Source organism: Thermobia domestica, chromosome 3 (genome assembly GCF_964235325.1).
Source record: "Thermobia domestica chromosome 3, izTheDome1.hap1.1, whole genome shotgun sequence".
Classification (NCBI taxonomy): Eukaryota; Metazoa; Arthropoda; class Insecta; order Zygentoma; family Lepismatidae; genus Thermobia; species Thermobia domestica.
In genome coordinates, this window is record NC_137456.1 from 17806136 (window position 1) to 17878224 (window position 72089).

Sequence of the window (72089 nt, forward strand, 5' to 3'; positions counted from 1 at the left end):
ATTAAACAAGTAGCACACCTGTGTGTGCCATTTTGGCCACCTGGGCCACCGAGTACACATTTGATTACATTTTTTTGACTACTAACTCGTGTTGTTGTTGTAGTTATAGTCTCGACTAATAATAATATCATTGTTGTAAACAATAACTTTATAAAGAAAATTTTCTCTCCTTTTTACATCTTAGTTCCAACACTGTTGGTGAGAAATGTTGAGTGTTTCAAAATAAATGTTGGGGTTTTAAGTCTTCGTAGTACTTATTACATTTTACGTACAATTATAAGCAATGCATCAAGTAAAAGAGCACCTCAAACAGTCTTTACTACAAGTGTTCAATGTGAGATTCATTCATCACACGGCACACATCTAGTCGATAGGCGAGAAAGGCCCATAAACCTTCCGCCATATGGCACAAAACACATTCAATTTAGGGGAGTTTCGTTTATAATTGTAAGTTAATTGTAATAGATATTACAAAGTTTCAAAACCCTAATATTAATTTTGAAACACCCTGCATTACTTCAAATTGAGTCGGGGGCCGCGGTGGCTCAGTGGTAGAGCGTTCACCTCTGGTGCTTGGGGTCTCGAGTTCGATCCCAGCCCCCGCCAAGTGAACTTTGTGGTGGACAAACATCGTGTGCGTGGGTTTTCTCGGGGTTCTCCCGTTTCCTCCCACTTTCTTCATTCCACCATTTCATTCATTACTCATCATCACCGTCTCCTTTAGCCTCACCGGCATAACCGTGGGACGTAAAACTCAAAGATTTCATTTCATTTTTCAAATTGAGTCATCCTATATTCAGGTCCTAGTCAATTTGTCGCCTCGTGCAATGGCATAATTTGCCGCCTCCCCCTTTCTCCAGAAAGAACAAATCTTAGAAGTCATGATTTTAAGTATGCTACTCCAGCATGAACAACAAAGGTGAGGGTAAGTGCAGTCGCACTCAGAAAGGCTTAAATACTTACTAAAAATGCAATTCCGTTCTGTATGTTTCTTTTTCTTTAAATGTGAATCTATTATGATAGTGAAAGATAAAGCAAATATACCTGCAGAGGATAGATGGTAATCCTTTTTATAGAATTCACTATCGAGCTTCAATCTCAATGTATCAGTTTGCAATTCCAGTGCAACTACATCTTTTATCTTTATTTCTTGATTTTTCTTCTACATCTCCTAACATTTTAAAAAAAAAACTTGTTTCTATCTTCAATGATAAGGAACTTGCTTCTGACAAAAACAAGACTACTTTCATATCAAAACTGTGATAACATACGAAATGGAACAAATATTCACTACTATTCGAGAATTGAATTCTTGCATTTGACAACAATCAAGCAATTTGTGCTCGGATTTATTCGACCATTTGCTTTAGCATTGTCCATGTGGTCTTAAACTAATGCAACCTAAAAACATTATTTATGAATGTAGTATTCAAATAGAAGGTCAGCTTAGTAAATGTAACTACCATCATCATGAAGTATGTTTCCAACAAGAAATATTTAATTTAAATAATATACTTGTGACAGATTTTGCCGGACCATCCAAGCTTGCCGTTCCACGCAAATGCGCGTGTTGCATATATACAGTGGCGTATTTAAGAGGGTTTCCCGGCTTAAGCCCCCCCCCGAAATCTTACTTACTATAGTAAAGTATATGAAATATCTTGCAGAATTTTCACATTTTCAGGCAAAGCCCCCCCCGAAAGTTAGCAAAGCCCCTCCCGAAACAAAATCGTAAATACACCACTGCATATATGGTAGAGCCGGTTCTGCATATCATATATATCTAGTCGACAAATTATTTATATATGACATTTTGAAAAATACTATTAGGCAAATTAGTATTAGTTTTTACCTTTAGACAAGTTATTGGAATTTTATACCGTTCGTGACATTATTTTCGTACTTATTAAAGGCCTGCTTTTACGAAAAAACAAAATTTCATTTCTACTTTTATTTCTTAGTTGATATTGATGAAAACTGCTGAAACTCGAATTGTTAATAGGTATGGTATTCATGTAAATTGTAAAATATTTGTAGCGTATCAGTATCTAGCGTTTAATTTATGTTGCATTTTACGGTGATTATACCTACATAAAAATATTTAATACTTAAATAGACGTAAGATGCATTACAAATGACTATTTGAAAAAAAACGAAATTTAGAAAAAAAACGAGAGGCAATGTTTTTTTTCTAAAAAAAACGTACATTTCTGAAAAAATACGAACCGTTTTTTTTTCTATTTACAACACTAGAAACAGCTATATTTAAAACTAATAAAACAGGACTAACAGCTGAAAATGCACTTCGAACTATGGGAATTAGTTTGGAATTAGATAGAATTCCAAACATTTCGGATGCTTCACGTTCATCAGCTCAAAAATGCATATTGAAAAATGCTTTCAACCTCTTGTACGACCCACTTAATTTGATGAAATGTGGTAATAAAAAGCATAGCAACGACAGAGCGGTGTCTGAATCTCTAGTACCACCATGCAATTGGAAGGTTTACGGCATGACATCTACTTGCAGCTGTAGACATCCCAAAATGAATTGTACGGGTGCATTGTTGAAGACTTGAAACATCTATTAACTATTTAGAACTTAATTATAATAGTTATTATGTAGCAGAAATTTACCTAGTAACCCTAAAATGCTGTTTAAAATATTAAAAATTGTTTTTATATTTCCAGTACAATTCTTTACTTAAACTGTAAAAAGCTTTGCACTTTAACTCAAGAAGATAGGGTATTTAAAAAAGTGTGGAGACAATAAATAATTTATTGCCTTTCATTTAAAGTAAAATTAAAGAAGATCATGCCAGGAGTTGCGAAGATAATGACGTCAACATGAGGTGGCTCATCCGCCATTTTTTAATGGCGGCTCAAGCAAGTTTATTTTATTTATTTATTTTATTTTATTTATGACTTCTTTTACGTGGCGAAGTTAAGGTTCCGCAGCCTTCTCCGTGCACTTAATCACGTGCATACATTCTTTTTTTTTTTTAAAAAAAAAGCACCAATACATAGAAAATATTAACAAGTACAAAAGAAAAGAATTGAACCACATAAAAAGAATATACTGCTTAAGTAAAAAAATAGTTAAACACTTCAAAACAAAAATTGAAAATAATATACAATAGAGGAAACAACATGGAGAAACCTAAATTGCATATTGCATATAGCGGCACTAGAAGTATGAATATATATATAAGTATGTATATATATATAAGCTATACAAATTAACATAGGTTACCTATTGGTTATGTGTTCATATGTGAGTTGTTAATAATCTGGTAAAACGAAGATGTCTCATGTGCTACCAGTATCCTTATCGTTACTTAAGAGAAGGAAATTTACAGATTTTTTTTAAAATTTGGCAACTTTGGAAACGTTGTGTATTAAGTGAAGTATACTGTTCCAGAGGCGTGTAGTACTTACTGTGAAGGAAGTTTAATCAATATGTGGTGGCAACCTACGTTTTAACATACTCTAAAGTGTCATAAATAATTGAAAAAAAGAAACTAGTCCTTAAAGGTTTTGCACACTCATAGTTCACTACGGCCTCGTCTAATTACAGCAGAAGGTCGTTGTCATACATCCGAGGCCTAAAATGCAAGAACTGTAGACAGAAATAAACCAGGTTCGTGAATAACTTCTTGACAAAAAAAGTGACATATGAGTGCAAAGGAGGATGAAGACTGAGGGTCAATAAAAATCACCCGATGACAGCTATATTTGTGACGCAGCTTCACCCAACTGTCTCATGTAAGGATATCATATATGTGCGTTGGTGAAAAATTGTGTTAAAATTGAAGTTGAGAAAGGTGTTAATTTAAAAATTAAAAGTTACTCCTCACGTTATGTTAGTGTGTAAAAAAATGAGATTAATACTGTGTGTAATTCACATATTAAGTCACATGAAGTTTTGTTAGCCTATGGATATGTAACGAAACTAGATAATATTATAGGTTCTGCAAGAAGGTAACAAAATCTGATTCATTATTTCTTGTAATTCATAAGTTTTGTTTTAATGGTTGGAATTCATATCAAAATGAAGCTTTGGCCAATAACTTTGGGAAAGTTACACTCTTTCCCTTCAATATCATGGCATCTAAAATAACAATAAAACTATAAATTGAAAGATACTGTGTAAAAAATCGCACTTATTCAAAATTTTCTTCAGGAATCGAACTAGTATCAACATCTGCATATTATTAAGGATTCCCACATCACAATATGAGCACATGTTTATGCACGACACGTGCTAACGTCTATAAACAAGCAGACGATACACAGAACAGGAAAACATGAAGGGAAGAGAAAGAAGACGAGCCACCCGAAGGGAGCCCATAAAAGAGGAATCACAGAGGAAGGAGGAATCAGTTGACCACTGATCGCCAACCCACTACAGCTCTGGAGGTCGCTTTGGACCAAAGAGCTCTACCTATACTAACATCCCTGGAGGTTGCTCTGAAGCGAAGGGGATTCCTCAATACAACCATACCTCACGAGGCTGCTATACGCTGAGGTTTTCTAGGACCATAACCTGGAGACATTTAAAAACATCCCGGTGGCTGTGAGTGAAGGGGTTCCAGTATGAAATGATTTATCCTTCAATCTTGGTCATAAAAGAGATTCTGTTATAAGAACTTTGTAAACACAAAGACTATTTTGTATTTTTACAAATAATAGATGAAGGGTCCGTTATTGACTCTACCTACAAAACATTTCAATATACAATATGTTCTCATTAACTTCATTCTATGACAATTGATAATACAACGCTATGTTGCCAAATAACAACTTGTTGTATATTATATAGTAGTAATAAACAATACAAGATGTGGTATAAGTAATTGATTGAATTCACGTATGGCATTTAGTATCTCCCCCAAATCCATCCACGGCTCCGGAGAGAAACTTAACCTAACCTAACCAATACTATCACAAATCATCAATGACTACATCACAGTTACAAATAACGAACCGTAATCGCTACCAAATGAGCCAGAGTCACAACTAAATGACTTGGAGGAGAAACTAAATAATACCCGAACTTATATTCCACAAAATGCTTTGCATAAAAACAAATATTATTCATTTATGGTATGCCAGAAGTTGACAGCAATACTCCATAAATGGAATGCCTTCAGTTTGGTACTTGCAACTAAATAAAATGATTAGTATGGAGCACAATTAACAATAATTCCACATAATTACGTTACAATACAGAAGTATAAAATACTATGATTTTATTCAAAAGACTGTTATAAGCGTCGCTAGTGGAAGTTAAAAGCATATTGCAAAACGATGTCTTCTCTCTGAGTGCAGAGGTTGTAAAAGCTTTATGTTTTATTAAAGTATAAGTATTTTGGATAATTACCCATTTCCCCAAATGATCTTTCGTTCAAGTGGACATCACAACACTGCGCCAATCTATAAAAACTATATGCTATTAATGTACTACAATTTTCTTCCATATCTAACTTCACGTCGTTGTTCTTCAATAATTTCCAATATATGAAGTCATTCTAGGCGCATATTTTAAGAGAACGACTCCAATATATAACCTCATGCTAACTATTCTTTCTTGGATTATTTTAAAGAATTTCTATGCATATCCAAGCATCCAAGAACTCTGTACAGTTATCTACTGTAAACACTGGCGAAGCGTAATCCCACAAGTAGGGTAGCCCGATAAACTAATGACCCAAATAATATTTAATGTATCATAAAATGTTTAAAATTATAGTCAAAGTACTATATTTTCCTTATTGAGTTAAACAAAAGAAATTACCAAACCTATTTAGTTTAAAGAACTTTCTTAGCTGTATTTTTAACACTGTTTAGAGTTAAATTTGCACTACAAATATTTTGAAGTGCAGTTCACATTTTCTTCTGTCTGGGATTTGCAGGGGGCAGAAAGGAATTTCCTCTTCACTTGCTGTTTTCATTTCCTGCATATTTGAACATGGAGGGAGTGAAAAAGTAAGTATATTTCTTACAGTTAACTGTCAAATTTTGGGATAAGCGTTTGTTACTTGCATCTCCCACTTTATACTTGCATTTCAATAGAAGTGTTAATACTCAGAAGAAACTTCATTTAAATTAAAAACAAATACTCTGTATTTAATATTGTATTCTATGCAGTGACATATTTAAGGGGGTGGCTTCCGGGCTTAAGCACTCACCTAAATTTTATCGCAACTTTTTACTCTTCTATATTGCAGAATTTTCACATTTCCAGGAATAAAGTAAGTAAAGCCCCTCCCGAAACAAGCAAAGTCCCCGAAACAAAATCGTAAATACTCCACTGATTCTTTGAAATAGAAAACTCAACTAAAATTACACAAAAATATTATTATCCTTTGCGATATGTTCAATGTATCAGACTTATATTCTACAAGCTATTGTGGACCAAGCCCCATGTAGGGGGAAAATAACAGTTACTTTGAATAACTCTTGAGGGTATATAACTAAATTAAACAAGTTATCACTAATAGAAATATATAATTCGACAAAGAAACTTCTTACTCTCTATAAAGGGAATCATTTAATAAGATATTATCATTGAAAGATGCCTCCATCGCTAAAACTCAACTCCCAGAGGCGAGCCTTCTCACCTTCCCAAGACTGCGTGCGATTACCAGCGATAATAGCTTCGCTCCCGGAGCAGCATAACTCGTAAGCCTCTTTTACGAGCTGTTGAGGCTCGGACGGAAGGTTCTCCAAGTGTTAGCAACCTACTATTTTGTTATCGAAAAAAACGAAATGTTCAAGTATTGACTTTATTTTATAAGAAACCGAAGATGGAGAAAATATACAGAAAAGACGGTAGGCCCGGCCTGAGAGCCTCATAGTACGCTTCGCCACTGACTGTAATTACACTACATCATAATAACAAAAAATTTAAGGGGTGATCACTATGCAAATAGAAATAAGATGCAAAATATGATAATAAATATGCTTAGGAACGACTTTCGAAATATTATAATTTTCTTGAATGAAATTATCAAAGTTTCATAATAAAGATAATTGCAAATATTAAACATGTTCTTATACGAAATAAACATTCGTAGATTTGTTATACAGTATCTTAACACAGAAAACATAATGTTAGCTTATTTTAAAACGCATAATGTTTACTTGATACGAACAACAATATTCCTAAACAAACTTGGCAAACACTTCAAACACTTCAAAAACATGCAAGTACAGTACAGTTAATACGAAATGCTTTTGGAAAAACGTGTTTAATGTAAAAATCACTAAAATATGTTATTTGTTAAATGAATACTTTAATAATACAAGTTGAGGAATAAAATAAACAAATATATTTATATCAATTTGATGTCTAAGATTAAATATCAATTGTCTACTTTTTCGGACAAAACATGACAAATTGAGTACAAATATTACAACGCAATAACAAAAATCAAATGTAAAATTTTAAAATATTCAGCAGATGTAGAATACCTCTCACAACAACTCTTTTGTACTGTTACGACATGAGAAGGCCAAGACAGTAGATGGTTTGCCATACCATTGTGCCAAAGGACCTGTCTTTTTAAGTTTAGAAGTCAACTCCCCCATTTAAAGTATTAATAGTTTCACCCTGATCTTCATGAATGGCAATAAGACGTTAGTTAGTTAGGTATAATGTAAAAACAATATACAGAAAGTGGACCCATAGGTTATAAACGAAGTTTGAAGGAGTTGCCAATCTAATTTATACATTGATTTTTAGTGTTTCCATTAATAAACAAAGATTTACTTATGTAACATTAAAAGTACAATATAGCCAAAGTTACATAATTACATTCATAAATCACTGAGTAACTCACCTTGTACTGTGACTTATCTACGATAGCCTGTGTAACGTACCCTTTTATGGTACCTCACATTACTTTGTTGTTGTTTTCTGTTGTGTTATTTGAGTGCCCCCGTTTGGTATAGTCGTGCCATTAGTTCAAATAAACGTTTTATTTGTTTTTACATGTTATCTATTAACATTACTTTTTGAAATGTTTCTTTACTATTAATACAAGACACTGCATGACGGGGTTATTCTATAACTGTGCACTATAACTAATGCTAATTACAAATAATTTCTAAGTGCACTATATTCACATGTAACTAATGTTAATTACAAATAATTTCTAACAGTACGTGGGATTCTTTTAAATTTTCTATGTAAAAACGTATGATGAAGGTGCTTAAATAATAACATTAACATTTTATTATCTAAACTTACTTATGATATCAATCGTAAACATCTCGCAGTAGAATATCGGTGATTCGATTCTTCACTATCAAGTGTTAATGCATTATGGGTAGTGAAATCAACATGGCGCCGTGCAGCATTTCCACTCCGTAGATGTGGGGGGCTCCCATTGGTTTGTTTGACCCAGACGGAAAGGGGCATGTAAGTGATGTGTTTTGGATCTTAACTTGAGGAATCATTTGTGTAGTTAAATATATCATATATATTAATACTTCATTGAGTTTTAAAATTTTAGGATATTAATTATGATAAAATGTTAGTCTTTATAATGTGAAAAATATTGTGTAGCTTGGGTTATGTAATAGCGAGGTATTGCATGACGTTTTCATCGTGGATGATCGTCTAATATAGGCAACGCCGTCGGAGTCTCAGTAGAAAAATTCAAATTTCGTTAAGCACAAATTTGCTTGATCAGGCCAACCTTGATAAAAATTTGTTTCTTGGAACACCTTAAATATTTGAGATTAATAATAGAGACTCTAAATTAAGTATTAATACCGTTGGGAAAATGCGTTGCCGTATCCAACCACCTAAGAATGCTACAAGGAATATGTGGCAGGTGGTTTATGAGTTGTTGGTGTGGGCTGCAGTGTTCCGGGATTCGCAATTTCATTTGTTGATGTAAGGGCGGAGTCCGGAGGAGTGGAGGTGACACAAACAACGTGTAGTAAGGTAAAACCTTTCTTTATTTATTTGTCCTGAACTATCCAGACTGCACGCAACAAGATCTAGGGTACCGTTTGTGCGGTGAAAACTAAAACATTGGAAATTAACAATTGTTCACGAAATTTTTATTAATACGTAACAATAGCATGACAACTATGTGTGAATAAAATTTCGTGTTGCGTCACGCATCTCATGGGATTATCGTAGTACTTCCACTAATACGATTATTAAATTTTTAGTGTGAATTCAGTAAAAAATTATAAACCTAGCTTCCGGTATAAATAGATTTCTAACTTGATGTCCTTATGTACTTTTAAAGGTTAGGTTAATTATGCTCAATTTGTCGCTTTTTCCTTGAATATATTGATCCATAGAGTAAAATGTCATGTTCATAGTATAATCAGGAAAGTGCTAAATATTGTAGATGTATTTTGTTCATATTCATTTGTGTACATATTTCATATTCATTCATATTGATAGTCAATGTAGTGTTTGTTATGCTGTAAGAAAATGTGACCCAGTGTCATAGAAACGAATTTAAAATATGCTACAAACATATAATTTATTAAATGATTCCTAATAAGGAATAATAATAATAATAATAATAATGTAGTATATAGGAGTGGAGGTGACAGAAGTGGGCACATATGCAATACGTGACGGAAGTGCACGGAACATGTTTCTTCTTCATTTTTTATTTATTTATTTCTGACACTTTCCTGAGTCTCGAGTGAAAAATGGATGGATCAATGAATAATTAGAATTAATAGGATTGTTCCATTGAAGCATAATACTCTATGTTAACCTGCCAAAGAAGCTACTAATAATGTATCATCTATATGTTTATTTTTTTCTTTCTTCTTTGTACCTTCAAGCTATGGATATGTAAATCATGTTACAATCGTAATAATGTTTATCGGAAGTTATGTATTGACCGAATGTAAAACTGACACAGTGCAAAGAATCAAATCTATTTTGAAACGATAATTCAAAATTTTATAACCGCCTTCTTAAGTTGTAATTCGATATTTTTTATTGAAACAGTAAATGATAATTTCAATTTTAATCTATGATTCCATTTCAGAAATTCATATTAAATATCTATATTGTATGATAATAATAACGCAAATTGTAAGTTCATGTCTAACATGTGCTAGATGGCACACTTACTAAGATCTCATTATTGGTCTACCACTTGACAAGAATCTGCGATTGCTTTCAAAATTCCATTGCGCATGTAAATTAGAAATTGCTTTCAATCTGAAAATCAGAAATTGCTTTCATTCTGAACTTTTCTTATTATTTGGACTTAGTATATAAAATTGGGTTAATTTAGCCGAGCTATTGGAACTTTAAAATACGTTGAAAAAGGTTTTGTAAAATACGTTACAAAATTGATAAAATGCAGGATTCTGCTTGGTATATTTTTACTTAATTTTGTGACGTGAAATAGAACATTACAAAATTGGATTAGTTCAGCCTAAACGTTAAGGTTAAGTAACTGTGCAAAATTTAGTCGGTTACAAATTGGCAATACCATCCAGGATTTTGATTTGTCTCGAGATTATTCTTATTCCTGGGAAAGACGGTTACAAAATTGAATTCAGCCAGAATACTGAACATCCAGTTTTTCATTGTTTTAACAGAAGTTAGTCTCTTACAAAATTGGCTACACCAGCTAGGATTTTATTTATTTTGATGTTAATACATAACCAATGAATATGGTAAGTTACAAATTGGCTACTTCAGCTTCAGGATTATTATTATTATTTTTAAATGTCTAGTAGGTAGGACTGAAATGAGATTTTAGAACAACTAGTGGAAGTATTAGGATAAGGCTGAGAGATGCGTGGCCCAATTAATATGATCTAAGATGAGTGAAACAACTATGATAAATGAATCTGAAGAATATAGTTGTTGCAATGGTGCTTACAGTGTTGAGAACACTTTAGCAATTTGTTGTAAAAGTTGCGATAAATGGTACCACATGAACTGTTTAAATATTCCTGAACCGAAACAGGAAGTGTTAAAACATTCTCAGGAAAAATGGTATTGTGCAACCTGTGTAGTTGAACAGTCTGTAGAATTAGGCGTTGAGGAAGTGAGACGTATAGAAAAACCGAAGAATGTTCCGGAAATAGAAATTGGGGGAGATCCACTTCTAGAAAAGTTGGTAGACATAATTAAAGAACTAAAGTCTGAGGTTTCTGAAGTACGGAAGGAGTTAAAGTCTGAGGTTTCGGCTGTAAGAATAGAAGTTATTAATCAAATGACTTAATAAAAATGATTTGAAGTTAGAAATGAAAACTGAATTAAATAAGATGAGCAACGAAATTGTAGCATTAAAAGAATCTTTCGCATCAGTAAAAGGGGAATTAAAAACCGAAGTGTCTAAGTTAAGAAATGAAATTGATGAAACGAATACTAATTTAGAACAAACTATAGAAAGTGTACGCGAGAATTGTATGACGGAAATCAATAATGTAAAACAGGATATGAATAACATTAGGTTAGATTTTGATAAAGTAACTGAAAATTTTGCTGAATTTAATGAAAATGTAAACTGTAAGTTAGAAGCTACTACTAAAGAGATTTCAATGCTAAAAGGTAAATTTGGAAATATAACCTCAAAACTTGAATTTGAGTTAAAAACTGTTAAAGAGCGACAAGTTGATGATTACCGAAAGTTCCGTGATGCGAATGAACAAAGTTGTCAGGAAGGTAGGGAACCATCAGTTCCAAAATTTGATAAAATTCGATTTGATGAAATACTAACTGGGACCGGTGCATCTTCTTCGTCTGATGTGGAAGAAATCGGGGATGAGTTCTCTCGCAAATATAAGAGTGCAGATAAAGTGTATCCTGGATACGGGAGCTGAGCTAAATCTCCTAAATTATAATATTTGGCTAACCTTACAAAATTCTTTTCGTTCGGCCAAGCTCAAACCTGTACCCAGTGTGCATTTAAACGCATTTGCGGGGAAAGATAGTTTCCCAGTGAAGTTATTGTTGGAACTAACTTTAAATATACAAGATAATCTTTTTGAAGTTCCGGTATTCGTGGTAAAAGAATTGAAAGCTGGTTTGTTATTAGGGTCACCTTTTTTTGCAAAGTTTCAAGTTACTTTGGATAGTACCATAGAAAATTAATTCTGAAAAATAATTATCAAGAAAAAGTTACGTTGGACCTTTCTTACCCAAAGATATTGTTAATTCATGTAGAAAATGCTAAATCGTTAACTGAATTAAATCAAAATCTTTCCCCTTCTGAGGAACAGAAACAAGACTTATGTGAAATTTCAAAAAACAAAATCCAAGAATATGTAGATAATCGTCTTGATTTAGATACAAACACTAAAATAAAACTACATGATTTGTTATTAAAATACAAACATTTATTTTGTGAGTACCCTAAGCCGATAAATTGTGAGCCTTACAAGATCGAGCTTAGCGATCAAGAACCCGTTGTGGGAAAAATGTATCCCATTCCTCAGGCCATGCATAAAGAATTTGAGGAAGAACTCAATAAATGGATAAGATTGGGGATAGCTAAAGAACAACCTAGTAGCTATAGAAACCCCATTCACTGCGTGAAAAAGGCTTCAGGGAGTGTGAGGCCAGTGATCGGCCTCAGATCCCTGAATTCGAAAGTCATAAGCCCTAAAATCCAAGTTGAACCAATAAACGAAATACTTTCTCGAATTTCTGGTGCAAAAATCTTCAGTTTGATGGACGCCACTATGGGTTACTATGGTGCTAGGCTTCATCCTGATTCCTTTCCGTGCACTAGTTTTATTTATTTAGGACGACAATATGTTTTGTGTGTTTTACCAATGGGACTCAAATCTAGTCCTAGTATATTTCAAAATGTGATGAATTCATATTTCGGTCTAGACCCTGGAAATTTTGTCCTAGTCTATCTCGACGATTTATTATGTTTTAGTCCGAATCTGACAGAACATTTTGATCATTTGGAACAACTTTTCAAAATTTTAGAATTTGGAAATTTCGCTTTAAATTTTAAGAAATGTCAGTTTGTAAAAACTGAAATTTCGTTTCTTGGACATGTTGTGAATGGAAAGGAATTGAAGCCAAACCCTAAACAGAATGAAGCCATTAAGTGCTTTCCGGTACCCAAAAATAAAAAGAAATTAAGATCCTTTTTAGGTATTCTTTCGTGGAGGAGAAAATTTATTCCTCAATTCGCTGCATTAACGGCTCCATTCTTTGACCTTTTAAAGAAAGACAGGAAATATTGCTTTACAGAGAAATTATAGAGTAAATTTCAACAATTAAGAGAGTTGCTAAGTGAGCCCCCTGCACTTAGTCAACCAGATTTCAATAAGACTTTTCATATACTTTCAGACGCTCCATTAGAAAATTTGGCGAGTTATCTGGCTCAATATGACGACGATGGAGAACTTTTGGTTATCGAATATGCGAGTCGAAAATTAAAACTCCATGAAGTGTCTTACTCGAATTTTCAATTAGAATTACTAGCTGTTCTGTTCTTATGTGAACATTTTTCGTACTACATATTAGGCAGGAAGGTGACGGTTCACTGTGACAATAGTGCAGTGACATATGATTTTACTTTGCAAAACCTTGATCCTAGAACCAAAAAAAATTTGCTGAAGCTACAAAGATTTGATCTCCGATTTGAGCATATCAAGGGAGTAGATAATAAAATTGCCGATATATTGAGTAGAAATTCTCCTGAACTCACTGCCAAATCGGAAGAATACCAAGTAAATTTCATTAATTATAATGAAAATACTTTGTTTGATGTAAATGAGTTGGAACGAATGCAAGCATCTGACAAGTGCTGTTGTGAGTTGAGAGTCAAAATGAATTCAGAAACTATGAAATCTAGAATCAAGGTTATAAATAATCTACTTTATATTCAAAATTCAAAAACAAAGAATTGGCTGCTAGTGATTCCGGAATCTCTGATTGAAAGAACCGTAAAACACATTCATGGGACAGGACATTTTGGCGTTGCTAAATGTATGAAATTAGTGCAAGAGTTATTCTTTTGGAAAGGTCAAAAAACGAACGTTTCGGCAACGTATAAATAATTGTGAATCGTGCGCGAGAACGAAATTTTCGAACAGAACAATTGCTCGCGAAGACTTGCATATTGAGGCAGATAAACCAAATTCTAAAGTGTGTGTTGATCACGTAGGTAGACTTCCATGTAGTTATGGATATTATTATGTATTATCAATTGTTGAGGTTTACTCCAGATTCCTTTGTTACCTACTTTTGAGGACAGCAACCATTGCTGAAATTATTCGAACTTTGGAGAGAGATTACTTTTATCTTTGTCCATATCCAAATTATATCGTCTCCGATCAAGGCCCACAATTTGTTTCCCAGAAGTGGAAAGATTACTGTAACGACCATCAGATATAGCATATTCTGATTTCTCCTTACAACGCACGGGCAAATGGGATCCTTGAGAGATCGCATCGTGAATTGAATAGGATCATCAGATTATTGTGTAGTAGTAACCATACCAAATGGAAAAATGTCCTGAAAGTTACCCAAGACTTATTGAATTATTCTTATAATAGTTCCATAAATTTTACGTAGGCAGAGGTGTTCATTTCTTTCTCTGCTGTAGATAGATTTCGGGAGAAATTTCCTTGGCCTCTTGAACTAAAAAATGTAGAGAATTCAAAGAAGTTTATACAAGTGGAACCACGATTGTTGTCAAAGAAGTAAAGAAAAACAAAAAGGAATGTAGTCGAAATTAAGGAAGGGAATTTAGTCATGGTGAAAACTCATTTTCTTTCGGACGCTTTCAAAAAGGTCACACATAAATATTTTCCTGTGTTTACTGGATCTTACTTCGTGTCAAAAGTGCAACATAATTCAGTATTTCTGAAGAATTTAAGGGGGAGAGAAGTGCCAGTTCAAAATTTAATGAATATTAAATTATTTAATTGTTCAGAAGAGAAGCAGAATGAATTATTGAAAGATTTCAAGTAAAAAGAATTTTTTGAGGCCGCTGGGAAAAATGTAGCGTACCCTTTTATGGTACCTCACATTACATTGTTGTTGTTTTCTGTTGTGTTATTTGAGTGGCCCCGTTTGGTATAGTCGTGCCATTAGTTCAAATACACGTTTTATTTGTTTTTACGTGTTATCTATTAACGTTAGTTGTTGAAATGTTTCTTTACTATTAATACAAGACACTGGATGGCGGGGTTATTCTATAACAGTGCACTGTAACTAATGCTAATTACAAATAATTTCTAAGTGCACTATATTCACATGTAACTAATGTTAATTACAAATAATTTCTAACAGTACGTGAGATTCTTTTAAATTTTCTATGTAAAAACGTATGGTGAAGGTGCTTAAATAATAACATTAACATTTTATTATCTAAACTTACTTATGATATCAATCGTAAACATCTCGCAGTAGAATATCGGTGATTTGATTCTTCACTATCAAGTGTTGATGCATTATGGGTAGTGAAATCAACATGGCGCCGTGCAGCATTTCCACTCCGTAAATGTGGGGGGCTCCCATTGGCTTGTTTGACCCAGACGGAAAGGAGCATGTAAGTGATGTGTATAAATATTTTGGATCTTAACTTGAGGAATCATTTGTATAGTTAAATATATCATATATATTAATACTTCATTGCGTTACAAATTGGCAATACAATCCAGGATGTTGATTTGTCTCGAGATTATTCTTATTCCTGGGAAAGACGGTTACAAAATTGAATTCAGCCAGAATACTGAACATTCAGTTTTTCATTGTTTTAACAGAAGTTATTCTGTTACACCTGTCGCCCACAAAATTCAAGGGAGACTGTATAGATACTAACACAAGTGTACGTTTTAGCTCATACCTCTATTTATGTAATGAATTACAATACATTTAGTAAATACTCATCTGTAATTACATTTCCTTTGAATTTTTTTTTGTTTACCGTACATCCTAATTTGTCTTTGTTCTACTTCGTTGTAATGATTTCCCAGGAATATGGATCAGCGGACAAAATCAACATCAAATAATGAACATTAGATTGGAACTTGAAATTTAAGTAAACAAATTAAATAATGAAAAATTATTGTAATACCAACATCCGAAGGGTGGTGCATTACACACTTGCGGTACTGAGCACCGAATTTATTTTCCAGGATTGGAATTTATCCAGCGATTGTACACATGCAAGCTACATATCAATCTCGAAATCTCTGTTGACCAAAGAAAGTGATCGGTACCGGAATTGACCATTTATGGTACACGGTACCTAATATAGTTTTCGGGGGTGGGGTATTTCCAACAATTGCATACATGCGAGCTATATATCAATAAACTATTGAATAAATGCTATCGATAACGGAATTGGTCACCCATTTTCGGTACACGATACCTAATTTACTTCCAAGGGGTGGGATATATGCAGCGACTATACACATGTGATCAATAGGTCGAACAACTCGCCCTGAACCAGTACCAAAATGGACATTCCCAGGCACACACTTCTAATACATGGTAGTTTACTTTCCGGGATGAGCTGTATGCAACGACTGCAAACATGTAACCTATACATAAATCAACTTGTCTTGACAAAAGGAAACGATCGGTACTAGGATTGGTCACTTCCGGACAACAACTTTCGATACTCCCCTAATTGGCTTTCTGGAACTGGGCGATATTCAGTTACTGCACAAGCAACCCATATGCCAATTAACTAGTTTTGACGAAAGAAAACGATCGCTACTGGAACTAACCTATTTCAGTACACGGTTCCTAATACAGTTTCTGCGCGTGGGATACTTTAGCGATTTCACACATGCAACCGATATATCAATAAACTTGTGTTGACGTAAAAAAACAATTGGTATGGGAATTGGTCACTTCCGATTAACTCCTTTCGGTACAAGGTACTTAATATGTATCCATTGCTGGGGTATTGCCAGCTATTACACACATGCAACCTATATATCAATCGACTATTCTTAATGAAAGAAAGTCATCGGTACCAAAATTAGTCACTTGCGGTGACCCACTTCTTTAGCTGAAGTAGCTGAAATTACACCACCCCTGGAAACTATATTAGGTACCGTGTACTGGATGTGACTAATTCTGGCACCAATCGATTTCATTCGTAAAGAAGAGTTGATTGATGTAATTTATAGTCAGCAGGTGTGCAGTTGTTGGATATACGTAGCTCCAGAAACTGTATTAGGTACCATGTACCGGTACTTGGTGACAGAAAAGGACCAATTTCGGTACCGATCGCTTTCTTTCGTCAAATTCGAGTTGCAGTAGTGACTACTGTGTTCTACAAAAGGAAAGACACATTGGTAATTAAGTCGAAACGACCTTTGTGGGCCGAGTTCTGTCCTGCAAAATCAATCCCCGCTTTCGGGGCTTTTAGTGATTTTTTCGCTTAGAAGCAATTCTTTAAATTCTGATGCGAGGTTCCAATAAATCATAAAAAAGAAAACAAATGTATTTGACATTGCATAAGCATATATCTAGTAATAGTATATATCCTACATACAAAAGTATTTAACTTACAATGTTAGTTTTAAATATTTTACTCGACACAAAGAATTCAAGCGGTGCAAGAAGTTCATTTGTCAACACTCCTCAAACTATTTCTTCAAAATGAATTTCGTAATTGATTCTGTAAAATAATTAGATACATAGCCACATGGGCTGCCAGCCGGGGGGATGAGGAGCACGCGTCCCGCCAGAAATTTTTAGGAGGAGATTGTCCCCTCCAGAAAACTGTATAGCAGGAATCAGTGGCGGCCAGTGGATTGTGGTTTCGGGTGTTGCAATACGAACGATAAGAGACAGAAGATATAAAGCGGACTCATTGACTAATCAGCATAACTTTAGATGCAAATGCTATGTGACATGTGAAATTAAATAAAATTCTGTTTTAAAAAAATAAAAAATGCAGAACATTTTATCCGATTAATCACCTTAATTAATTAGTAAGTTCATTCTCCTATCTTTGATTGGAACAAATCTGTCTAATACATGCTGGTTGAACTCTGGTATTCTTATTGTCAGGTGTTTTTCGATAGAAAGCATCTCCAATGGTGATAACCTTTCTTGAGATATCCAATTCCTTGAAAGAGTCAAAAAATTCTTTTTGATGTAGGAAAATACTTTCCGTCTTTTGCTGACGCCATAGGTACAGTTAATATTAATTTTAGAAGCTTTGTAGGTTCACTAAATATTTTTTCTAGATTATTGCGAACGATTCATTCTAACAAACTCAATCCCTGACAGTGGTCCGAATTCCTCTTCAGCGTTGACTGAAGAGAGTTCGTAACAGAGATTAGTGTTATAAAAAATGTCGATTGAACACACTTTATTCACAGTTTAACCAGGAAAATTTAAAATAAATTGAGGAAATGTATCCTGCCTATTGTCAATTTCCCTTCGCAATCGTGCTCTGCTACTACAAATCCCTCGAAAGCATAATTGCCAGTATACACAAAACCGAGCGTAATTTCGTTTTTTGCTGATATTTTTATTATTTTATTATATTTTTTTGGAAATATCTCCTTAAATGGATAGCTTTCTATCATTTCCAAATACTAATAACTGAATTTTACTCATAAACGTAGGGAAAATGGAATAAATGCGAAAAATCGCGAGTTACAGTATACGCGCAATTTTTTTGCGCATGCGGGTACCTTCTCGAGCTTCCATCTCCATAAATTTAATAACATGCCAAATCACCCCTCTAACCTGTGAATGGATCTTTTTGTGCTTCACTTTGTGTTTATAACATTCATAGTCACGTTAATTCACTACAATACACACCGATACACCTACAAACTATTACACTAGCCTATCCACACTACACTGGACCGGAATACGATAATAACACCCTCGTAACAACAAAGACCTTATTTTCAATGTACCAGCACACTACACGAAACCCAGCCAAAGAACAAACCTTCACAAGCATCGGAAATATCTTAGTTCGAGGGGTGAGTGAGCCATGTCTCTTGTTTTAGACCCTAAGCGAATGGAATGCTATGATTGCCAAAATGTACCATGTGTTCTGTTGACCTACAGATGTGTGGGAGGCTTCCTTTTTCTTGTCTTTTCTTTCCTTTTTTCTTGGTAACTAACTAACTCTATGGCCTTTGGAACCGGGAGGTTCAATGCCGCGTTCACAAAAGCTCTCCACTGACAAAATCTGATCCATCCTAATATTGTCCTCCCATCTGTGCCTAGGTCTTCCTAATGGTCGTTTTCCGATTGGTCTTCCGATGGTTTTCTTGGTAACACAAAGGTAAAAATAAGAAGGGTGAAAGAATTTTTTCCACTCAGTAAGTTATTACTTAGCATTGTGTTATAGTGGTGTATAGAAATCTGATTTTTTGTGTTTTTGAGAACTAAAATACTATTCTTTTGTGTGTTAATATCTGGGATTGTGTAGATATATTTGTATGAGTTCTTTACCCTTTTTTTAATGCCGGCACTTTCAGGTGTTTGATACATAAGTTATTCTTAATTTTAATAATTGATTTCAAATTCTCTGATACTTTGGTTATTTAACGCTATGATATGGAAGATAATAGATCTTTTTTTTTAAAAAAAATTCGGGAACAGTACTACGATCAGAAGTCTAAGTAGGGAAATGCTATATAAGGTCAGAGCTTACTTTGAGAAAGAAAGATCAAACGATGCTCTATTGTTGTCAATTGTACCAATTGCAAAAATAGTGCAGAGGATGTGTGATGCTTTGCAAAGAGGCAAACATTCAGTAATAAACAAACTAGTTTTTTTTTTAAATAAACGATTTAAGGTCTACTACTGAGAAGTTTAGATAATCGTAGTTGGCAACATATCTTGCGCATGCGTAGGATCAACCACATCCTCCCATTTTCATCTCCTCTTACAGGGTTCTATTTACGGGATGATACTAATTCTAATGGAATGTAAGGGCATAATTTATACCGTTTACCAAACACTATTAGGGTCATCAAATCTAAGAGGTTCAGGTGAGCAGGTCATGTAGTCAGAATGAAAGAAAAACAGGAACACTTTCAAAGTCTTAACTGGAATTTCAAACTACCATTAGGAAGACCAAGGAGCAGATGGGAGGACAACATTAAGATCTCACATAAATAGGAATACAAATAGAAACTAGATCCAGTTGGCTAAGAATAGAAGTCAATGGAGAGCTTTTGTAAACGCGACATTCATCCTCCGGATTCCATAGGCCATAGAATTAGCTAGTTAGTAAATGGAAGTAAGGCGGTAATTCAAATCTGAAATCAGAATTTCGCTGTCACGAATAGATTTCCATTGAATGTATGGATAATAACCCCATACCGTAAGCGTCGGTGGACCACCGATGGGCAACTAGAGACATCTCGCCAAAAATTGGTGGCCCCGCAACGACTATCCGCGGAGGCCTCACTTCCGTTTTCAAAATTGTACCCTAGCGGCCCACCAGCGGCAGAGACGCGACGAAACGATAATGAACCATAAAATTACTCACCCAAAATACGTTCAATCGCAAATATGCATGATTTGTTTACATTAAGGTGAGTAAAAGACATTTTTTTAAAAAATAAAAAAGTACCTCTGAGTGGGCTCGAACCACCAACCTTACAATTACGAGCCGCGTGTTCTTTCGACTAGCCACGGAGACAATGAATAAAATATCGCTTGTAAAGGGATAAATCTTTGAATCTTTTTAATTTGGTTAATCAGAATGCACCTTTAACCGTGTATACTCGACGATAACCATTTGGGATCAGATAAAATGCATTCGCCATGTAATTTTATAAGAAATGGTACACGTCTATTTACTTTATTTCATGGTTGTAATATATTCACTTAGGAATGATCGGCGACAGTTGCCATCTAAATTCATACAATTATACGGACTCATCTCAAGATTTTTCACTTCATGATACACAGGCAGGGATTACTCTTAACTCCCAGAGCTCACTTTAGGAAGAATTCGTCATGACAAAGAATATATAATAATAACCGCAACTGTACATGACTGGCGATAGTTCGTATTGGTCCCTTTGCGATTCTGCACGACGAATCGAAGGATCGCGGACCACGATGAAATCCTCACTGCTACGCGATGGCAACTTCAACATGCCGACCAGTAACGTACGCAGAAATTTAATTCCGGGTGGGTCCAAACTCAATAGGAGGGTATTTTATATTAAAATTTCTAAAATTGACCCCGAATTTAGGCTAAATTTACACAAAAGTAGAAATGTTGTGGGTCCGGACCCCCAGGACCCACCCTCTGCGTACGTCCTTGATGCCGACTCTAGATATCTGTTTCGACTCGACATAACCCTGTCATTAGTGACACACTAATAGTAATTCTTCCACACGTCGCTATATTGACGATCGATATTTACCGGCAAGTGGGCCACAAGGTATTGGCATGAGGAAGGAATTTAAAGCGGTAAATTCAAATCTGAAATCAGAATTTTGTTGTTAGGGTTAATTTACAGCAATTTTCAGTAATTCCAGTAACTACAGTAATCATAATTTCAAGGTATGGATAATGACTCAAAATTATCTGCAACAAATGTGCAAGAGTCAGTAATATTGCTTATGTATGTATTTGTGGCTCATTTTTTTTCTCTAAGATTACCATCACCTAAGTTATTTGGTGATCTCTTTCCTACTTCGCAAGTTAAACTGAAGGGACAATATTTGACATAGTTTACAGGCTTAAGAAATTTATATTATTTCTTGGGACCTTAATAGTAGATGTTTTATGAAAATAGGCCCAGATTACATTTTTGTTTCATTTATGTTTTTTAATGGTACTTTTGGGATGCAATAAACTAGTTTCATGTTTCATTTGTGCATTCATATTCGTATCGTTTCGTGTGAAGTAAGACAGTTTTATTTTGAAGAGGGCCCCTATTCAAACGATGGGTAGCTTAAATGGGAGGAGGTTAGATACCCATCTGCCTTTCCCCCTCAAAAGTTAGAACACTATTGAACACTGTCTCATAAATTACATTCTGATTACTTTCTAAATGTTGCAGGTTTGTTGAATTTCAGTCGGTGTATCTGTCACTATATGAACACAATCGAATTACATAAAAATGTTCAAATACATTAAAAATGTGATTAGGCCTTATGCAAATTCTCACGCGAGATTAGTGCCATACTAAACAGTTCGACTAACATACAGGGGAGAGACAGAAAACTAAAAACACTTCATACAGGACACGTAAGTTTGGCCCTCCACTGTACAACACGTGTTGCGTTTGCTGATCATTTTTTGTTTTCAATGTGTCATGTGGACCTTCCTCTTCCGTCAGCAGCACCTATGAGTGTCGTGGTGTGAAAGTGGTGTGGTAAAATGGGCGATCTGACAGACTTCCAAAGAGGCATGATTGTTGGTGCCCGTCTGGTTGGAGCTTCAGTGGCAACAGTAGCGAACATTGTGGGGGTATCGAAAGGTACTGTGTCCAATGTCACGAGGGCATACCAATTCATGGGCAAACGACGTCTGCAAAGCACAACAGTGGTTGAAAGACAATCCTGTTAGATAGGGACCGGAGGGCATTAAAACGTATTGTAGCAGCTAAAAGGAAGACAACTGCAATGAAAATTACGTCTGAACTCAATTCCAGCCTACAGAGCCCGGTTTTATCGAAAACAGTACGACGGGAACTTCATAAAATGAAAATTCGTGGCAGAGCCGCTATCGCCAAACCCCTGGTCACAGCAGTAAATGTGAAGAGACGTATCCATTGGTGCGAGGACCACAAGGCGTGGACTCATGAGCAGTGGAAACACGTAATGTGGTCCAATGAATCGATGTTCACCTTGTTTCCAACAACCGGTAGTGTTTACGTATGGGGAACACCGTCGCACGCCTATGATACTGACTGTGTGCTCCCAACTGTAAAGCATGGGAATGGTTCTGTTACAGTATGGGCAGTGATATCGCAGTTTTCTGCAGGTTCCATCATAACCCTGCATAGAATGATGAATGCTAAGGCGTACGAGGCCATTTTGGGGGACCAGGTTCTACCCATGGCCCAAAATATTGTTCCCTGATGGTGATGGCATCTACCAAGATGATTTGGTACCCTGTCACGCTGCAAAAACGGTGAAATCATGGTTTGAGAAGCATGACCAGGAGTTATCACACCTCCCCTGGGTCCCACAATCACCAGATCTGAACATCATTGAGGCATTGTGGTCTGAGTTAGGGAGGTGAGTTCCGTCTCATTACCCTCCACCAGCATCCCTTAAGGAATTGTAGCATATTTAGGAGGAACAATGGTACAAAATTCCACACACCACGATTCAGGAGCTGTATACGTCCATTCCACGTCGGATCCAAGCTGTTTTGGACACAAAAGGAGGCACCATACCATACTAAGTATGAGTCTCACACTTTTGCAAACGTTTTAGATTTTTTTGTCTAACCCCTGTATGTTTCCTACAGTAGTCAGACCTTTAGTATGACGTTAATCATGCGTCAGGCAGATTACTCTACATAAGGCAGATTATTTTTAAGTTAAAGACGTAAGAAAAGCTATTTTTGGGAACTCAAGAAAGAGACAAAAAAATCTCATGTAGGGTATTTATTTTATGGGGCAGAAACATTGACATTATGCAAAAGTAATGAAAATAAATAAGCTTTCGAAAGGCATGTGTAGAGAAAAATAAAGAGAATAAACTAATTAGGAGGTGTTACAAATATTGGGGGAGGAAAGAATAATTTTAGATGTAATTAGAAAGGGAAACTGGCTGGGAAAGAACTGTATTATAAGGAACGTAGTAGAAGGTATGATAGCAAAAAAAAAAAAAGAAAAGAAAAGAAAAAAGAAGAAAAAGAAAAAGAAAGAAAGAAAGAAAGGAAAAGAAAAAAGGAAGGGGACGAAAAGAGACTGCAGTTGATAAATATTGTATTAAGTGCAGTGTATTAAGTGATGACTACAGTGACATTGAGTGTGCTCTTGGCATTAGTTCGCCGAGTGCTTCAAACATTATGCACAAATACTTGCGTGTAAGGAATGTTTCTTCATGTTGGGTGTCCCACAACTTGACAGATACTCAGAAGTAGATTCTTGTCGAATGATGTCAAGACATGCTCCAGAAATTTAACAATGGTGATACTAAGAGGGTGTCAGACATAGTTACTGGTGACGAAACATTGATATATCAATTTGACCCCGAAACAAAGTGCCAATCGTCTGTGTGGTTGTTTCCTGGCGAAGAAGCACACATGAAATTCAAAAGGTCAAGAAGTGTTGTAAAGAAAATGGTAGCAAAATTTTTCTTACCAAATGGACATGTGGCCTCAATTTCTTTAGAAAATCAACGAACAGTTACAGCGAGATGGTACACAAGTGTTTGTCTTCTAGAAGTGTTATAGAAAATCGAGGAGAGAGGACCAAGAACAGGCCTGCGGCTAACCATGCTGCATGACAATGCATCTGCTCACTCAGCGAACATCAAGTTAAATTCATTTGAAGACAGTCGTGTTACACTTCTTAGCAACCCACTCTACAGTCCTGACCTAGCACAATCTGACTTCTTCATGTTTCTTACGATGAAATCTACGTAAACTCCATGGACGTTGATTTCTTTCCTGTGAAGATGCTGACACTGCTTACACAGAGCAATTAAGTGTAGTGCCTGAACCAGACTAGAGCCAATGCTTCCAGAATTAGTTCAGAAGTATGAGACTTTGTGTGAAGTGTCATGGAGAATTATTATTATTATTATTATTATTATTATTATTATTATTATTATTATTATTATTATTATTATTATTATTATTATTATTATTATTATTATTATTATTAAGTATTCTGCCTTTTGGCAGGTCCTAGGACTAATCAGGGCTTTTTTCTTCTTAATTTTCAGTTTGGGTCTGGAAATGTTTCTTCCATGTTTCTCGATTTTCAGCTTCCTCTTTTAACTCCCAATGTTTTCTTCTATTTTTCAAATCATCGATTACTCGTGTTCTTCTTCTTCCTTCTTTTCCATCCATCTTTCCTTCTATGGCAGTATGAAGAAGACAATTTCTTCGCAAGATATGCCCAATCCAATTGGCTTCTACGAAGGATGCTGGCCAAAAGCGTCCTCTTCTCTCCTATCCTTTTTAAAATATCTTCGGTTGTTACTATCTCTGTCCCTTTTATCTTCCTCCAACAGCACATTCCATAGTTCACTAAATACTTCTTCTTTAACTTCCGTAATGTCCTTAAGTCTCTGAACCATAAAGTCCAATGCTCTATATATAGCACTTGACCAACTTCTTCCTAAGTCCAAATTAAGCCTGCTAGTTAAGAGTAATCTCTTCCTGTTGAATGCTTCTTTGGCATGGAGAATATTAAAAAAAATGTAATAGATATAATAAAGTTTTGCATACCCAGAGACCCATGTCTGAAACCTTTCCTAGTGTCCCTCGTACGAATTGATTGCTGAGAAACGATCCTAAACCTCAAACTAATGAACCTATGATTGACCTCACAGGGAATCGAATCTGGAAACCTGCACAAAGAAAGATTGGGTTCCACTTGGTCACAAAGAGACATGGTGGGATTGTCTAGGTATAATTCATCACGAGTTGTTCAAATCGACGATTACTACAGTTACATAGCCTACCTCAGCAGCTGCAAACAATGAAAGAAAAACTGTATGAAAAGCGTTCTGCACTCGTCAATTGCAAAAATATTATTCTTTTACACGACAATGATTATCAAATATAGCAAGGTTGACTCAAAAAAAAAATTCTTTAGCTTAAACTGTCTATTTTATCACATCCCCCTTACTCCCAGGACCTTGCTCCGTTAGACTACCACCGTTTCTGCTCCTTAGAAAAAATTTTGAAAAGAAAAATCTTCAATTAGAAAGAGCAAGTCAGTCATGCTTTCGAAAATTTCTTCCAGGCCGGCCAACCACATTTTACAAAGAAGGAATTGAACTGCCAGGAAGATAAGGCATACATAATGGTGGTGAATACATAATAGAAATGCCAATTTAACATTCAAACAAGGAAGCTCAATTATTACTAGGTACATAAAATTAATTCTCAAATAAAAATTTAAATAACATTAATCAAAGTTGAAATATGATTTAAATCTACAATTTTTGTTTTAGTACACACTGTTCTCCTGGATTCGATGTTTCTAATTTCCTCGAACTTGGAGCGGATAGGTATAACATATGGGATTTTTAGCAATATATACTCATGTCCAAAATTATTGTCGCATGTCTATAAATATGTTGTTGTAGGAATATAATTTGATAACGAATTTGCCTGGTATTTCTTATAATGTTAGTATGTGTATAATCGGTAAAGACATGTGTGCGGCAAATTTCATGTCAAAAGAGCAATAAATAAGAACAATAAAACGAAAATAAAACTTTTTGTTCATTTAGCAACATTTTCTAATTTTCGTATTTATAATTCTTTTCCTATGAAATTTACCATAAATATACATTTCTGGGTTATACACATAATATCAGTATTAAAAGTACCATGCAAAATCATTATAACATTATATTGCAAGGATCCCAACATCATGACATGAGCACATCTCACCACAACACGTGCTATTATTTGAAAAGAGCGTAGCAGACGAGAAGCCGACACGAAAAACTCCGAGAAACGCCGAAAGAAGACGGAACCTCACGGAAGGACCCGAAGAAGACAGATAAAAGGCAGACCACCGAGGGACCCAGCATCAGTCTATTATATTTTGTAATAAAGCTTGGTGGAGGGAAAAAGTCACCCGGTCCTTCATTTGACTCTACCTATAAAGACATTGCGATATTCTTACAATAAGACAGTTATAGATATGCGACAATCATTTTGGACATGAGTGTACATTGCACAGAGTCGCCATGCTGCATTTCCAGCCGAACTGAATCATTACCAAGCTATATGCTTGAAAATTGATTCTCGTAAGTTTCCATTCCGCTTCAGAACTTACATATTCTGTTCACTGATACAATCTTCACATTATCAACTTAATAATCAGTAATTGATTTTCTGATATTGTCTAGAGTGAAGGACAAAGTAGTTTATCATACAGATCTATAACAAATGTTATTTCAAGCTTGCAGCGCAGTAGAATAGTTTCTGTTGATTAATTTACTTCTTGTGGTTTTGTGACACGCAACCGGGAATTTTTTTATTGCCAGAGTGTTTACAATAACGCAGTATCGACACTACTTAACATAATAATATACTCGTTTGCATCATATACTTATTGTTACATACGCTTTCTTATCAAAACATAGAAACCAGGAACGTGGGTGTAACTCCCAGAATGTGATTGTAATTATGAATATTTTATTTGATTCGTGAAGTAATGCTCCAATAAATGAACCGTAGGTTTTAAAACCCTAGTCCTTAGTCTGGTTGATATAACACATACGCGTTGGAAACTCCACGATCTACACTGCAATACCTGATAGTGACCAAATGAAAAAACATTGAAACTTGAACTCTACATTATTAAAAATATTGTTTTAACGAACTTACTTGAATTAATATACTTTTGTTGATATGTTCTAATTTGGAAGTTCAAAACTTATGAAGTATATTTCAGCAAGCATATTCCTTATCAATACTAAACGAAGTATAGCTACTTGGTACACGGTTCAGTGGTCACCTCTGCAGAATAGGAATGTTGTGTTCAATACCATATCATATTCGTAATAGAAAAACATCTTTCTTAGGACTTTTCTTCAGTGTGTAATATTTTGAGTGGCATTCTTCCAAGGTCTTTGCTATTATCAATTATTAGAATGCAAAAGACTGAAGTTACTAACAAGAGCCATGAATGTCACTAAAACACACTTGAGTACCTTTACGTATTTCGAATGTTTTTTGTTTTTTCAGATTCAGTTTGGAACCAGTTGGTTAGGAAGATGTGGCTCGCTCAGACAGATTAAAGCTTCACAGACAGTTACTAAAGGCACAAGGTATGTCAAAATTTTAAATACGTATCAACGTTATAGTATTTAATTCTAGCAGTGCAGACTTACAACACCACTGTACATCACCAGTGGCGGCGGTTGGACGTTAAAAGTGGGGGGGGCAAGACATGATCTGAATATTTTTATATCAATGTTATTTTTCCTGGTTGCTTGTAACAATTTGTTTGACGAAAGGTTGTATAAGTATTATAATACTGTCTTTTTCAGTTAAAATACAGTATATCGTATTTAATATCTTATTATGTAAATTGACAAGAGCAACGCAAGTAGATACTAGCCCTTTGTACTCTTAAAAAGAGATTTGATTCCTTGCTCATGAACATCTTAAAATTATGTCTGCAAAATTGTGTGATCAGATTAGGGGCCTATTTAATAACAAATTTGCAAAACAAATAAATAGAAGGGATAATATTGATCAAATAATGATAGTAATGAATAATGAGAATTGTTTTGCAAAAGTTATATTGAAACTAGAATCAGGTCGGTAGCCATCCCAAAAATGTAGAGGGGGGGCGGCTGAAGTTAGGGGGGCCCGACCCGCTAGACCCTCCTGGATACAGGCCTGACTAGAATTAATGAACAACTTAATTAATTCCACGCATGCTATTATATGTGTTATTACTCTTAGAAACACGGTAAATACTACAAGCATATGCTGCGACATTTAACGGAATACTTTTGCAGTTTCCCGAAACATGTTCGTTGCCATTAGGTAGGCCCTACAGTTTTCACTTTCTTGGAATACATCAAAACTCAACAATACTTAGAGTCATTCCACATTTCAGTTACACAAAATAATCCTAAAACCTAGAATTATGTTGAATTCACTAAATTTAATTGTATATACAAAATTGTATATGTACACCCCTAAACTCCTATATTACAATGCAAAACAATGATAAAGGTAGAAGTTGTTTCTTAATACTCTCTTTTTCAATTAATATTCCTTACTGAGCTCCTTCGTGGCTAAGCGTTTAGCGTACGCGCCTTTGACGTGGGAGACCCGGGTTCGATTCGGGAATGGTAGACCCACTTGCAGCAGGTATGAAGCTTCCATGCTCGGACAAAGAAACTTGAAACCATCTTTCCCAATACAGATATTTGCCTTGCAATGTTTGTACTGCGCCAACTTCGAACTGTTCAGGTGAAAGATCGTTTTCTGTGTTAAAACGCTTTGAGAGTCATTTACTGTCCAGAATGCACAACAAAAAACATTCAGCTCTTAGCAAAATGTGTGTTGAAAGCGAACTGTTAAGAAAGATAGCTTTTGAACCACGTGCTAGTTTATTTGCAGACGTTAAAGCCAGGAAGAAGTGTTTTACTCTGAAGCAAATATCGTACTATTTCCAGTAACTGTTGATGTTTAAAGGTAAAAAGAGAATGTTAACCGTCCATATTATGATATGTAAAGATGAAGCCTATAACCTTTAAGATTCAAAGCGTCATAAATGTTTATTTTATATAATATAATGAACGGAGTTTTGGTATACTGGTATGCATATATATTTTAAACATGATTTGTGCTTGTGTTTTATGAGAAGTGCGAAGGTGTATGTTAAAGAGGGGGTGCCTTGTGTCAGAGTGCCTAGGGGCGCCAGAAACCTTAATCCGCCCCTGCTCATAACGCCTTTCGAGTGTATATTCCTTTCAAACTGCTCTTTTTGACTACTTAATACCGATTTTCTTGTGCTTTTTCTTTAATTGTTTTTTCAGTGATTTTTCCCCCAACTTTTATAATTCTCTTCTCTGTGCCAGCGGGTACCTTGATCGTATTTTCTTTCTAGTTTCCTAACTCTCCTAAATCATTTTGTGTTCTCCCCTTTTCTCATATGTTTAGTGGCTTCATGCACAACTTTTACTAATCTTGTTTCTTCCATAAATTTTAATCTTCCAACATATTTTATTTTACTCATAACTTCTCTTTTTTCAAAATCACTCTATCCCATCTCTCCTGTTATTGTTACATTTGCACTTAATTTATTTGCTCCTAGGGTAAACCTTCCAATTTGATTTTGTGCTTGTTGTAAAATATTCCTGGTTTTATCCGTTAAAGTTATTACTTCATTTGCGTATGTTAGCGCCGGTACTTCTACTTGTTTCCAAAGTATTCTTGACACCTCATATCTGTTGTATGACCCCATAGCTTTATTTTTTTTATAATTGTTGTATATTTTCGTAGTTTATTTTTCAGTTTTTTCTCGTGTTCAAGTAAGTATTGTTCTCCTTCTTCAAGTGTAGTTCCTAAAAATTCTATTTTCTGAGTCCTGCTTATTAGTATGTTTCCTGCTTGTATATTTTTATCCTCTATGTCTCCACTAAAAACCATGAACTTGCTTTTTTCTTTATTTAATTTTAAACCAATTTCTTCTTCTTTCCTAACCACTGTTTCTACCATTTTCTTAATGTCTTCAATATTATTACTCATCAATGCTACATCATCCGCAAATAGAGTGCCAGGGATTTTTCTTATTTTTTTTTCTTTTCCTTGCAATCTTCATTCTATCTCTCTGTTTGTTTTGATCAATGCTTCTTCCACTTCGTGCATATATATCAGGAATAGAACTGGTGATAGAGGACATCCTTGTTTCAAACCTTTGTTACTGTCTATCCATTTTGATTTTATGTTTCCCATTTCATATCTACATTTGTTATCCTTATATAATTCCTTAAGGAGCATAATAAATTTCTTTGAGATTCCTAAGTTTCACATTACTTCCCATAATATCTTTCTCTTGACTGTATCATACGCTTTTTCAACATCAATAAATGCTACTATGCATAGGCGCCGACTTTGGGGGAGCAGGGCACTTTTACCCCCCAATATTTAAAGGTCGGGTCATCGCCCCGCCCAATATAATCCAGTTGAGGAAGAATTAACAAAGAGGAGCAAGAATTTCTGTCGTAAATTACGTCGTGCCTTTAATTCAATGTTACGAACAGCCTTCTTATTCGATAAAAAGCGCCGTTTTCAAAACGGTGTTTAACCCTTTTAGGATTTTCACTTTTTGAGGTAAATTTTAGACTTTCACTCAAACAACTACTGCTTCCTTACTATTTATCGTAGGATCGTGGTTCATACCTCGTTTTTCTCAGAATAGATCATACTTTCCAACGGTACCACTCTCTTGTCCGCATTATACACCAGAAACAAGAAACATTAAAAAAAAAACAATGAGACTTCGAAAAAATTCGAAATATTTGTGCCCCTCTGGCCCGGACCTGGGTTCACGTAGGGATCTGAATCTTTTTTTAAAAAAAAATCTTGTTATATACATAATACGTGTGCTAAATTTCGTTCTTGTATCTTGAAAACTGAGGTCGGAAGAAAATTTTTGAAAGTCTGAAGGTGACACATCTTTTCGTGTATATATATATATATATATATATATATATATATATATATATATATATATAAATGTACTGCGTCATTCCTATTTAGCCTAGAGTCATGGTTCAAACGCCATTTTCTTCAGTATAATAAGCCCTTTCCAACGGTATCACTTGTATGTCCCTATCATGCATCTGAATCAGATAATTAGGGAAAAACCCGGAAGTATTTTTGTAAATCCAACCAAAATATTTTGACCCTCTGGCCTAGACCTGGGTTGACGTAGGGATCTGATTTTTTTTCTAACAATACATTGTTTTTGTGTGCAAAATTCCAATCTTGTATCTTAAAAACAAAGGGCAGAAAAAATGTTGAAAGTCTGAATTTAGGCTCTCTCTTTATATACACACACACACAGTATATATATACATATAAAAATTTACTACGTCATTACTATTTACCCTAAAGTCATGCTTATTTTCTTTAGTATAACAAGCCCTTTCCAACACACACATCACACATGTACGTGTCGTATTCCTGAACCGGAAAAATCGGGAAAACTGATTTTTTTCTGAAAAAATCAGCCACTCGGAACATTTGTGCCCCTCGTACCCGGACTCGGTTTCACGTAGAGATCTCAGAAAAATTTGAGAAATACCGAAAGGTACATACAATTCCAATCTGATATCCTGAAAAATAAAGACGTGAAAAATTTTTGAAATTTGCCTTAAGAAACAGTAAATAGTCACGCCCTTCTGCCCCCCCTTGGCGCAGCCAACTTGACCATCCGGTTCCAAAACGCATCTGGGGTGTTTTTTGGTCCTTCCTTGACTTGACTAATAAAAAAAAGGCTTAAGTACCTGTTATAGAACCTAAATAATCAGTAAAAGACAATAGTACGCCATGGTAACAAAAGTTACCAAAAATCCTAAAAGGGTTAATAGAGAACTGAAGTTTCAACCAACACTATGGAAACACTGATATGAGAAGTGAAAATCAATGTGGTGCAGTAAAGTTCCCAGAGTTTGAACTTAAATTTGTTTTAATGCGTTTAGACAAATTTGACTTAGGTCATGAATTTAGCACCGGAGTTTATACAGCGGACCGAGATCTGGAGGGAAGGGGCCCTTTATCCAGCAGTTGATAGAAAACGGCTGAATATGATTATATATTTATTCATTGTTTGAGCCCCCCACTATTTTCTTCAAGTCGACGCCTATGCTACTATGAAATCTTCTTTCCTTTCTCTGCATATTTCTATTAATTGTGTTACAATGTAGATGTTATGTGTTATTCTTCTACTGTTCTGAATCCGTTTTGTAGCTCACTTAATATTTTGTTTTTCTCTAGCCAGTTCATTAATCTGTCTCTTAGAATAATTGCAAAGAACTTATAATCGCAGCTGGTAATAGCTATTGGTCTATAATTTTTTTATGTCATGTTTATCTTTTCCTTTTCTTTTATATGTTAACTTAATCCTTGTTTGCTTCCAACTTGGAGGAATGGTTCTTGATTGAAGTATATTATTCATAATATTCTTTAAACTTTCCAAAGATTTATTATCTAGGTTTATTAACATCTCATCTGTTCCTGTTGCTTTCTCTCTTCTTAGCTTTTTCCTAACTTTCTCTGTTTCCACATTTTCAATATTATATGTTAATTCCTGACTTTCTTCTTCAAAACTCTTACTATTTATTTTTGCTACTTTATTTGTTTCATTTATCCGTTCTTCATAATTTTGTTTCACCGCCCAATTTGTTAATTACGTCTCAATTTCCGTCCTGTCTTTCAGCAATTCTCCCTTTTCATTTCTAAGAATGTTTTTTTTTCTGTTTCATTTTGTTTTTGTCTAACATATCTCCAAAATCTTTACCCTGCTTCTTTTCCTCCTGACTTACTTTTTTCTGCTATTTCTTCATTGAAACTTTTTATTTCTTTCATTTTAAGCTATGAGTGCATCTTTCTTGCTATTTATATATTCGTTCCATGCTTGAATTTTCTTATTTCCCAATGTTTTCTTTCCTGAATTTCTTTAGTTTTAATCTATGGATCGGCGTTTTCTTTTCTTACATTAATTTTTGTTTCTGTATCTTTGGTCCAATCAAATTTTCTACTTGTTTAATAATCTTTCTTGTCTTCCTTTACATTTGTGACTTCAGTTGCAGCACTTTTAATTTTTGTTTCTAGAGATTCGTAGGTTTGTTCATTTATGTATTATTTTTCTAACTTCTCTTTATATTTCTTTATATCTTCTTTTTCCAGTTTTCTAATAAGTTTGTTTTGATCTTTTTTTTTTTTTAGTAATTTCTCTTGCCCGCTTGATCAAATAGTTCCATTGTTCGTAATCTATGATCACTTCCTACACTATAAATTCCCTCCTCATCAACATCAAATTTTTAAACCATTTTTTTACTTTTTTCACTAACAAGAAAGTAATCTATAGTAGTAGCTATTTCTCTTTTGAAATATGTCTTCTTAACTGGTGTTTGTCTTATGTTCATTATTTCTAAATTAAAATCCTCTACTAGTGAGTATAAAAGCTGCCCATTTTTGTTTATTTCCCCTTCCGTTTCTATCAAATGTGCGTTTAGATTCCCTCCTATTATATAATCTACATTTTCTTTTCTTATTTCACTTAAATCTTCATTTACACAATTATATATTTCCGTGTTCCACTCTAGATTATTTTCCGGTCTCCAATATATTACGCCTACATAAAATTTCTTTTTCTTTTTCAATTTTACCTTTACCCATAAATGATCATTTATGGCCTTAGTTTTGCATTTTAATTTATTTTCTATGATATGTATATTTTTATTTATTATGAATCCAACTCCTCCTCCTTTAATATCTCCGGTCATTCTATTTCTTCCTTCCCAATTGTACTTAGTATCTTCCAAAGGTGGGGTAATTTCATCCCTCATGTTTGTTGCTGTAATTAGCATTATGTTTATATTTAATTTCTCCATATTATCAATAATTTCCTTCCATTTTCTATTTTATTTCCCCCTCCCTAAATATTTAAACAACCTATTATTATGTTTAGAATTATGTACAGTATTACTTTTATTTATCTTTTTCATTTCTGTCAGCCTTACTCCATTTTGCTTTTCCTTTCAGTCAATAATTCAGGTCCATAATTCCTTTTTCAAGAATTTTTTCACATTCTTCCAAGATTTGTTGTCCCAAGAAACACCGTCCTCTCCAGTTAAGGTGTATTCCATCATTTTGCTGCTTCATATTTGGTTAGTCTCCTATTTGCATCTACATATACCGTTTCTAGCTGTTTACATACCCAATTTATGCCATCGTTCAGCTTTTTTATAGTACCCTCATAAACATCATTTCTATATATTAATCAATTTACGACCCATTTACTTTCAGGAAATATTTCCTTACCTTTTTCTAGGAACTCTCACATTTCCTTCATTAGGTACTTTCCGTTTGTTCTTCCTACATTATTTGTTCCTACATGCACTACTATTACTTTTGGATTTTTATATTCTTCTTTATTTTTCTCCCTTATATTCTTCTTTATTTCTTATTAAAAATATCACATTTATTATTCAGTGTTACAAACTAAGAATGTTATACAGTAGTATCACAAACATCCAAAGTTTCGAAGCCTCTATCACACATACAACACAACGCAGATGGACAAAATAACTCACATCAAAAGTACCTTAATGTTGGATACCATGGTCATGGTGTAACTTTTCCAGAGTGAATAAGAACGAAGTTACAAAGGTTTGAAAATTTGAATTATTTTTTAAAAAAGGTTTAGTTTAAAAACATGCTTAGATAAGTTTCATATCTAGTTACTTGTATGGTTTATAATTGGCAAATAAATAATTTTGCCAATTTCAATAAATAAACTTTCTGGGATAACTTAATCTCGTAACTTCGATTCGTAATGTAAGAGTTTTAAGATACAATCCTTTTGGACAAATTAATCTCAGGATACTTTCCATTGGGGATAAGAGTAACATCTTGGACTGAATTAATCTAGTAAGTCGAGGTACTGTATTATAAAATTCATTTATGTTCGGAAAATATTTTGAAAAGCTCTTTATTCCAGATTCCTTATCAATGTTCTGACTAGTGATTTATTTTAATTTCAGATTATACTTTGAATAGGACTACGGAAATGGTAAATGTCAATTACTTTTTGATGGTTGTAGCAGTAAAAGTACTTTTTCCATCAGTGACTTCACTCATCAAAGTTCATTCTGTGACTCTTGAAACTGTGCAAGAATTAATGGCACTTGGCAACTGTGTTCGCCATATTGTGTCATCATATTTTGGAAGTACACAGACAGTAGTGGTAGTGACACATAATCATCTCTTCAAAGATATAGCTTTCAACAACTACTTTCCAGTAATTCAATTCTCAGTATCTTCAAATGTAGAAATCAACACAACTATTATCAAATATCAACATTTTACCAGAATGGACATGAATTATATCATCCTCTTACATGATTTTAGGTTTCTAAACAACGCGTTACAAACTATTATGTCTAAATCCATATGGAATCCTAGAGGAAAACTTGTGTTGTGTTTAATTAGCCACAGTCACAGTGAAACAATAATTTCCAATATTTTTAACGAGTTGATGCATCTAAATGTCACTAATGCACTGTTAACCGTTCCTGAGAAAAGTGTACTCCCTGTGACACACTTAAATACATCGTCTCTTGAAATTATAGTTTATATATATAGTTATTTTTCATATATTAAAAGAAAATGTGGAACTGCTGTGATACAATTATTTGATAAATGGAAGCTAGGTTATTTCCTGTATGGAACTAATCTCTTCCCGGATAAATTACGAAATTTAGACGGGTGTGATCTTAAAGTGACAGTTTTTAATCTGCCTCCCAACACAATCGTAAAAGAAAAGACGAATGGCGAAGTATATGTTAGTGGTATTGGAGGTAGGGTGTTAACAGCGTTAGCAAGAAGTCTAAATTTTACATCCCATGTTGAAATAGCACCAGGAAATCACTGGGGTACCCGTGATGAGAAAACAGGTATTGTTACGGGTATGTTTGGAGAAATATACAACCACCGAGCTGATTTGGCTCTCGTTCCATTGTTTGTTCGCTTACGAGAACTCAAATTGTACGACGCAATCAACGCTTTTCATCCGTGTGAACTTGTCTGGGTCGCACCATCACCTGACCCGATTCCTGCATGGAGAAATATTTACCTACCATTCAAATCCTCATTATGGATATGCACAGTAACAGTTTACTTAGTATATTCAATCGCTGTGTTTCTTCTTGAAAAATGCCACAACTCAGCTCGAAAGCATAAAGAAAGGCACTTTCTCGACAACTTTGCAATATTATTATCAGGTTCCGTCGCAGAACCAACAGAAACTTGGCTTCGAATCTGTTTCACTGTTTGGTCTCTGTTTTCCATTATAATTGTCACTTTGTACTGCAGTGCTCTTGTAAGTTACATGACAAAACCATCTTATGTTGCACCTATCAACACTTTGAGCGACGTAGTTGAATCTGAACTGAACATAGGAGGCCCATTGACGTTCAGAGACTTTTTTGAACATTCTTCAGACCATGATGCCAAAGTTATTTACAACAAATGGATTGGCAATTCTCATTTTAACTATTTGTTCGAGCGTGTCGCTAAACAACGTGATTTTATTACTGTCGCTGATTCGTTCTTAACTCTGTACAGAATAAATGCCATGTACACTGATTTTGAGGGAAATCCTATGATGCACATTGCTGAAGAGAGAATCACATCTGGTATGCGATGGTATATTTTACACCGTGGTTCTCCATTCAAAGATAAATTTGCTCAACTGGTAATGATTGTTGATGAATCTGGTTTACGTGAAAAATGGATGAATGATCTTCTGTTGGAAGTTCGTGTAAAATATAAAAATTTAAGTCATGAAGAACATGACTCAATTACAATTCTTTCACTTTACCATATGATGGGTGCTTTTGTGCTCCTTGGGTCTGGGTTAAGCTTAAGTTTAGTTATATTTTTGTATGAATCGTTCTTTACTAAAACACTGTCCGCAAAGAAGTGTGTTCGATATACATTATGTTCCAGACTAAAGAATAGAAGTTAAATGTTTCTTGAAATGCTTTCTAACCAGAATTGGAAAATTACAACTCCTCGTGGTCATGTATGAAAGTTAATTCTATATATTAAAAAGTCATGAACAATAAGTTGGTAGTTTGTGTTTGATCATGATGAGAACCAATTATTAATATTCTACCTTTGCTACATGCATTTACTGGTTTGCGGCGCAAAAAGCAAAAAAATTTTTAAAAAATCAATCCACAGTAAAATTTAAAGAAAAGAACTACTCGCAAGACATTCTTAAGCCACTGAGAAATGAACTACTTCTTACTCAGTCAGACTTAATAGCTATATTTAAAACCAATAAATAAACGAGGACCAATAGCTGATGATCCATGTTATACCTAGGTAATATCCATATCACAAACTATTAGAACTGATTTTTCATTAGACACAATTCCGTGCACTTCAAATTCTTTACATCAACATGCTTTGCAAGTGTTAACTCAAACGTACGTATGAAAGAATGCTTTTAAACCCTCGTACGAGCCACTATACTTGAAATTTGGTTATGCAAAACATGGCAACGAATTTCTACCAAAGTATATACTAACCTTGCAGTTCCTGATTACATAGTACCACCGTGCAGTTGAAGGTCTCACTATACGACATCTACTTACAGTTGTAAAAATCCAAAATGAACTTTATCCTATGTAGCAAAATTATCGAAGAAACCAAAAATGATGTTTAAAATATTAAAAACTTCTAAATTTCCAGAACACCTCTTTACTTAAAATTTAAAAAGCTTTGCATTTTAACTCAAAAGGGTAGAGTATATAAAAAAAAAGTGTGAGTATTTTAATAAATACTTTATTGTCTTTGGACCAAAGGTTGCGAAGCTAATGGCGTCAACATGAAAAGGCTCATCTTTAATGGCGGCTCAAGATAAGCCCAGCCACAACCTTTGGTACCAACAAGCGATTTTAACGTACTCTAAAATCTCATGATTAATAGTATTAATAATCTGCACCTAAAAGGGTTTGCACACTCGTACATCATTATGACTTCGTCTAATTACACCAAAAGACCAATGTCAAGCACCCGAAGCCTAATATTTAAGACAAGTATACAGAAACACACCAAGTTCGTGAACTATTTTTCCCTGACGAAAAAAAGCATTAACTTAATGTAAGAGAAAGTAAATACTGATAAACTGGAGGTCCATAAAATTTCCTCCCCCGTATCGTGTGGCTGCTCTATATGTGACGCGGATTCACCCAACTGTCTGTTATAGAGATATCATAAGAACGTTGATGAAAAATTGTATCAAAATTGAAGTTGAAAAAGGTGTTCAGTAAAAAATTAAACATAACAGCTACTCGATATTTTATGTTAGTGTACAAGAAAATGAGTATAATTCAAATATTTGGTCAGATGGAGCTTTATAGATTTATGGGTCGTCTAAAAAAAGAAAGAAAGAAAAAAGAAATAGTCGCACAAGAATCTGGAAATCAATCTAATGAAAGGAAGGAAAATCCAGGTAAATAAATCTTTTTTTTTTTAAATTATTATTACCAGTAGTAAAAGTAGCATAAGGAAAATAAATAAGAAAAACTTTCAATTTGTAATATCAAATTGCAAATGGTCTTAATACAAAGGAATATTTATTCAAGAATGAAATAAATTGTGAAGTATATGATTTTAATTGTATTGCCAAAACAAGGTTCAAAGAAACAAATAAAACCGTATAACATCATTAGCAAGGATGGAAACCTATCACGAGTAAGGGAGGTAGGTACCTGTATATGATTATAAAGTTTCTCAATTCGTGCAATTTATGTTAATATGTATGACAAAAATTGACGAAACTTTGTAGTATATAAATATTGTCAATGTGCCATGCTTCACCTCCGGTTAACTTGGTATAAGTCAATTCTAAACGTGATTTGAATAATCGCGTCTTGGTACTGTTAGTATAACTGATTCATACTTTTGTTTGGTAAAATAAAAAATCGTGTTTTTTTACTTTATACTGTTTCTCTCTCACAGCCTCTCTCTCTCTCTCTCTCTCTCTCTATATATATATATATATATATATATATATATATATATATATATATATATATATATATATATATATATATATATATATATATACTAGCAGCGTTCACCCCGCTTCGCTGCGGTCACCCCGGAACGCAATAAACTTTGTTACTTAGATAATTTTTACTTTTTCGCTTTCAAGTGATATGATAAAAACCATAGAAGATTGCAGTAAATCTTAACATTATATCGCCTGTCATTTATGTTAACCCGCTCCGCTTCGCTGCGGTCATCCCGGTGCTGGCATATTGTAAAAGTGTCTGTAAAAATAAGCAAATCAATTAAAAAATTTTAAACAGAAGATTCAAGCTATTTTCCGCTGTATATCGCCTGTCATTTATGTTAACCCGCCGAGTGACACGGTCATGCGGGTTGCATATAAATACGTTTATTTTTACCTATGATGAACTAATAACAAAGGATTTGTACGTTATGGACACTTGAATGGTCAATTATCTCAAGACACTGGTAATTAAAAATTAAAGTGATATGATAAAAACCATCTAGGGTCCAAATCCTAATAACCCCCCAAAAATGAAAGAAATTGGTTCAGCCGTATTAGCGTGATGAGCGGACAAAATATTGTACGTTCTCTTTTATATATATATATATATATATATATATATATATATATATATATATATATATATATATATATATATATATATATATATATATATATAATACTATAATGATTGTTTTTCTAATCTATACTTCTTTATTTTCGACACGTTGCCACATACTACAAGTTGTGTCCCCAGATGAGGATTCGAAAGGTATACTATATATATATATTATATATATATATATATATATATATATGAGGGGGAGTCAAATGAAAACCATAATTATTTTTTAAATATTATTTATTGGTCACACAGGGTACAGAAGTAAATCACTTTTCAACATAGTCCCCTCCTCCTTCAATGCAAGTCCGCCAGCGCTTCGGAAGAGCCTGAATACCTGCAGAAAAAAAGTCTTTTGCACGACGGCACAACCACTCGTGCACCGCGTTGCGTACCTCTTCATCGGAGTGGAACTTCCTGCCGCCCATTGCTTCTTTGAGCGGACCAAACAGATGGAAATCGCTCGGTACGAGGTCTGGCGAGTAAGGGGGATGTGGGAGGCATTCAAATTTCAGGTCTGTGATGGTCGCAACCGTTGCATGCGCCGTATGGAGCCGTGCATTGTCGTGTTGCAGCAGCACACCGGCTGACAGCAATCCACGTCGTTTCGTTTTGATGGCAGGCCGAAGATGATTTTTTAGGAGGTCCGAGTACGTAGCACTCGTCACAGAGGTTCCTGGTGGCGTGTAGTGTTCCAAGATGATGCCCTTTTCGTCCCAAAGAGGGTCAGCATAACCTTCCCTGCAGACGGCTGTGTCCGAAACTTTTTGGGTTTCGGTGATGAGGAGTGGCGCCACTCCTTGCTCGCTCGCTTTGTTTCAGACTGATGTAATGCACCCATGTTTCGTCACCAGTGACGATTCGTGACAGGAAGGCATTACCGTCACGTTCAGCACGCCACAAAAGGTCTTCACACGCATCAACACGTCGCTGTTTCAGTTCAGGCGTCAGTTGTCGGGGCACCCATCTTGCAGACACCTTATGAAACTGGAGAACATCATTCACAATATGATGTGCCGATCCATGACTCATGTGTACACATGCTGCAATTTCGTCTATTGTTACACGGCGGTTTTCCAAAACGATGGCTTCAACGGCTGCAATGGTCTCTGGAGTCACTACGCGCCGAGCCTGGCCGGGGCGTGGAGCATCGGCCACAGACGTAACACCATTTGCAAATTTCCGGCACCATTCATAGATTTGTGGCTGTGACAAACACGCATCTCCATACCTAAAAACCTTCATTCGCCTAAAAATGTCAATCGATTTCACACCTTCACTTCGCAAAAACCGAATCACACAACGCTGCTCCTCGCTGGTGCATGTGGCTAGTGTGGCTGCCATTTTGGAACTGTTGTTGCGCCGGTGTTTGTGCATCTGCCGGCTGCTGCCACCTAGGAGACATCCGGCATACTATCGTAAACAGGCATGCCAACTTACAGCTCACTGGCGCCATATGCGGATTTTTATTTCTACTTTTATGGTTTTCAGTTGACTTACCCTCGTATATATATACCTTTCGAGTCCTCGTCTGGGGACACAACTTGCAATATGTGGCAACGTGTCGAAAATAAAGAACAATACATTAGAAAATCAATTATTATAGTGTATCAAGTACATATGTACAGAGTGTCCTATCAATGCATACAAAAATTTAAAGGTAGATAGCTGATGTCAAACCAAGAAAAAAAGTCCTTTGCAACTTTGGCCAAAAGTCCATAGTTTCGGAGATATAGAGTGCCGAAAGCGTAGGAAAATGAACTTTAGAGATCTATATTTTCACTATCCTAAACGATAGAGCAAAGGCGGTATGGTCAAGTCAAAGACATCGAATGTGTTCTATCCAAAAATGCTTATGCCGCAATCGTGAAACCCGTGCGCAAGGGGTTCTTCAAAGGAAGTGGGGAATCCTCGTCAATTCTGTTGAGAAAGAGAGGTGTACATTAGCGTGGTTCAAAGACTATAGAAACAGCAAACCAGTAATTCGTTGTCGGCAATGTGATATCTTCAACGAGTTCAACATGCCGCAGGAATTTTGTAATTAGCCATGTGGGGCTGCATAACTGAAACATCATTAAGAGGTAAAAACATATGCTTTAGTTACCATAAATGAGAGAGACGGGCCATTCGGGGTGAATAGCAGCAGCACAGTGCGTACATATCTGCAATAGGAATTTACGTGGGAACATGAATGAAAAGAGGGTGCAGTAACCAAAAACATAGGGAATATGAGAAACTACTAAAAAGAACATGCACATGAAAACCGTAGTAAATACAAAAACCATGTATCCAGTATGTGGCAAAATAAACGAAATAAATAGGGATAGACTATAGCTGCATTGTAATCACCATAAGCAGGTTCTATTTGCCAAATTGCTGTTCCATATTTCCAATATCCGCCTTAGTCGTTCCTGTGTACTCGTGGTATGTTCTCAATACCTCCACCAACTCGCTCACACGCATGGGCACGACGCAGCAATGACTGACGAACATTATCGAGTACTTCGGGTGTATCACGAATCGACTGGAAAGTAGCCTGGATACGTTGTTTCAGATCGTCTATATCATGAATTTCCCTTGGGTAAACTACTTTCTTAACATGTCCCCACAAATAAAAATCCAATGGATTTAAATCGGGAGAACGAACAGGCCATGCATATCAACTACCCCTTCCTATCCATCTGTTTGGAAATGTAACATCTAGATGTTCGCGAACTTGCTTCTTAAAATGAGGAGGAGCCCCATCGTGCATGAACTACATGGATTGTGGAAGTTCATGCTTTAGAAAATTGAGATATAGCTCTCCAGTTAAACACCCTGGGAAGAAATATGGCCCTAAAAGTTGGTTTTAGATTATGCCTTCCCACACGTTTGCGCTAAATTGTCTCTGGTGGCGGCCTACGACAATATGATGCGGATTTTCCTCGGCCCAGAAATGGCGATTGTGTAAGTTTACGACGCCATCTCTCGTAAAGCCAGCTTCATCTGTGAAAAGAATGAAAGATGGAAACGTTTGGGTTGCGCGTGCACTTCCTCAGTATCCACCGACAAAATCCTCGTCGTCGGGAATAGTCTCTCATTTCAAGAGCATGTACACGTTGTAAGTGCCATGAATATAACAGCTGTTCACGAAAGAAACGCCAAATAATATTGTGGGATATGCCTTCTGATGTAGCTGCTTGACGTGTGCTGACTTCTGGTTGCCGTGCTACTTGGTTAAGAATCCTTTCCTCGTCGGCAGGTCGAAGCACTTCACTGGTCTTCCACGATCCGCGTTCCCACGGAAACTACAGTTTCCCTGAGACGTTTATCAATTGAAACAAATGTCCGATCATTTGGAACCCGACGGTTTGGGAACGTCTCACGGTATAAGCGTTGTGCTGCCCACGAATTACCTTCAGCACGTCCATAAATCACATGCATATCGGCCAGCTCACTAAACGAGTACTCATTCATCTTGTAGCACTGAATACGTCACTACCCTTTCATTCAAATCACAAAATTTAAATAGTACACCACTACCACAATGAAAACCACAGCACTGCACTGTAATCGGGCGAACATGTTACTTATTATAGAAGCACATGATTCAGTTAGTGTCAGGCACATTTTGTGTTTCGTGTCGTTAAATATAATCTGTTTCACTAATGTCTTACAGACATACAGAGCTTCTGTTCTAGGCGCGTGTAACAACAGTATACTACGGTTGCAATCTCTTTCTTTCAGAACAAATTCTGCTACCTCGGTGTTCTTGTAAGTTGCACGTCACAGGTTAACTGCTTGTGTACTTGAATCCAACAAAAGTGAAAAGAGGTCTAAGACACTACCCCAATTAAACACAACTACACATTTGTGAGACTCCCGCGTGGTTGAGTTATTAGTCTGTGTGACTGGAAGGTTTACGTCACTAGACTTATAATCACAGAGCCTCATATTCGAATCTTGGCTGAAACAAACGCTCTCTCTGTGTGTATAAGGTTGTGTGTAATGATAGTAAGCAAAAAGAAGCTGTGATTATTATTATTATTATTATTATTATTATTATTATTATTATTATTATTATTATTATTATTATTATTTCACAATTTCGTTAGTTTCGTTGCCTTTCCAAGCAAGTTTTTTCAGTACCACATATAACTACATTCCAAGCAAGTGAGTGTTATAGGAAAGGTGTTCTCATATCAATGCTTGCTTTTCTTGCCTTTTTTCTTCGAACGAAATCAATTGTTATTTCGGTGCCACTATCTTCTGTGTTGCCTGGACGACTTCTCTCTGCATACGAAGAAAGCAAGCTTCCTTTTTATTTCCATCCACCCATTAGTTACATCAACCACAGTTTAACGATATTTTGGTTCATCTGTACAACTGCCGTGTGCAACAGCCAGTCCGCGGGCCATATGCGGCCCGCCTAACCCTGTCTTCAGGCCCGCTGGTCAGTTATTGAAAACAATAATTATTATACTTTTTCTTTTTTACAAAACCTGTTAAGAGTGAACTGGAAATCCTTCCATCGATCACAGAGTGTGAAAAAAATCCCGGAAACTTTACTTTCCCAAGGATAAACTACACCATTGGATTTTTTCATAAGAAATCACTCAGACCACTTAGCTGTGATATAAAATAGTGGAAACTATGTGAGACAATAACAAAGCATGTTTTCAATGAAGATATAAAAAGAAAGTTAAAAACAGAAGTGGAAGTGTAAAAACAATGTATGGTAAATCAGAAATAAAAAAGTGAAACCAGAACTGAAGAATATATAAACCTTCCGAAACGTAAACAAAAGGTCAGACTTCTTCCAATTAGTCTTCTGATTCTCGAAGCAGGCATCATGGCAATCAAGACAGAATCCTTATCCTACAATTAGTAAGTTAAAAATTTCATTATTACAGTAATGTAAAGAGAGTTGAGTTGATTTTGAATGTAACGTCTCTTTCAGCAACGATACTATACGAGACGGGACCTACTGATTAACGCGGAATCTAAACCACATGAGCTCCCGCCGGGAATCGAACCTGGGTCTCTTATGCCAAAGGCGCATACGCTAACGGCTTAGCCACGAAGGAGCTCAGTTATGTAAACAAACATTAAACAAAATGGTTAAGCAAGGAGATCTTCCTCATAGGTTATTCTTAAACTCAAAGCTCATGCTATCCTGGTTCGATTCCCGGCGGGAGCTCATGTGGTTCGGATTCCACGTTAATCAGTAGGTCCACGTCTCATATAGCCTCGCTGCTGAACGGGACGCTAAACTAAAAATCAACTCATCAACTCATGCTATCCTGATATTCAGGAAACATTGTTCATGATTTTAGAATGTCTACAATCCGAATAATGTAATCCTAATAACGTTCTTGCAATTATATATTAAAGATGCATTTGAATTCAGATTGTTTCCGTTTACTATCAAGAATTAAAAAAAAATTAATGTACAGAGTGGCCTAAAAGTATGTATACAGTCTCGTACTGACCGGCTCATGACATTTTATATAATTTTCTCATTGTTATCCATTGAGGTAGTGACTTAGTTTCTTTATTATTTGTTCTTAATCTCTCTTCACTCATACCTTAAGCTTGGAAAGGACGGAAGCAAATAAACTAATTATCTTAATAAACTAAAATGTTATACTTTGTAGGACTGTATACCTACTTTTGGGCCACCCTGTATTAATGCATTTCCGTAGTTTCTAGTAAAATCTGAGTTATTAACCTTTTCAATGTCAAAGTACCGACTTCAATGTACTAAAATTAAAGAAACGAAACATAGAAGCATTATTAAGCTATTATATAAAATTAAAAAGGATCCTGTTTGTGAATTGCATTATAAGTAAAAGGCTGAACTGTATGAAATGAATTTCTGGATACATTTACCACTTAAATAGAACTGGGTTTTATCATACAACCGTTGTCAGAAAAGTTCAAGGACTTTTTGTTTTTTTATTTCTGAGTTTGCAATACTAGAAAGGAACAAATATTTTTGTTACATGCTATGTATGTGTTCTTACTTAACATACCTTGGCCACGTTTTCGTGGGAAGTCACTGTGTAGCATGGCTGAGCTTAGCAAAACACCGTTCTGGTTGTTTAAGTGACACATTAGTTTAAGGTGACACAATGGATGCTGACTATGAGCAAAGAGAGTGTACATTAAGTTCTCGGGGAAATCTCTAATGAAACGTGGGACGTGATTAAGCAAGCATATACAGACGAGACAGTTTCAAGAAATGTTTTCGAGTGGTCCAAATGATTTTGTGACGGCAGAGATTCAGTGCAAGACAATCCCAAAGCTGGTCACTCGTCTACAGCCATACCAATGCAAACGTGGAGCGTGTAAGGCAATTATTGCAAGAATATCATCCTGTAACTGTGCGTACGAATCACGAAAAACTGGATTTGAATCATGGTTTGTGTCATAAGATTTTACGCGAAGATTTGGGAAAACGGAAACTGAATGTTAAAATCGTCCCTCACGCACTAACAGACGAACGGAAAAAGGGGAGAACTAAAAAATTTTCCTGAACTATTGGATAGAGTCAGATGGGATCCCACACTTGTGTCAAAGATTATTGCAGGGGATGAAAGTTTGTGCTACCAGTATGCCCCCCTCCCACAATGAAGCATAAAAGTGCTGAATGGCGGAATCATGGATCACCAGCCTCGAAAAAGTCAAACGACAACCTTCGAAAACAAAGACAATGTTGATCGCATTCTGATAGTAAAGGATTGGTTCACCATGACCATGTTCCTCCAGGTCGAACAGGAACCAAACTCTTTACATCGAAGTCTTGAAACGTTTCTGACAAGCAATCCGACGTCGCCGCCCTCATTTGTGGCGTTCTCAGGACTGGTTCTTACTGCATGACAATGCAAGACCCCATACTACCTTATCTGTTAACGAGTATCTGGCCAGACATTCTGTTATTGCCATTCCACATCCGCCATATTCGCCCGACCTCTCACCTTGTGATTTTTTCTTGTTTCCGCGAGTGAAAAGGCGACTGAAAGGAAAGCTTAATCACGATATCGCAGACATCCAACGTAATGTGACAAATGAGCTTACAAGCATCGTAGTTGAAGATTTACCTGCTTGCTTTCAAGACCTCCAGAAACGTTGGCAATTGTATATAGATAGCCAAGGGGACTACTTTGATAGGAGCTAGGATCATTACTTGGTAAGTGCAGTTTTCTATTTTTTACGACCTTTGTCCTGGAACTTTTCTGTTAAAGGTTGTATGTTACTTTGATTAAAATGTATATTCTGAGGGGAAACGAAGGGTCAACACTTATGTAAAAATATTTGGTGTCTCATGATTCAATTAAGTTAGGAAGATGAAAATCCTCATCAGATAAATTCCTCAAACGGAGGGAACGAGGTGTTTTCTATAATTTCTTTCTTCTCGTTCAAAACAATTTTGTATGCTGTTTGTGATCGCGTCACGAAGAAACGGTTTAGCAGTTTGGATTGAATTTTAGAACACAGTACCTATCTTGAAATAGATTTTTTTTTATCATGTTACGTGACTAAAGGGCGTATCCTAAAGAAGGTAGAACAAGTTCAAAATGTGTGTAAAAATTAGAGTAAGGAAAATAAAATTCAGGATATAAAGTTCTCATTTAAAATAAGGGGACTCATGCTTCACCGTTTTAAGGGGGAAGGGAACATTTTCTATAATTTCTTGTTTCACATTGAAATCGGAGTTCTCTGTTGTTTGTGATCGCATCATGGAAAACCGGTTGACTCGTTTGAAATGGATTTTGGAATACAATACCTACCTCAAACTGATATTTTATTATGTTACTTTGATTAAAAAAGGTTAAAAGAGGGGTTCAAAATTTCAAATAGATTACCAAATGAGTTTTTTTTATCATTTCAGTTTCAGTAAAATGCGTATTCTAAGAGAGTTTCAAATATTATCCATAAATTTATTATCTCGATGTGCAGAAGGGCATTTTAGCTAGTACAATATATAAACTGAAATATGAACAAAATAGCCTGTGACATTTGAGGGAAAATCTTCAAAAAAGAAAAAAGAAAATCATCTCTAAGAGCAATCTGCCACTTGTGAATTTCTAAAGTGAAGTGACTCATGCCATATTGTAGGAATCCTAATAAAACATTTATTTATAGTAACATGAACTAGATCGCCTAAGTCATTTTGAGGAAAATGTGCAAAAAGTAGTAACCTCAACAGTATACTAACCGTTGTAGAATATTAATATATGGAATACGCATATAAGCATAGTCGTTTAGAGACATTTTAGAGAAAATCGGGAACTTTGATTTCCACCAAGCAAACCACTCTAATTTTTAAGACGTTGGAAGAAAATTAGATAAACTCCCTTGGAGAAACTTCCGGAGATCTCATGGTTATGCTATCGAAATTTTAAGCCTCCGTAACCACCTTATGCCTATCATAAACTTTTATTTATAAATCGAAAACTATGTACTGAACTGACTAACAGAATATTAGAAAAAAAACTAGTCCCAGTTGCCTTCCAACTACCGTAAACTTTGCACGCAATAAATGCAGGGCGACGTTGTCGTGGTTTTCGCCGTGCTTCAATCATATACCGTATTTTCGACACATATAGGTGAAGAAAATAAGTTATATGTAGTAATGATAATCGCAACAACAGGTAAAGTATCAACCCACTACCGTCGTAAAAGGACGATATATACAGTAAAAGAATGTTGCAAAAAATTGACTTCAGGCGATTGTCAGTTAAAGAAAATATCAGAATGAAAATCCATAGTTGTAAATATCCTTTGTTCACGCTAGCTACATACATAAATGCAAATAAAATGCATTGAAGACTATTAATTAAACCTGTTCAGCTATTGATAAAATTAAAATATAAACTCATATTGGACAATGAATTGAAACCTTGTTGTGGTCTATTTTGATATTATTCTATGCTCTTGTATTCATGGATTCAGATGTTATTCTTATTTTTCACTGAATGATCTAGGCAGGGCATGCTCTCGGAAAATTTAGTTTAATATCTATAACCGATAGCGGGTTACATAAGTATTTTTTGGACGCTCTGTATATTTTTGAAAGACAGAAACCATTCTTCGATTTATTTTTTATTCTTGCAACAAAATTAATTTCTTTTCTTCGATCGGAACAGCTAACAACTTGACTTTTTCTCACGAAAGGGACCTTTCATCGTTCACCAATACGTATATGCGAAACGTTGTTTTACAGTGAAAAGATTTTAGTGACTAACAAAAGCAACATTCATTTTCTGAACTATATGTGTGAGAATCATACTTCGAATATCTAGATAATTCAGTGTTGCTTTGTTACTCATTAATATGCATAGACTATGTTATATAATCACTTGAGACTGAATTAAGTGTTTTCTTTGATTACTTAATGAAATACTAATAGCCCAGGTGCACTGAGCGACTGTCTGGCGTCAACAAACATTGTTAAGTGACTTCTTATCTCAAAGTTCTGAGATTTGAATAAATCTCCTCTTCTTCTACATTGTGTCCAATGAACTGTGAATTAACGCAAATTCTTTCAACATTTGATTTTGTAGGTTGTTTAAACCAGATTACATTTTAAATGAACTACCAACCTTGAACAGTTGGTCAGTTCAATTCCTACCTCAACTCGAGAAGTTTTTCTCTACATGTTGACGTAACCACTATGCTTGTTCTGTTCTTCATATAGTTTTGGGAAAGGGCATCTGTTATATTATACTCGCCCAAGGACTTTGTTAGCGACTAGCCCTATTTAGTTAATTCCCCGATCCTTTGACCAAGTTCCTATAAGTAATTATCTGTTTCTATCAACTATTTGAACTATACATTGCGATTGCGTTTATGCCAGTGAATTGCCACTGGGAATTTTTTATTGTATTCTCATCGCAGCAGTTTGGAATCTACTTCGTGGGACTATTCCACGGTGTTGATCCCAATGTGCATCATTTAGTGGTGTGAGAAAATTTTTTTTTACAGTAATCTTCGAAATATAAAATTCCATTCGTGTCTATGTGATAAAAGATTTAAAAAGGCTATTATGTGTTGTTGAAATGTGAAGTGTATCTTGTAGTGTTTATCAAATTAGTGAATTATCCACATCTATACAAGTGTTTCATGTTGTGATTATTTTATTTTGCCTAATTATTTTTGTTTTCTCATATAGTGCATCTAATAAACATGTATATTATTATTTTTATCCAGTGTGTTTTCGTTTCATGTGTTAATAGTATTCCTGTGTATTACGGTCTGATCGATCCTCTGGATGACTACTAAGATTTGAGATTAGACATCCGAATTTCTGGATGCTTTATGATCGTTTCATTGTCGAGACCTAAGAACGACCAGGGAAGAGTTCTGTAATTTCTTTTTAGAGATGTTCTTTGATGTCTTAACCAGGTAAACTAAGATGTTTCAAAAGTATAAAAAGTTGGACGACAGGAACAGATCAGGAAAGCGGTTACAAACCTAGTGATTTAGTTCGATGGTGGTCGTAATTTAATTGTATTTATGACAAAAGAAATTATGAACATTCTTCTACACTTTAAATCTCAAGGATCATGCTGACCTGGTTGTACTCTTGTAGCATCTAATGTATCCACAACTTCCAAAAGATATTTAGCATAAATTCACCTGGAGCTTTCATATAGCTTCCACTAACATTAATCGCACAGTTTTACAGCAAATGGAGATGCGAATTCATTATACATTTATTACGTTTTCAAATAGCAAATATATCACTTAATGAGAATGACTGCACAATACTTAGTCATGTAAACTTATGACAAAGAAAGCGCGACGAAGCTTTTCAACTACTAAGCATTTTAACTTGATGATTGACTGTAATAACACTGTTTTATGCATAAGTTTTCCACTTTGGAAGAATTACTTACAAAACTTTGCCATACTGCTACTGAACACTTCGCGATGAACTAAAGTACCAGTGAAGCACGACTTTACATAATTTCGACAATATATGCATTTGTTAGCAGGAGACACGTGAGTAGGCGCTAATTTTCAGAGCAGTCAAGTTAATATATTCACTATACTATGGCTGAGACAAAGTGCAACGAGAGGAAATAGCATCAGTTCGTAACTGATGTCCTTGCAACTAGGTGAAGGTTACAAATGGGAAGAAATGATTGGGTATTGAAATCACATGATCCACAACTTGCAAAGCAACTAGAATGTGTATTCGACTGCAACTATGTTTCCACAAAACAGAATATACGAAAATAACAAGTCATTTGTCTGGAATAGTACATGCCTGTGCATGAAAGACACAGTTTTAGCTTTTGGGAAAAAAGAATCGTTTTTCACAGACAATGTTCTACCTGAGAAAAATTATGAAACGTTTCGTAGAGCAATAAAATTCAAAACCGTTAAAATTTATCATAAACATTTGAGCCCTAAATATCAGTTTCAGTTAAAAATACTATACAGTATGGCATCTAGGCGAATTTGTAAAATTAATGGTCCACATTATAAAAATAATTTTCTTAAAACACCTGAAAGTATATTCGTATACTGTAAAATTTTCTTAAGTCTATTCTAATATTTTTATGCAATAAAACAACAAACAAATTCTGCTTTTGTAACATAAACAGCCACGCAAATCTGTCTTCAACATTGGGGGACGGGTAACATCGTTCTCATAATGTTTTATTTATGTTCAAAATATTTATAAAGTTAAAAAAACAGTGTTGTGCAGGATCAGGGAAGCAGAGTTATCTTCAACATTGGGAGGTGGGCAGATTTGAGGCTTATACTAGAGGAGAAATTAGACTCATATTACGGTAGATGAATCTGATTTCTGAGGTGAACCTTTTGTATGTTATATATGAGGCGATGTAGATGAAGTAGTGGTACATATCAGTATTACAAATCAATGCCTTGGACACATTCTGAAGTGTGAATACATGCATATTTATGATTGGTATATTTCTACTTAGGCATCAACAACGATCCTCATCCACAATGTAGATGAAAAAATGTAGATGAAAATCACATTTCAAATTGGATTATTGAGGGTTTTGTCCCCAGGTTTCAAGTTTACAATTCTCCCATTTCCAAGGAGACCAAGTTTGCAATTCTAGGTGTTTACAGTTTATTCAAATATTAAGCAAAACATTTTCCAATGTGGATGCAAGGATATTGTAGGATCTCGTTTGAAGAGTCTGTTGATAAGTGGGTGTGTATTGATGATTTAGCAGGAACAGAGTAGTTTAGATGAAGTTTTAGCATATAAGTGTTCACAGATTTTTCATTCGTTGCAGTAGAAAATTATGCAAATCGATTGAACTTTTTAAAACGCGCTCAAATTCACCTCTAAATATGTTTTCCCTCGGTTGAATTGTGGGTATGTAAACCTGGAAGACATAAATATTCAAATCATATTCAAAATATAAGAAAAAACCTACATTGCAAATAATATTAATATGTGATGCAACTCAATAGTACAGTTATACGTATAGTTCATAGTGTCTTATAACAAAATATGACAATGCAAATTTCAGTTGAGCAAATGAAAATTTAGACAAATAATGTCAACAAACATAGCCAATATGATTATATAACTTGTCATTATGTCCACTACACTGTAACATGTTCAATCATCTTAGTTTTTTATTATCGAGGTGTAAGCAATGAACATGATGTAACATTAACTCATACTCTGTTTACCTAACTGAATAAATAAAATAATATGCTGTATAGGTATATTGTACCTCTGTCAAACGAAGCACTAGTAGGCCTGTATGTGTCCATTAAAGTTTATTTTGATTTTCAAGTACATAACCTCACACAGAAAACACATTGCACTCAGGAATAAACCACACACAAGAAGCAAAAAGGCACCTTTTAAATGATACAAAGTAATTATAATTCCAGTTTTAGTACTTCCTAAGTTTAATTTCTCAGATTCAAGTCGAGATTTAAATACCAGATCCTTTACCCACTTTCGTAATATACCTGCCTCTTCCATGTGTGAGATTTTATTATAAAATTTATCTTTAAACGGTGAACCACAAGGTAAAAGGTACCATCTCATCGATGACATAATTCGCTCGTTAGCAATATGAACCAATTCATTTCCAAATTTATCCACATATTTAGCATTTATTCTGATCCGAGAAAATGTTGAATCTGCCACAAATGCCAAATCACGTTTCTTAGCCACGCGCTCGAAAAGATAGTTGTAATCCCATTCTGGTATCCACCTGTTGTAAATAAATTTGGCATCATCGTCTGAAGCATATTTGAAAATAACTCTAAATGCACTAGAGCCTGCAATTGGTAAACCGGAAGAAACTAATTCTTTCAGTGTGTTAATTGGTTGCAGGTAGGAGGGTATGGTAAGAAAACCTACCAGAGATCCACAATAGCTTTGAGACACAACTATAGAGAACAACAACCAGCTTGCAAAACATAATCTAAGGGAGGATGTTTTAGGATTGTAAGGAACAGACGCAAGTAGTAGAGAACAAAAATTATGAAGAAAATCTATATTGCTATTTCCCATGTCTGCAAGAATATTAAATCGCTTTAAGATTCGTACCGTAGCAGAAACAATAATGTAAGTGCATACAATATATAGCCACAAACGAGGTGGAAGTGGTAGATATATATTTTTCCACACTGGAATAGGGTCAGGTGAAGGTACGATCCACACCAAGTTACAAGGGTTTAAAGCATCTATTGCATCATAGTGTTTCAAGAGACTAATTTTTATGTACAAAGGAACGAAAGATGCAATTGTTCGACGGTAATAAATATCACCGAACATTCCATTAATTGTGCCAGTTTCTTCATCATGTGTTCCCCAGTTATTTCCCTCCGCCATTTGCACTTGAGGCACAAAATTCATAACATTTCCAAGTAGAAACAATGCTTTCCCGCCAAAACCATCAATCACCTGGGTATTATTTGTTTCCTCAAAGACAAAGTTTGGGGGAAGATGAAATCCAGTCACTTGTAGAGGACATCCATTCAAATCTTTTAATTTGTCTGGAAATAAGTTACCTTGAGCATTGAATAGTACTTCATCCCATTCACCTAACATGATCTTTTCGTTGATACCACATTTTCCTTTCATATAAGGGGAATATAAATAGATCACTATAAATCTTTTATATATTGATACCACGTCATTGCTGTTAGATATTTCATTTTGTTCGGAGAGTTTTGTGACAACTATCACCACGTTCAGAACTTCCAAACTTGACATAATGTTGAACATGCTTTGAATACTAGAATTGCCTTGGTTTTCAGAAGTTACACACAACACAAATTTACCTCTGGGATTCCACAAGGACATTTCCATAAGCTTTAGCACTGTATCATTTAATAATTTTGTATCATGAAGGAAAATTATGTAGTTCATATCAATTTTTAAAAACGAGGTGTAATTTAATGACAGTTCTATTAAATTACTGTGGGTGACTTCACTCGTGAGTAAAATTATTGGATTATATTTGTTCAATGCATCTCCCATTATAGACGCATGAGTCAACACAGTTACAATTGGTGTATCGCTGAAGTACAACTTTATAATAGTGTGAATACATCTCATATATTCTGATTCTTCCGTTTTAGTGTAGTTTGGTAATGGGATATCACATTTTGTAAAAATAAACAGAACTGCCACCATTATAAGCACTATTGACCATTCATAGATATTCATGTTGTTGCAGTAGAAGTGTAACCTGAAATAAAAGTAAAAAAGACAGTGTTCAAAAGTGAGTTCTTAGAGACATTATTTGTAGTTATAACTATTGTTATTAGGTAAATAAAATGAAGAGTTTGTATGTTTGTCTGTCTGTGTGCGGCCTGGGGACCAGACGAGTGGACCAAGAGTTACCAACATTTGGCTACTGGTACCTTGGACCAGGCCCCAGATGAAGACGAAACATTGTTTTCAAATTTCGAACCAGGGGAGGTCTCAGGGTGGCGTTCACTGAGACCGGCCTGGGGACCAGACAAGTTGACCGAGAGTTACCAAATTTTGGTCACGGATACCTTGGTCCAGGCCCGAGACCAAGACGAAGCGTTTTTGTTTTTTTATTCGAACCAAAGGGGTGTTAACCGGGACATGTAAAAGTAGTAGAAACTAACCACCGATATTAGTGTCGAATTCATAATTTTTACAGTCATAAGTTTTACAGTCATCAATGGTGAAACTAAGATCGCATTAACTTCCAAATTCAACATATTCGGCTGCGGGCCGGGGGTATCTTGGGGGAGAGATACCGAGACATATAAAAGTAATCCAAAATGACCAATATTGTGTCAAATCCCATAGTTTTTACGGTCTCTGAGATCAATGTTGACACCTCCATTAGCAATGACTTGCACATTCAGTTACCAATGTATGCAGGTCGGGGGTCAGCGGGGCGGGATACCGAGACATGTAAAAATTAGCCCAAATAACCGATATTAGTGTCAAATCCTTAGTTTTCGAGGTCGCTGAAATGAATGGTGATACTCTCACAGGCGTTGACTTCCAAATACAGCTCCTATGCGAAGAATGAGTATATTCAGCTAGTTACTTCATATAATTACAAAGTAAATTATTTCATTATAATTATAGAAGGTTAAAAGTCTTCAATACCTCTTAGGGAATTGAAGCAAAATGATTAATTTTTAATACAGAGTTCAATTGTTACTGTTGATCAAAGAGAAGACATTTACTTAAAATGTTATATTAGTCTGATGATTTTTCAACTTGTTGATTACATGAAAACACAATTAACCTACTTAAATATAATTTTTATTCAAATTTTAGTAAACTTTTGAATATTGGTTTCTGTCCTTAAGGTGGATCACTAGGTGTTCTCGGTGCTACGCTACACGCTGCTTGAATAGTGCGGCATTGCCAGATAGTGTCGAGTGTTTACTGATGCCAAATAATAAACGGGGTAATCATGGAATTCTGCTTAGATACTTGCTGGAGAAATTAGTTTTCGACCCTTACAGCGATTCCGCTTCTCGAACTGCAACTCTAGAATCCAGGAATTTTCTTATTGTGACTACGACAGTAAACGTACAAATTTGGTAACATTATGGCGTTCTGCGCAAGTTTCGTCTCAAAATCTATTTCCTTAAATGTAAATTAATATTTAAATAAAATATGAAACTTAACGAAAAACGGTCAAACAATATATCTATTTTGTAATAAGATTGTTACTTTAAAATACTTTACACATACAAATAAACATTTCATAAAACGGAGCACTTGTAGTAAGATCTAGTAGCAAATGCCATCTTGTGTGCTTATTGTAAAACGAATCAAATATTTTCTTTTATTTGTTACATTTTTCGATATCAGGAGACACAACCAAATGAATCAGTGTCTTGTGCTGTAGCTGAAACAATACTCTATCTTATAGTATAATATTTATAATATGTAACGTTTCATTGCGCAGTAGTTAAGGGAATGAGTTAAAATATGTACTGACTTCCGGGTGGTGATCCGCCTTATTTTAGAAATGTTTCCAGAAATGTGTAGAAATAGTTTCTTAAAATTTTGGGAATATTTTCATATCTTTCCTTCAAGTTCTGATAATCTAATGAATATTTTTTCCTTTCTTTAATTTTGGGAACCTTATTTTCTTCAAATTTTATAAATCTTGTGAGCAAATTTCGTTGTTACCAAATTTTGAAACTCTTGATTGTTTTGTTTTCTTCAAATTTTGAAAAAACTTTTGAATATTTTTTATTCCTTCAAATTTTGGAATACTTTATTTTTTTTTCAATTTCGAAGATAGTTTTAATATTTTTGTTCTTGATAAATTTTAAAGCCTTTTGTATGATTTTAATTTTTCAGATTTGGAAAATCTTGGGCATAATTTGTTTTCGTTAAATTTTGGAAATGTTTTGCATTTTTTTTTTTGCAAACACTATATTTAATGTAATTTGATCAAGAATTTGAACACGAGAGATACCAAGAAAATTTTAAATGTTGTATTACCTAATAAACATTTTTTAAAATATCTACGTAATTGTTAACGTAAAGTTTTGTATAAAATGTAATTGAAAAAGCTTATTACTTCAGTAAAAAAAGAAAATAATTTAAGAAGCAAGATCGTACAATCATTTTCAACACTATATCATCATTTGTTTTGTAAGATGATGGGTTAGTGTCTTTTGAATCCATATAATATCCTTATCACTCTAACACACTTAAATAATCTTGTTCAATTTCATTTTATTTTCTTGAAAGGATACTTCGATTTGAATTTGTGTATTGTTCGTTTGTGTGTCATTTTTATATCTGTGAACCTCGTTTATAAGAAGTAAAGAAATAGTCCATATAAGGTCATTATTATTTGAAAAGCAAAGTCTTACTTTAGGAAACTAATTCAATTATTCCTTAGAAAAAAATCGTCTGTCCGACATGTTTAAATGCTGAATGTCTCTCACACGCACGACATTTTCCGGCGTTGTTACAGTTGAAGGCTGGCCAAACAATTTTTGTTTCAGTCTAAAGTCTGATACTGAAACTTGAATAGTTTTTCTATCTGGAACAGAATCACATCGGCCAAGTCCGAACAGAGTGCAAAATGTCCGCTGAGTATTAATCACAGAACCACCATTTCAAATGTATTCCTCCATAACAAACGCACGATGTTAACCGCGCCACGCCATTGTGACTACTGAAAATGGCACGTATACCGCTATCGATTGATACCCCCTCCACCGCGGTATCCCCACCACAACTCACATAGCATCCTCTCCAAATACGAGAGGTATTTTTGCTGGACCCTGTACATGGCACATTACGTAAACAATAAGTTTTAAGGTTAAATAATTAAGTGGCTCGCGTAATATTGTAAGCGCCTGCAGAAGATTGAATTCTCGCTTCATCGCCCAGTTGTCAGTGAACAAAGAATGTTTATAAAAAAAAATAAACATAAAACTGCTACTATAAGAAATGTTGTCTTTTAATGATGCCTCAAAGAATAAGAAAATTATAATTTCAGAAAATATACAGTTAACGAAAAGTAAATAAATGGGATGTGAAAATATTAAAGCAGTGATGCCAGTCCATGCTCAATGTTAATATTGTCGTAACGATCTAGATTATCTTCACTTTGGTATGCATGCAGGTCCAAAACCGGTTTAGACAGGTTTATATCTTCTTCATGCTCCGAAATGTTCCCTTGGGTTTTAGAGCCACTTTAAAAGATTCGTTTTGGGACAACTAAAAACATCTCAAGTACTTACCTTAGAAACCTCCGGAAAATGATTACTTTATTCTGAACACTCCACTACTTTTCTTCATTTATATCTAGTTATTAGAATTCGGTGTGCATTGCTCTGTAGTTTGTAGTTAAACATATCAGCAATGCTGAAGTTGGGTTCTGCTCGGAAGAATTTGTCGCTCGGATTCGAAGAAATGCTTGTAGATTCATAGTACGTTATTTAGATTCATTGACTATTGATTCACCTTAATATGATATGTACATAATGAGTATATCACATAGTACATTTTTATTTTTAAGATTGCCACAAATTACAATTTGAGAAAATGTAACTAAAATATAATAAAATAAACGTTAATTGTAGACGATTAGGTACAGGTAATTATAGATTTTAAAACACGCTTTGTTCCGAATGTGTGGAGCCCTGAAAACAACTGAATATTGAGTGTTGATGTTGAGTGCTGAGTCATGTATGTATTCTTAGTATTAAAAAAAAAGCCTATGAACTGAACGTTTTTGTTTTTGACATTATAGTGGTAATTTTCAGGCTATTAAAACCTGATTTTACGTATAGATAGATTACTTTCAGAACACCTTATGTTACACATATACTGTTATCGTTTCTTACATTAGCCTAAGAATTTTTTTTCAGTCGCGCAACAAACATTACCTCTGTTATCTGATATTTTGTTGAAAGCAATTTCCATGTCCATTACCTCATAATTATGAAACAAAACTACGCGTATACAGAAGATACAATAAAAACAAAGGAAGATAACAACTAAGATAGCTAATGTTGTACCTTTTATCGACACATTAATTTTATGAGAAAATGTACTAAATAGAATCATAAATGTATAACGTCAAAATAAGCACCGAGATTCTAGGAGTTGTAAACAAGTTATAATGAATATCCATCCATATTTCAGAATCGTGCGTATATAAATATTGATTAGAATCTCAGTGGTAGCCCTTCCTTTTCCTCTAGCGGCTAACACGCAATCTGGGTTCGATTCTCAGTGTGTGATCGTTTAGAATTATGACCCTTCTTGATCTTTGTGTTTTGTCCCGTCCGTCCTGTAGTTCTAAACAGTTCAAAAACAGTAAAATAAGAATCAGGAACATTTTGTAAAAAAAATGATAGAGCTTTTATTTCTGCTACGTAAAGTCCCTGACTCGATCCCAGTTTGCGCCAAGTGGACTTTGTGATGGACAAACATCGTGTGCGTGAGTTTTCTATAGGTTCTCCCATATCCTCCCACTTTCTTGAATCCGTCATTTCATTCACTCTAATTATCATCGTATCCTTTAGCTCACATCGGATAACTGTGAAGTAGATTTCAGTTAGGCGATTATTGATTTTTAAAAGATAAAATTAAATAATTTTCCAGATTACATACAAAGTTAAAATATCATCACTATAATATATTTGTAACTACATAAGCCACGTTTTGCTGTAAGCAATGTTTTGCGTTAATCCTTCTGCATCTTTCGTACAGATTTTGCCTCAACTCAGAGTTTCGCACAAACTTCCGTTCTACTCTGAGCAATATTTTGTGTTCCTCCTTCTGTATCTATCATACAGATTTTGTCTTAATCGCACAAACTTTCGTTTTACTGTGAGGGATTCAGAATGAAATATTCGTGTATGAAATATAAACAAAACTCGTTAGAGCCGGTTTTGAGAAAATCACAATCTTTTATTTACATCCTTCAGTAAAGTATCATTATTATGGGAGGATAGGAAGAAAGTTCGAAAGGTGCTCATGGGAAATCTTATAAAAAAAATATTACGTGTCAAATTTGGTGCGGATACGTTGAACAATATGGCCTCTAGGGAAATGTACACACATCGGAACGAATGAACAGATAGATCGACATTCTAAAAGCGATTTTTCGGCGTGTACGGTCCATGAAACGTGTAAATTCATTAAAATCACGAATTTGATTTGTCCACGATCGCCATATTTTTTTCTCCCTCCTATCGTTCTTCGAAAGTAAAAACGAAAACCCTAGTAATGTGTAATTTATTTCTTGCAGGAAAATATAATTCAATCCATAAGACACAAAAAGATTCAAGTTTACAATGGAAAAAAGTTGAAAAATATCACGCATGTTACTCTACTAGTTACATGGTAAGATTCATTACTATCATGTTACGCTAGCACGCTCGGTTACGAGGGCCGACATGGTAAGATTCAAGAAATAATTATTTTTTTTAATGCGAGATGAACTTTTTGATATTGAGATAATTTTCTCCACAAAACTTGCAAGTTACAACAATCTCTAATTTTGTTAATTTCTTTAAAACTAAAATGGTCTAGTAATTATATAGAAGGCAAGATATTTTCTCTATCTTTGGTTCGTGCATAACTATTGTGTTGTAATTTTGGATAAAAATTTAAAAATATATATATGATATAAATTCCGCCAATTAAGCAAAAATCTGTTGAAATAGATGTACTTCCAGTCGCCTCGAGCTATCTCTAGCGCTAACCTCCCTAACCTACATCGGTCGTTTAATGACAAATTAGTGTTTTGTCTCTTCTAAGAGATCGGACAACACTAAGTGTACAAATGGAGAATTACATTGTTTTATGAAAACAGCAATATCCGGTGTTAAGAGTGGTTTTATGCTCAAACTCAGTTATATTTCGAGGTAACTAACGCTCACATATATAATATTCAGCACATATATAATAAACAATCTGTTTCTGCAGAATAAAACTAATTTATTATGACAACAAGCGACATACCTATGTACGCCATAAAATTTGTTTCTCCTCGATTTTCTCCAAAACTACGCATAAGTGTTTACCTTCACCCATACTAAGCTCAGTGAGGTCAATTAATTTTGTATCGAAGAAAAGGCGTAACCCTTTGACTGGGTTAACCTTAAAAAATCAATTTTGTTTTATCATGTTATCTTTGAATATTTCATTTGTTATCTTGCTATCTTTGAACATTTCATTTGTGTTATCTTGTTATCTTTGAAAATTTCATTTGTGTTATCTTCTTATCTTTGAACATTTCATTTGTATTATATTGTTATCTTTGAACATTTCATTTGTGTTATCTTGTTATCTTTGAACATTTCATTTGTGTTATCTTCTTATCTTTGAACATTTCATTTGTATTATCTTGTTATCTTTGAACATTTCATTTGTGTTATCTTTGTTATCTTTGAATTACATACAAATACACTCCCTTCCGGATTACAAAGTTTCCTTCGCTGCTTAGTTCTTGTCAGTGAATCACAAAAGTTCGACACATTCCTACTTGAGTACTGATCTAGGTATATTAAAGAACGAACAGGTAACGATAATTTCAAACATGGAAAATTAACAAGAAAAAAATAACAACTTATATCATCAGTACTGGTAGTAACTAAATTATTAGTGAAATAATTTGTCACGTTTCTCACAGATATGAGAAATAAAATAATCTAATAGTCTTTCACCAATGCCAATTACATTAACACCAACTATTTTTTTAAAATTAAGTCCAAAGGTTATATTCTGTTACCCATTATAATTATCATTAAGAACGTACTCAAATACATGAAGTGCTAGACGTCGAAAACATTATCACACTCAAAATGCAGTATTAGCAATCACCAAATATTGGTTTTACTTTACAAGATCGATTGCCCATTACTTACTTTTCTTCGTACGGACCAAATTAAATATTTACTCTTATGGTAATTGTGTCAAATATCACTAATGCTGATCATTAGTAAGTAATTGTTATTCTTATATTAAAAGAAATAGACAGCTTACGTGCTCTCAATCTAAGTAAAAGAACATGCTCTACAAATGTTATAAATAGCCTGTCATCGGAAATGTTATGAATAGCCTGTCATGTTTGTCTTATGACTGAAGTGGACCAAGTGTAATTCGTATCTGATAAAAAAATATATATTAAGCATTATTATCGTAAGTATGTTGATAACCATTTATTCATCATAGTATAATACATTAATAAAGCTTTCTAAAACAATAATACCACTTAGAACATCAGTCACTTGAATCACGATTTTTGTCCGTGTCATTCGTGTCTGCGTCTCGCTTCTCGGAGCTGCTTTGGCCCTGTCACCCGGATGCAGTTAAAGTATCAACTCTACAATGCTAATGTATAATCTTATAGTACATTAATCATATCATTACTCGATTTCGAATATTCGCGAGTTTAATTCCTCGTGTGCCGGGATCGATTTCCGGCGGGAGCTCATGTGGTTCGGATTCCATGTTAATCAGTGGATTCACGTCTTACATAGTCTCGCTGCTGAACGGGACGTTAATTTCAAAATCAACTCAACTCAGTTCCTCGTGCGACATTGTTTCTTAATCAGGATAACATATCTTGAATATTAATCAGGATAACATATCTTGAATATTAATCAGGATAACATATCTTGAATATTTCAAATATAATTTCATATTTGTTCCTATTCCCACTGTGAAAAATAATAATAGAGGTTTCGAACACAGACTATTCAAAGAAAATTTAATAAAGCACTGTTTGAGCCCAGCCCTATCGTTGATGTTCATGGAATAAAACATTACATGAGTTGATTCTGTGTGTAAAGTAAAAAGATAATATCAATTACAATCAGTACTAATAAGGAACAATAGCTTAAACCATTTTGATAAGTGCGCAATATGATTGTAGAGAATACATAAAAGGAAACCAAAACAGTATGCGAAAATAACATCAATTTCTTTAGATCAAACTTCTGAATTTTTATTTTTGTTATATTAATACAAAACACCAAATTAAAGGTTGTTTCATTCTTCTAGTGAGACGAAGCCATCGCGAAAGAGTTTAGAACATAATTGCAGAAATTAGTATTACAAAATAAAACATTTGTAACTCTATAATCATACAATAGTGGGTTAGCAATAAATTCCACTTCTGGTCATTATACCTACAAAGCTTTGAATATTTATTACTTCTGTGGAGTTCCTTAATTTCTCAGTCAAACTTCTTTGTGCACTAATTAATTTAGATAGGCATTTAAATCTCTAAAGCATGTTACTAACTGAGACTTACTTTATACATAAATTCTAAGTGATCAATCCGTAAATCGAAATTCAATTATTACTTTTTAATAGTTATTGCTACCACCATTAATTTTTTGGTGCTGGTGTAGTTTAGACGCACCACGTTTTGGAAGATTTACAAGTAAAATTCAATATTTTGCATGAAAAGACATGCTTATAAGGAACAAATTTCTGCAAGCGACAGAATTAAATATAAAATAATACAGGAGTATTTTAGGTTTACAAGTGTAAGGTTATTACTGTAAAATCATTACAAGTGGGTTACGACGGATAAAATGAGTGAGTGCACATGAAAGATGACTCTATTAGATATTATTTTCCACCAGCAGTTTGTTTCTGGACAGTGTAGAGAACCTGTATTTTATGTTTACAAGTATGAAACCATGACAAGTGCTATTGAAACTTGTATCATTCCCAAAAACCACTTCTTTTCAGTCCTAGCTTACGCGCATACTCACTATCACTGACGCGCCTGCTACCTTCGGACGCATTACCGTGCTATCACACGGCCCAACCTAGCTTCACCCTCCCTCAAATCGGTTAGATAACATTCGTGCTTTTTAGTAGCCCCCAGCAAATATTGTTTTGTCTTTTTTGCACTATAGTTTTTATGCCACAGATCCGGAAGTCGCATTTGTACGCAAATCATAAAAGAATTGTAAATTTTCAACAATTACGTCTGGTGGCCCCTTTGAATTTTAGGTACGCCAAGTGAGATATTTTCATGGCGCCCAACGGATATATTTTAGGGGACAATAAAAAGGAAATTAGTGAATTATAATTTTTTAACAATTCGTTCTAGTGGTGAAGCAAAAGTAAATCAATACAAATCTTTTTTACTAAAACACTTTTTAATGAATATTACTTAAATACCTTTCTAATGAAGTCAGTAAAACTACTAGACCTTATGCGGAGTTTTGCTACGACCATTTTTGAAGAAATAGGAAATTACTACTTTTGTTATACTGTAAGACAAGATTCAATTTCCACATAGCCCTGTGTATAATTCAAGCCTTTACTAACTTCGATCCGTTACAGCTTCAAATTATAATTACCTCAATCATATGCGTAAACAATAGCATCTTCCTCAAGCATTTCCACAAAATATAATTAACCGTAAGCTCCACATTCTTCTTGTTCATGATTATTCACCGTGGAACATTCACTAACTCTGTACATATTCAAATTATTCTTAGCTTGATACTTAATTGTAACTAATTACGGCATTCCATCTATCACTATCCTAATGACGTATCACAAACACAAAACTTATCAACAATCTATGTATTTTTTATCTTCTATCAGACCATCAATATAACAAGAGATACTCACTTGCTATTTGTCAGTACTCAACTCACAACCTGACATTCCCTTCTGCTTTTTCTTCCCTTCATGAGAGGGATATTATCACTACATTTAACCGACTTATATGTAATTTTAAGCAGCAGAATACCCGTTCTTCGCATGGGGAGATTGCGTTTCATTATGGACTGAAAGCGTTGAATTTGGATTTAAACGTTATTCTATATTATTATTAATGACCACTTCAACCGCATCAACCCCAACCTTTTTCAGTTATTATGTCATCAAAGCAAATGTGAGTTGTGCGAAAAATATGTTTATATATTTCAAGAAATGTAATTTCCAATTATTTGCAGTAAACTCAGTCTCGCAGACTGTAAACAAAACCCAGTATGGAATAGAGTACGACTTTACACAAAGCAGATTTTAGGTAGCGTGAGAAGAAGTAGAGCAGCTTGAGGAAAGTAATTTGTTAATCATGTGTTTCTGTATTTAAACCCTGGAAGATATCAAATTCTTATTTTGTTTTTGCTTATTACGTGCTCCTAACATAACAGACTGTCAACATTTATTCCAATAACTTAATATCAACTTCTTAATTCGATTAGAGAACAGCATTATACAATTATAAATGTAAAATACTATAGTTGGAAACAGGGTATAAAGTACCTTTATTATTCTCTTAATATCCTCTCGATAGGGACTCATGAGGTTTGGAACTCACTTTGAATTTGGATCAATTGTGGATCAACCAAGGCTTATCATGCGCAAGGGTCCTGATCCCCTTTGGTTCTCAAATCCAAGTAAGGCTTTCATTGTCCATCATCTAGTTTTAAAGCTGATGACGGTTAGTGAAGCCCTGTGATTGGTTGAGGGTCATCGAAGATTCGTGATAGCCCATCTGCTTTATTTTTACAAGGTTGGTACATGAACAATACACGTACAATTGTTATACAAAAGATGGACTACAAAATATAAAAATGAAACTCGACATATCTTCTTTCGCAAACAATAGACAATGGCAATGTTCTCAGAGTAAATAATTGGTTGAGCATCCTTAAACAGAAAGATGGCCAAAGCTGCAGCCATATATTTAGTTATCAATACGGAAAAGTCCAATCCCATTCATAATAGAAGATAGGAGACCCATCAGAATAAATAGCTGCAATAGTAGAAGGAGTGGCTGAGTTGAGTTGATTGTGAGTTTAATGTCCCTTTCAGAAGCGAGGCTACGTGAGACAGGACTTACTGATTAACATGGAATCCGAACCATATGAGCTCCCGCCGGGAATTAAACCCGGGTCTCCTATACCATGGAAGGAGTGGCATCCACAAAAATAGAAATAGAGCGAGAGCTCAAACCAAATGCGAGCCGATTTAAATGCCACATTCACAATTCCATTACAAACAAGATTCTACAATTTGGGAGTAAGCAAGGGAATAAGTTTGCGTTGACAGAGGAGTAAATCAGATAATATATCTGGCAAGAACTTAACGAATTCTCTTTGACACAGTGAGCAATGTCCATAAGGCATTACGTACAATATCCAAATATTTAGGAAGCACAGTCATGGCGTTGAAATCAAACTCTAACTAGATTCTTAAAAAGGTAAAAATATGCACTAGCTCTGGCGCTGATTTTTGATAGTTAACTCTTATAGGGAGAGTCTGGATTATGACAACTGTTTGCTGGAGTGCTGAAGGTTGAACCATGGGCTTTAAGTTCAAGTTGGATGGCAAGTTGCATCAAAAAAGGACTTAAGGACCATCTTATTGGGAGACGAGTCAAGCGGAAAAACTTTCTTGCGACGTGTACTCCAAATTTCTGCGAGTAGAAGGATGTAAGCGCACATGATATAAAAAAAAACTGTAATGAATTAATCTTTATTACGCAGTCGAAAGATGTAGTCTTTGTTTCGACATCCGTTTCTCGGGTGCAATTACATGAGAAGACTGCTTATTGCGAGCAGTCGTAAATGACTCGGAAGTCATTCTTGTCTTTGGCCATACAGAAAGTACATTAAACTCTAATTAACCAATTATTATCCCATGAGCAATGATGGCGCTAGAGGGGACAAGGGGTGTGCACATTTGGTAGCATCATCCGTCATCTCAACTTCTACCAAACATGTTGTATTGCAATTAATATAAATTTATTAGATTCGTATACAAAATAAATTACTGCTAGCAACAAATGTCTGTCACTCCGTTTGCCTCCTTAATCAATTAAGACTGCAGTCGCCGCTGCCTCTGAATCTTAACATAAAATCATTTCTTTGGTTAACAAATAGAATAAGTTTTGTATTATACATTTTGAAACGGTAAAATCATAACTTTTGCGGAAATAAATGGAAAATATTTAGGTTAGTCACTGTGTATAATACCGATATCTGCATGGGAAAAGGTACTGAACTTGCATTAAGACACGAGCAGTGTGTCGTATTCACTTTAAAGTCTCCTCTTATAGTTCTATATATAAAAAAATACTGCTGAAAAGGGGCATTAAACCCCAACTAATTATATAATTAGTTAACGTAACATAGTAACAAATATGACATAGTACGTTGTAGGAAAATAAGAGAAATGTCGTGTACTGTAAGCGTAATATGGATTTGGCAATATCAGGTTGTCTAAAACGTATTAACATTTGGGGGTTATACTTCACAAGACATTTTGTCAGTTGAAAATAACATTATAAAACATCCTGTTCACTATTCTATTCCATGGCCTTCTGTCATTGTTACAGCGTAATACGTGTGCGTGACTTCTTTCTTGGTTCAGCCGTTTCCTCCCACTTTCCTCATTCTATCATTTTATTCATTCTCATTATCACCGTATTCTTTACACTGAAAAAAAGGTTTGGTCAAATTGACCAAAAAATAGGTGCTGGTTACCAAATCGTTTGGTCAATATAGCGCCAACCAAACGCTTGGTCACCAGCACGAAATCATTTGGTCACGATTTGTTTGGTTGCAGGAACCTAGTATTTGGTTACCAGTACCAAATATGCCTTTGGTAATTTTGACCAAAGAATAACCAAATAAGTAGGATTTGGTTGGGAATACCAAAAATTTGGTTAAAATGATCCAAATTTGGTTCTTGGAACTAAATAATTTGGTTGTAAATACTAAACCTGCATTTAGTGAATTTGACCAAAACATTTGGTAGAAATTACCAAATACTGTTGATATAAGTACTAAACTGAAAATAATGCGATTATCGCAAAAGTCATGAGAACTTTTTTTCTAACAAATATCGTCACAAAGCAAGAAATTCTCAAATATGCAAATGGAAAGTTAGTACATGTGAAAATATTACGTGTAGCTTCGATGAAAATATACATCCCGTAATAACTTTTTTAATGTTTAAACAATTTTTTAAAGTACAAATAAGGAAACTTAAAAGCAAAAAGTCACCAATCGTGTGCACTTCATGGTACGTTTCCACTTATCTCAAACCATCTGTGTTAAATGATTCCCACCGGCAAAAGCTCTGACGGAACTTCCACAAAATGAAATGAAATCTTTCGGGTTTACGTCCCACACTTATGCTGTGGAGGCTAAAGGAGACGGTGATGATAAGAAACGAATGATATTGTGGAATGAAGAAAGTGGGAGGAAACGGGATAACCCCGATGAAACCCAAGCACACGGTGTTTGTCTACCACAACGTTCATTTGATGCGAGCTGGGAGGGAACCAGGGACCCCATGCACCAGAGGTGAACGCTCTACCACTGAACCACCGCGACTCCTCTCCACAAAATAATTCGTTTCACGTACCATGTTTGTGCTCTTTATGTCAAAGGTGACGGGTGATTAATGGAAGGGCTTGATTGCAACAAAAATGGTGGAATGTGAATGTGTGAGGAAACGGGAGAACCTCGAGAAAACTCACGGACACGATAATGTCCATCACAATCTCTCATGGGCGGAAAGAATTGTGATTTTTTAACAATTACTTCTGATGGCACCCTTGAATTTTACCTATGCCAAGTGAGATATTTTCATGTCGCCCAGTGCAAATCTTTTAGGAGTCAGTAAGAAGTAAATTAGGGAACATATATTTCTTCAATAATTATTTCGAGTGGTATCCCAAACGTAAACTTATACGCTTTTATTAACGCATTTCTCAGGAAACATCGATCTCATAGGTAAGAATTCCCATATGAATTCTATATGAAAAGTTCTTCAAAATTATGCTTCATATTTCGGATGGCATTTAGTATCTCACTCAAATCCATCGACAGCTCCGGAGTCAGTAATGTGACTTAAGTTATAGTGAGCTGTTCTTAACTATCTCGTTTATATGAATAGCCACCGTCGCTGACGCGTCTGCTCCCTACGGACGCACATCGTTTTTAATCCTTGGGAACCCCTGATACGCTCCTGTCCTGAATCGATTAGATAGCATTATTGCTTTCTAATGGCCACCTAGCACAAGTTGGTTCGTGTTTTATGCACCGCAGTTTCTATACCACACGTTCACACTCCATTTATATTCATGTCTACATCACAGTTACAAATAACGAATGGTAATCACTACCAAGTGAGCCAGAGTCTACACCAAGTGATCTGGGGAAGAAAGTAAACACTACTTATTTCTTCCGTATATTTTGGATTTTGTGCATCTATATACTGTGCATGCACCAGTTTATTTTGCAAACTTCTAGTGTTAGTGTCACTTGATTTATCTCTCTCCGGAAGTTTCTAGTGGAGGAATAGGAAATGAACGAACCCCTGACGCTATAATTTTGCTCCCTACCCTAGCGTCGTCAATATAACTTGCCCGCTTCATGTGTATATAAAGGCCTATTTGTTATGCCAAATATACGACCACTAAAATAACCAATACACATTACATTACAACAAAGTATATAAGAAAACGTAAGCTTACCTCGATTTACATAATGAATCACACACTTCAAGCATTCATTCTGTACAGCTAAATAATCAGTTTTATTTGTCACTAACATACGCTCAAAACACTGATAGCTTAAATAAAGATTACCCAGAAGTCAAATCGATACACGTGACTTTGTAAATAAGCACTTTGGTCAGGAAAACCAAATCTTTACCAAATCACTTACGATTTGTTTGGCATAACCAAATTAATCAACCAAATGTTCTGACCAAAAAATATAGTGTTCATGACCAAACAGGTTTGGTCAAAATGACCAAATTTTGGTTAAATTATCCAAAAAAGTGACCAAATGATCTGACCAAACAAAGTTGGTATTCCTGACCAAGCCCTTTTTTTCAGTGTAGCCTACACAGTATAATTGTGGGCGTAAAACTCGAAGATTTAATTTACACAACTGTTGATCTTTAAAACATAAGAATAAATAATTTTTCCAGATTACCTACAAATTGGAAATATCAACACTATGATGTATTTTACCGTACAAGCAAATGCCCCCACGTTTTACTGTGGGTAATATTTTTCGTTCCTCCATCTGCATCTTTCATATAGATTTAGCCTAATCTCGAAGTTTCGTACAAACTTCTGTTTTACTCTGGGCAATATTTCTCGTTTATCTTTTTGCATCTTTCATACAGATTTTGCCTGAACTCGATGTTTCGTACAAACTTCCGTTTTACTCTGGGCAATATTTCTCGTTTATCTTTTTGCATCTTTCATACAGATTTTCCCTGAACTCAAAGTTTCGCACAAACTTTCGTTTTACTCTGGGCAATATTTGCGTTCCTCCTTCTGCATCCTTCATACAGATTTCGCTTGAACTCGAAATTTCGCACAAACTTCGAACACCTTGTATGGGCATCTTAGTGAAGCAACCCCACCCATTTTTCTTTTAGATCGAATATCAGAATACGCTTAAACGCGTGTTTAATTATTTTAAATGAAAATTCCAAATACCAAACTTCATGTCTCTAACCGTAAGGATTCCCAAGATAGAGATCGTATTATAATAATTGCAACCTCCTTCAACGTCGAATTTCAAACAATCGCGGTCTATGTTTCTCCTTCCTACCTCATGTCACAAATCCTATTTATGGCTAAATGTCAAAATTTTAGCTTAAGAGTTAGTCAAACAGTCAGCCAGGTATTCTTTTACTTAAGAGATATTACAAGACATTCCTTGTACTTAAAACGAATCAGATTGCAGTTTAAAACAACAACAGAAGAAAGTACATATCTTTCATTTCTAACTAGGAATGCAATGGATATACTCGATTGCAATGAAATGAGCTGAGCGAGCTTAAGCAACGTAATCAGTTTATTGTGACTTTTTAAAACAATCAGTATTTTTCATAACAATCGCACAATTCTTCGTCTTGATCTTTTGTTCCGGCTAAAAAAAGTTTAAAAAATCGTTAATTTGTTTTTAAATTGTGATTAAAATTGTTTTTTGGTGATTATTCCTCGATGGTACATCGGATTTTTGATTTCGACCTATGTTCTCACTCAGCACGACATACTCTATCAGCGTGCTAAGTTTGGTTGAGATCGGCCAAACGGTCTAGGAGGAAGCGTTTTTCGGTCATTATTCCTCGATGGTACATCGGATTTTTGATTTCGACCTATGTTCTCACTCAGCACGACATACTCTATCAGCGTGCTAAGTTTGGTTGAGATCGGCCAAACGGTCTAGGAGGAAGCGTTTTTCGGTCATTATTCCTTGATGGTACATCGGATTTTTGATTTCGACCTATGTTCTCACTCAGCACGACATACTCTATCAGCGTGCTAAGTTTGGTTGAGATCGGCCAAACGGTCTAGGAGGAAGCGTTTTCGGTCATTATTCCTCGATGGTACATCGGATTTTTGATTTCGACCTATGTTCTCACTCAGCACGACATACTCTATCAGCGTGCTAAGTTTGGTTGAGATCGGCCAAACGGTCTAGGAGGAAGCGTTTTTCGGTCATTATTCCTCGATGGTACATCGGATTTTTGATTTCGACCTATGTTCTCACTCAGCATGACATACTCTATCAGCGTGCTAAGTTTGGTTGAGATCGGCCAAACGGTCTAGGAGAAAGCGTTTTTCGGTCATTATTCCTCGATGGTACATCGGATTTTTGATTTCGACCTATGTTCTCACTCAGCACGACATACTCTATCAGCGTGCTAAGTTTGGTTGAGATCGGCCAAACGGTCTAGGAGAAAGCGTTTTTCGGTCATTATTCCTCGATGGTACATCGGATTTTTGATTTCGACCTATGTTGTCACTCAGCACGACATACTCTATCAGCGTGCTAAGTTTGGTTGAGATCGGCCAAACGGTCTAGGAGGAAGCGTTTTTCGGTCATTATTCCTCGATGGTACATCGGATTTTTGATTTCGACCTATGTTGTCACTCAGCACGACATACTCTATCAGCGTGCTAAGTTTGGTTGAGATCGGCCAAACGGTCTAGGAGAAAGCGTTTTTCGGTCATTATTCCTCGATGGTACATCGGATTTTTGATTTCGACCTATGTTCTCACTCAGCACGACATACTCTATCAGCGTGCTAAGTTTGGTTGAGATC

At 35.1% G+C, this 72089-nt stretch overlaps 2 protein-coding genes across 2 annotated transcripts; one reads left to right on the forward strand and one right to left on the reverse strand.

Annotated features, from left to right (window-relative positions):
- Positions 1 to 12426: 12426 nt before the first annotated feature.
- On the forward strand, positions 12427 to 37359 carry LOC145681690 (putative glutamate receptor). Its single transcript, XM_081753309.1, has 3 exons — positions 12427 to 12561; positions 27828 to 27910; positions 35997 to 37359. Exons 1-3 carry the CDS (start codon positions 12427 to 12429, stop codon positions 37357 to 37359), a joined length of 1581 nt encoding a protein of 526 aa, XP_081609435.1.
- Positions 37360 to 52775: 15416 nt separating this feature from the next.
- LOC145681691 (glutamate receptor ionotropic, kainate 2-like) lies at positions 52776 to 54713 on the reverse strand. Its single transcript, XM_081753310.1, has one exon. The coding sequence runs from the start codon at positions 54711 to 54713 to the stop codon at positions 52776 to 52778; it is 1938 nt and encodes a 645-aa protein (XP_081609436.1).
- Between the last annotated feature and the right edge of the window lie 17376 nt (positions 54714 to 72089).

Coding starts and splice junctions, on each gene's coding strand:
- LOC145681690 (XM_081753309.1), top strand. CDS start 12,427: ATGTATCCCATTCCTCAGGCCATGCATAAAGAATTTGAGGAAGAACTC. Junction 12,562..27,827: donor TGAAAAAGGCTTCAGGGAGT/GTGAGGCCAGTG, acceptor TTGTTTTTTCAG/ATTCAGTTTGGAACCAGTTG. Junction 27,911..35,996: donor ACAGTTACTAAAGGCACAAG/GTATGTCAAAAT, acceptor ATATATTAAAAG/AAAATGTGGAACTGCTGTGA.
- LOC145681691 (XM_081753310.1), bottom strand. CDS start 54,713: ATGAATATCTATGAATGGTCAATAGTGCTTATAATGGTGGCAGTTCTG.